General features: G+C 31.9%; 3 protein-coding genes across 3 annotated transcripts; all 3 read right to left on the minus strand.

The window, feature by feature from the left end:
• Positions 1 to 16,227: 16,227 nt before the first annotated feature.
• On the minus strand, positions 16,228 to 17,294 carry LOC144545229 (protein S40-5-like). The gene has a single exon (XM_078293818.1). It carries the CDS (start codon positions 17,242 to 17,244, stop codon positions 16,747 to 16,749), a length of 498 nt encoding a protein of 165 aa, XP_078149944.1. The 5' UTR covers positions 17,245 to 17,294; the 3' UTR covers positions 16,228 to 16,746.
• Positions 17,295 to 31,044: 13,750 nt separating this feature from the next.
• On the minus strand, positions 31,045 to 34,639 carry LOC144545350 (uncharacterized). Its single transcript, XM_078293944.1, has 3 exons — positions 34,394 to 34,639; positions 32,719 to 32,793; positions 31,045 to 32,155 (listed from the first exon to the last, which is right to left on the minus strand). The coding sequence occupies exons 1-3, from the start codon at positions 34,580 to 34,582 to the stop codon at positions 31,160 to 31,162; spliced, it is 1,260 nt and encodes a 419-aa protein (XP_078150070.1). The 5' UTR covers positions 34,583 to 34,639; the 3' UTR covers positions 31,045 to 31,159.
• Positions 34,640 to 46,190: 11,551 nt separating this feature from the next.
• On the minus strand, positions 46,191 to 49,001 carry LOC144545338 (uncharacterized). The gene has a single exon (XM_078293924.1). It carries the CDS (start codon positions 48,965 to 48,967, stop codon positions 46,337 to 46,339), a length of 2,631 nt encoding a protein of 876 aa, XP_078150050.1. The 5' UTR covers positions 48,968 to 49,001; the 3' UTR covers positions 46,191 to 46,336.
• Positions 49,002 to 72,089: the final 23,088 nt, after the last annotated feature.

A 72,089-nucleotide genomic window follows, 5' to 3' on the forward strand; every position in this document is an offset into this window, starting at 1 on the left:
GGTATGAAAATTCTTTTGTTTTGAAAAATTCAAATTAGAAATTGTAAACTAAAATTCAAAAACTTTTGAAACACACAAACTAAAATTCAAAAACTTTTGAAACACAAAAAACTAAAATTCAATCCGGCTGATCGACAATGGAAAAATCTCATTCACCTCGTAGCTTTGGTCACAAATACAAAATTAAGTATACAACAGAAGAAATTAAAGTTAGAAATGTTCGGTCTATCATATAGTTATGAATTCTTCAATTTCATTACTCAAATATTAATTTGATATAGAATTATTCCAAACACATAAATTTCTAATTTTTTTTTTTTTTTTGCCTCGTCTCCATCTGTAAACAAAAACAAAGCGTATATAAATTTGTGCTTTGCGGCGCATGTATGTTGTATGATTAATATTAAGGCAATACATTATCCATGTTTGTTTCTTATGTTTTTTTAATTAATAGTATTTTTTTTTTTAATTGTAGTTGCCACAAAACTTATATTTTTCAATAGTTTTTGTTTCTTAATAAATATATACATGCAAGATGTATTCTTCACACATGAAGTACTTCCTTAGCATCATGTATGTGAGATGTTGTTGTCTGGTAACAAATAATTTATTCGTGGGATATGCTAACAGAGAAGCGGCCTTTAAAATGAATTGATTGATACAGTTAAATAAGATCTCTAAGTTCAAATCAATGATTGGACATTATTAAGAGAAAATTACTTATGTTTTGTTATTTTTTGGTATGTGATGTTTGAGAAAACTAAATGTGTTATTACATATTTAATTGGACAATTTCATTTGTTTTTAATAATGAACTTATGTTTAAGTACCGAACAATAATGAACAAGCGGGAGCAAGAATAGATAAAGTTGTCAAGTTTACACGACTATAGAGAGAACCATTTCCTCTTGTGGAAGTATCCATACATGGTACTCATTTGTCACACCAATCTGGTTTCCATATATAATACAGGTATAAATATGCAATTTTTGGATGAAGATAATATTTGGTAAAACAAGTAATGCTAGATATGGTCAAGAGATGTTATTATTAAACAGCATGTCTTTGCAATCATACATCTGGTGCAATGTTGATAATTGTAAAAAATCAGTAGTAATCAATTGTTAGTTTTTATTTTTGAAAGCTAGCAACCCCTAAAAGAGTATGAACACTTTATTTTCTTAAAAAAGAGGAATAATGAAAATTATAAATTGGTCCCTGAATAACTACTTTTTGTTTATGCATAATTAAACTGAGATATTTTTCTCTTACAATTTTTAGGATCCAGATGGGGGCAAAGTGGTATCGATCGACATCCGAAGTTAAGTTAATGAAAATCCGACATATTCTTGAAAATTAAAAAAAAAACCAGAATTTTGTTATCAGAACCGGACCGGACCGCCGGTTAGGATCTCAAAATTTGCTTAAGCGACATAATTAAAACAAAATTAAAACAAAATCCGACATATTTTTAGGATCCAGAATTTTGTTACTAGACCGGACCGGACCGCCGGTTAAACCGAAAAAAACCAGAACCGGACCTCCATACGGTTCGATTCATTTAAAAGATCACTTAAGCCATCGAAACGGTAAAAATTGATTTAATCGGCTGGGTTTTATAAAATCGCCGAACTAGACCATCGTAAAAAGCCCGGCTCAAAACTGATTTCACGTATCTTGCAGAAATAACGTATTTCTCCTCGGATCTTCCAAATTTCTTGCTGTTTCTCAAATCACTAAGAGGAAGGCATTGAGAATTGGAATCTCCTTCTTCCTTTGACATCTCAATTCTCAATTTGGCTGGGTCCTTCAATATTCTTGACCTATTTGTGTATTTCATGGCATTCTCAAGGATTAGTTTGAAAAGAAAAGAACCTGCAGCAACTATCAAGTATTGTAAGTTTATTTAATCACAAAATTCAAGTTTTAGTAGGAAGTACAACGTGGATCTCATTGCCCCTATTTTGAACCTGGGAGAGTGGTGTTAAGGCACATAAATAAATAGGTCTCAAAATTCCCATGTTTTTTGTTGGTGAAGCAATTCATACTTTGAGCTTTGTTTGCTCATTGCTGGTCCAACCTTTCGAATCCACATCGAACTATGCCTTCAGTTGCTTTAGGAGAGTAATATGTGAAAGGCATTAATTTTTGAGTTAATTTTATGGCATTGATGAATGCCTTTCAAGTGTTTGTTGAAATGCCCCAATGAAAATAGAATTTTATTTTTTTGAGGTCTTACTGCTTTGTGCGAACCACTGTTTAGAAAATTAATTGAGATTTTGATGTGCATATTTTTCAATAATCTTAGTGTGTTAGAGAACATAAAACTCTTGCATAATGAAGTAGTATTTTTCAACTTGATATAAATTAACCTTAAATATCAACTTGGTATAATCCAAGTCTGATACTAGAATTTTCATGATCACAGTTTGTAGCATATCATGATGGTCTGGCACCAGTTAGTTATCAATACTTATACATATCCAATATTTATACTTGATGATTATGGATAGTTATTGCATGTGCATGTTAAAAAAATACTACTCATATCCACTGCAAATTCAAAGATACTGGTATGCTAATACTAGTATTATCCCTCTTCTGTTAGTATTTAGCATACATGCTATAGATATATGTGAAATTACGTACACTTGAAAAATGCTAATTCTTGGTTTTTCTAATTTCTTGTATATTTTGGGAAGAGTGCTCAAGAGAGCACATATCAGGTTTTTCAATTTTCTATTTTATGTATATCTTTTTGTGTTTTAAGGGAAGTTTTTGTATTTTATGTTTTTAACAATTTCTAGGGTATTTTATGTGATGGGATAGTATAATTTTACTTTTTTTACTTCACCTTTTATGTATATATGTACTCTATATATATTACAATTGTTTTAAAAAAATCAGCGGTTGAACCGACTGACTCAGCGGGCCGACCGATGAACCGTTGACCCGGAGCTTTTACGGGTCGATGTCCGGTCCGGTTCTTATAACATTGGGTGAGATGGCTTATTTATGATAAAGGAAACCAGACGCATATTGAAAAGCTGAATGTGCATCCGCTTTTGGCTGAACTTGGCGTGAGCTTTAGACTTAAGTATATCTTAGATTAATTATTAGTAACTAACTTTTCCTCAAAAAAATTTATTAGTAACTAACTAGTCATTCACTGCATACCAACTCATGTGAAGAGTTAAATATTTAATTAATTACAAGTTATCAAAAGGATAAATGTATGTCTCCATCAAATGTCCTTAAAATGGTTTCTATGACATAACCGTATGTGGCCTCCTTCAAATTAGGACAGAATTTTAAATAAGGAATAATGATTTACAGCAGATAGGTATATATTTGGATGCTCAATGGTTCAAATATATGTATAGATCGATTATAAACTCCTCTATATATAGGAGCTTTTCAAAGTAAGGCACACACTCAAACATGTGGGAATAAAGAGCCTTACTTTTGTTGTACGCCATGGTCTATAAGTTTAACCATATAATTGAGTTTAGAATGCAGCCTTACTTTTGTAAAGTAGCTAGGATAGGACTGTCAATATTATTCCAAAATTTGTCTTATATATGAGAGTGACTACCTTACCTTGGTTTTTGTTGTGGCCTGATACATATCTCCACTTGTAATATATGACATCAATTATTCCATAAAAGCTTGAGCTTGTTTGTTTATTTGTGGATTGATTAATCGGGAAGAGGAATTAAACGAGTGTTTGTTCGTTCGTGGATCCAGATCACAGTACATCCTCCGATAGGTAAGTTTAAATACCACTGTAAATTGATCAGTTTCCTCGTCAAATTAAGTGACAAATTATCTTATCTGGATATGGGTTTGCTTAACTTTTAATCAAATTGAGTGACAAATTATATCTTAACTTTTAATTTATTAATCTAGATATGGTTTTGCCATGCTTCATCGATTAGCATATATATCTGTGTTCATTATTAATTTATTCACATTCCACATTATTTCAGAAGAGCTTGAGGTTGTTTGTGATCAGGAAAAGGGTCAGAAATGAGTAATGATGCCCTACAACTAGTAGATAAAATAACCACATCAGAAGCAACGGAAGATTGGATTCTGAACATAGAAGCTAGAATAGACGACCAGTTATCCAGTCCAATTAAACCATTGCCAGCATCGATAGATGGCAACAGTAAAGAAAGGCCATCAATATATATTAGCAGTCAACGTGGGGATGGTATTGATTTCCACCGTTCAAGGTTTCCTTCTTTTTGGCCATATGTTGCATTTTTGATGCGGTGGTTTGGTTTCAACGCACGTTCATACCTTGGAAACATGGAAGAGAAGGAACATCTAGTCTGGAGCTACTATGACCACAGCCATCAACGATATTTTGCTATTAATAGAGTACTTTTCCTAGAACACCTAATGCTCTATAGTTGCTTCTTAGTATTTGTGATTCTTTCATTCCAAAATGTTTCAAATGGAATAGAAATTTTATGTGGAACAAAAGAGAAAAGGAGTGATCCAAAATATCAAATGTCCAAAGAGTTTTATATATTAACCCAATATATAAAAGACTTGATGGGGGTCAAATGTGAAATGTTGATCATGGATTACCAGATACCGTGGTTTGTTGTCGAGGCTGTATATTCAAAACATACCAACTTAAGCAAGCTTGTTCATAATCCAATCGACATACTTGCCATCTCATGCTTTGACGACCTCTACCCGAGTGTGCACAAATCCAAAGTGCATGGTGGTACCGGTACCCTTCCCCCAGGTGGCTTCAAACATCTACTCCACATCTTCCATTGGACTCGAACCCCCGAAGGGAAGTATCTGGTGGAAAACAAACCATTGCAACCCATAAAGAACATGAACAGCTTCTATATACCTTGTGCAACAGACTTGCAATTATCTGCAACTGTTTTTGAAAAGCATGCTGGTGGCTCCATTGACATGTCTTACCATGACAGGAGATTATCTGGAGTGATGAAATTAGCACCCTGACACATATTCGAATACAACATTGATATCTATAAAGATCTTTTAACATTTGAACAGAGGTACGAGATCTGTGGGTTTCCCGTCACGGCCTATGTTGCATGCATGGTGTGCTTGTTGCAAACGGATGCAGATGTGAGACTCTTGTGAACCAGTAATATCATCCCAAGCACGACGAATAACGAAAAGGATGTTTTGCACTGTGTACAAGAGTTTAAACATTTACTTCATGATGATGTCCCTATGTCGGATGACCTTTACAACATGTCGAAGAAGGTGAGGGCACATCATGAAAAAAGTTCCAGTAGATACTACGCAGATCTCAAGAGCCGCTACTGCTCGAATCCATGGATAACCATCTCCATCTTTGCGGGCATCTTATTGTTTGTCCTTACTTTTATGCAAACCATATATGGTACACTTTGCTACTACAAACAATGATTGTGCTAAGCTAAGTATACACTTATATTTATACATAATGTTGTATCGTTTTGTTCTGTCTCATAATATCATGTATGCAATTTGAATTGTGTGTGTATTGGTGGTTTATCTCAATTTTTTGTTTGATGTGCCATATGTTTTGTACTTTTTTCAATGTAATTCATTTGTCAATTTTTATGTGCCTAGGCGTGGGACCATGTGTGATCTTTACCTCTCTATCGTTTTACAGTATTAGTGCACCTGACAAACATGTATACAATCTGGGGATGCCAGGGGTAGCAGCTGGATCAGACCAGTCCTAAATAATCCAAGATTGGCTACAGACTTTCGAAGAGTATTTAGAGGAGTGCTGGTACGGATTTTCTTGGCTTCACAACTGGTACAGTAGTACTGGTACTATACTAGGTGGTACCAGACAAAAAGAAGGCATTTTACCAGATACAACCAACGTTACAGAAGACAGCTCCTATGATTGACCTTTAGAGATTTTGAACAATTTATTAAGGAACTTTGTCAATTTTGCCCCTTCTATTATTCTATTTTTCTTTTCTTTCTTATTTCCTTTTGGCTCAAATGTTTTGAGCAAATTGTAATTTTCACTATTTGTAGTTACAAACCTTCCAACTATAGTCATTAATCTAACACGGGCTCGAACCATACTTTTCCTCAAAAAAAACTTGTCACAAATATAAATTTAATGTTAGAAATTTGAATGTTTGGCACATATTGAATTTTTTTAATTTCAATACTCAAATATTACTAGATTCCAAACACAAAAATTTCTAATTTTTTTTTGTGCCTTATGGATCCATATCTAAACAAAAACAAAGTGTATATATAACTATATGCTTTGCGGCACATCTATGTTGTATGATTAATATTAAGACAATGCATTTTCCATGTCTTGTTTCTTATGGCTTTTTGTGGAATAGTATTTTTTTTTTTAAATTGCACTTGCCACGGAATAAAGCTTTTGTATGATTAATATTAAGACAATTACATTTTTATTACCCTAACAATTTATATTTCTTCTAATTTACATTTTGTTAACATATTTCACAAATTCTAATCTAATAAACTATGAATGGATGATACCTACATTGCCCGCTGCCTCCGGCCAGCCCATCATTGATATATTTAGAAAGTTGTTTGCATTTTGGGCTTGTCTTATTGTAATATGAAACTAAAGCACCAATTTTGTATGTTTCTTGGGCTTGTGATAAGCATTAAAAGGCCTTTGCTTTCCATGGGCTTTAAAGGCCCTTGCTTCCCAATTTTATATGTTGCTTGGGCTTGGGCTTGTGATAAGCATTAAAGGCCTTTGTAGATTGCGCATGTAAACAATAGTTTTGGTAAATATTGAGAATTCATTAAGGCAAAAGATAAAGGTGAGATGGTTTGTTTATGATAAACGGATATATATGTGTCATCTATGTTGCATGGATATCAGATACTAGGATACAACAATACAGTAATTTTCAACACGATATAGATACATATATCAATATGGCAAAACGATACGTATCAGGTACGGTACTATATATGAAGTATCGATATCCATCGAAGTAACTCACCAACGAAACATCATATGACTTCTCTGAAGAAAACCAGACAAATCTAAAATAAATTATTTGATAGTACAATGAAACAATATAATATTCTACATTAACAGCCTGTATTTTAGTATATGCTATGTACATCGTACCAGGTTTTGTTTTGTTATATAACATGACTCCTGTCCTTTTATTAATTTGGGACCATATAGCATATAGGTACCATCCTAGGATCTAGGTTGTAACTAGGCTTTATTGATATTGGCCAAAGCTGATTAGCATCCAGATATGACACCAAAACTAGAAGAAGACACTTTATCTTATATCTAGCTAGTGTGTTTAGAAACTGATGTATTATTTTCAAGTCAGTTATGTCCTGTGACACTAACTTTCACTAAAATATTAGTATTTAATTTGGATGTCAATTCACAGAGAATAAATGTAAGTATCGATTCACACAAGTTCAATTAATTATTAAGATCTAACCTAATAGATAGAAAATAAATATCTAACTAATTAAAGACTAAACTGCACTAAATAAAATATTAGGACTTGAAAATCCTAGGACTAATGGAATTATTGTAGATGTATTCTAATTTCTATCGATTTTTGTGTCTATTAAAGAGGCCTTATCATACAATTAATACATACAATTCACTTTCCTAACAAGGTACAGTGCCTAAGTTACCGGGTCTCCTACGTACTTTCGCTGCTTATCATCCTAACCTAGGTTAAACTCATTAAGTTAAATGATAATTCATAATTTTTTTGTAGGATTTTTTTACTTTTTTGTGACTCAAATATCGAAGTTTGTTCTAGATTTTTTTTAGTATAATGGACTTCATCTTTGAGTCTAGCTTTCATCCAAATACCTAAAGTTTTTAAGTTTTTATGTATATGGCACCCAACATATATACTCGGAAAACAATTAAGCATACAAAGAACAAATCAATGATATATAATTGTTAATAAAATGTAAATCTACATTAATACTACAAATACCAAGTTATAATCATTTGCCCAAGGAGAGGAAATCTAGCTTCTCATAGAAAAAAAAAAGCATCAAAATACAAATTAAATAAATGTATTAAATTAATAAGATTGCAACAAGAAAACAATGTTGTGGTCCAAATGAATAGTGGTGAATAATGGGTGAACAAGGACATATGGAGGGATATGGATGCATGGTACATGGACCGAAGGATAGACGATGGACGATGGACGATGGACGATGGACGATGGACGATGGACGATGGACGATGGACGATGGACGATGGACGATGGACGATGGACGATCGATGGATGATGCATGGATGACGGGATGATGGATCTTCAAAAAATTCTAGGAGGTGGACCACTTCTTGGAGGTTGATATTTCGGTCATAACTTTCTCATTTTAGCTTTTTTGAGGAGCTTTAAAGCTTGTTGAAAACTTTAAACAAACACTACAACTTCTATCTCCATGTTCTAGTTGTGAGCTCAATAATTTCTAGCCATCATTTGTGCAGTTTAGAACCTAGCTAACTAGAACTTCTATCTCCATTTTCTAGTTGGGTCAAATCTTATTTAATCTTGGTATCACATCTCTAGAGTTAAAGCTTGATTTGTTGAAATCATTCATGTATTGTAAATAGCTAGGACAAAATAAAGAAGCAATTCGATCATGAACGAAAACTAAATAAATTGCGAGAAATTAGAACAAATGTGACATTTGGTTTAGATTTCAATCATGAATCAATAAATTAATATATAAATTTAGCACTTATCAAAACCTTCAAAATTTATTCTCGAATTTGATAATTGCGCTAACATTTCGTTTGTTTTGTAAATAAATCAATATTTTAATATATTTATATTATATTTAAATGATGAGACCTAGAATTACATGTCTTTAAAAAAAAAAATCGAATTGCAAAACTTTTAATGTGCTTTTATTTGGTTAATGGTCTAATTAAAGTAAGTAAAAATCATGCATTCACATGATATCTGATATGAAGATGTACATACAAGCTGATCAGGGTAAAAATGGCCGACAACATGAGAGAGCAGGACTTGCATGAGATGAGTCACAAGACAGTTGAATGTGGCCATTAAAGCGTGCACTTGTTGATTATTTAAAGAGACAGAGAGAGATGGTGGTGGGACAGGAAATAAATCTGCTACGATCCTAAGGAGATTGTAGGGTCCTATGATTCTAAATCAAACCTTTCATTTTTTTTGAGATTCGTTTATAAAAACAACTTCTATATAGAGATTCGTACAACTCAAAAAAATGAAAGGTTGGATTTAGAATACCCTACAATCTCTTAGGATCGTAGCAAATTTATTTCCGGTGGGACATGATTTTGAGGACATATATATATATATATAGTCAGATCAGAAAAGACATGTAGATCCCTGATACACTTGTCGGTTTGAATTCTTGTCAAGATACCTCTTGGACCCTTATAACCACAATCCAAGCATATAATATGTTGCCAAGTCTAGAGTGAGAAAAAGGCTAGGCGGAGCCAGTTCCATCACGGAGCAACACGAAACAGCATGGCATGCGTGTCAGTTACGTGTCGTAACTCACGTGTCCTGTGCCGTGATTATCTTTTGAAATTTTTGCACGGCACGGTACGTGGTCACGCAACTCACGTGTAATTAGGACTATTAGATATTGATCAAATGTGGTGAATCTTGAATAAACTAACTTAAATTATGATCAAATGGTCACGCGAGACATGTTTGGCCACAGTACGTTTGGGCACAGTATGACTCACGTGGCGTGATCATTCACGTACCGTGACCACCCCTTGACATTTTGATCACGGCATAGCACGTCACTTGAAAAATTAACTTGATCACGGCACAGCACGGCATGGCATGTTTTTCCACTCTAGCCAAGTCTTTAAGTATTTCCCTTGCTGTGAATATATGTATATATACTGAGTTATTATACATATTTCAATATTTTTCTTCTGAATTGTACTCTTCTCTATCTATCAAAAATGGTGATACAAAGTTAAAAATGGATATAGAAACTTTCTATCTCCATTTTTGTCCTGAATAAAGAACTTCTACATGTTCCAAGTATATATATACTTTCTCATACTATGTTAACTTTTCTGTGACTCAATGGTAATATATATATGCATTTGAATTAACAGTTGCTTCAGCTCTAATTAACACGATATAATAATGGTAGAAAAATACAGTCTGATTTATTCCACAATTTGGGGTCCAGATCCTCCAATGTAACTCAAATTTTGAGTTTGAATATGTAAACAACTTTTTTTATCAATACATATTTGTTGGAGGTACTTCACCGCCAACCTTCAAAAAAAAAAAATGTCCGGTTAGAATCTGGGCCAGTCTTTAATATTTGTGCCAAAGTTGATCAGATGGTGCAAATTCAAATTCAAAATTTAAGTTCCTTTAGGGATCGATCCAAACTCCACTCTTTGCACCTTATACAGAAACAAGCTAGCTAGCTAAAGTAGTATTCAAACCCTCAAATGCAGTTAAGATGGGTACATGCCCAAAATAAAATTCTTATATATTATATACTTGTTGGAGACTAGGAGTTTGAAAAGATCCTTTGGGGGGGGGGGGGGGGGGGGGGGGGGGGGGGGGGAATTACAGATGTCTATTTTTCATGAAGTGTCATTTTGGGCAACTTTAGTGATGATGAAACTAGAGACTGTGTTGGACCACCAAAAAATGGGGAAACACAAAGAAAGGTAAAAGATATGCTCTGTAAAAAAAAAAAAGAATAATGTGTGATTGCATATTATTGCTTGAAAGCTACTTGCACTTTAAAAGATTTGAAGTAATATAATTGATTGGGATTACTTTCCAAGATTTGAAGAAATAGTTCTTCTTTCTATTAATTTTGAAAATTATATATATTGTTTTGTTATGTCAGTGAAATTGAAGTTCTATGATGGAAAATAAACCTAAATTAATGTAAAAAAATTGCTAAATTTGTGATGTGGCAAATGAATATCTGATAAATTAATTGCACAATTTCAATCATAATACATAGCACAGGAACATGAAGCATATGCACCATTACTTTTAAAAGGTAAAAACATGAAATTATTTATATGAAAACATGGCGCCAATGAGTTGCAACAGGTTGGTATCTTGTTTTTTGTTGATGTTGTTTATGATCAAAAGCAGAAAGCTTCAATTAATCTAACCTTTTGCAAGACAGCAAAGTTTGCACAGTCATGGTATAGTAGGGTTAGATTTTGTGTCACTGTGGTATGACAGCTTTGAAAAGGATGGCGCATGAGCAACTTGGTACTTATGTTTTTTTTGTTTCTTATGTGGAAGGTTTACATACACATGTGCTAGTTTGGATCTCATATCATCATCATTTTGCTTCTTGTTGGTTGTTCTTCTAAACAGAGAAACATAATACCTTTTCATTTAAACCCCTTAAAATTATCTAAAATTTAATATGTACACATTAACTTGTTGAAAATTAATTTTCCCCTAAGTTTCTATCATGATATTAGCAAATGCATGCATGCTACACACTTAATTAATATATCATGATATATTGTCCAACAAAGGAATAATTTCAGGTTATTGTGACAAAAACAAAATAGTTTATTTTACACTCTAAGTCATACATGTTGGTTTTTTTAGGCTCTAATGGCAATTTTAGGATTGTTTTTTGTTGGTGTAATGCTAATTATGTTTATTTGTTTAGTGAAGTTTGATGTTGTATGTGGATTAGACAAGAAGAGTAGAATTAGGGTGTGAACTCAAGTCCAAAACTCATCAAATCGTCTTCAAACAACGAATTCGAACCGTTAAAACCTGCCTATCTTACGAGTGATGCGTCTACATGTAAAACAATTTAGTTTTGAAATTAATTTTGCATAGAGTCAAGTGGTCAAAAAATGTTCAAAAAATGAATGCATTAAAATTAATTTATTAACCTTATAATTTTGACCGCTTGACTTTATACTAAATTAATTCGAATGTTTAAAATTTTCACATGTAGACACATCACTCGTAAGATAGGCAGGTTTCAAAGGTTTAAATTCGTCATTTGAAACCGATTCAATGAATTTTAGACTTGAGTTAAGAACACCCTAGTTCTACTCTAGACAAGAGACAGAAATTTGCTCTGAAGTTTTTTTTTTATATATATATATTTTTTCTTTCTTGCTTGGCTTGCTTTGTTGTATTAGCTACAACTCAAGCTAGTTGTAACATCTATCTATACTTGTTCTAGAATATTATAGACAATGACAACTCTGACAAAATATATAAATATGAGTGGAGTTAAAATGTTTTATTGATGATGTGTCTCAATTATACTCTACATTTTTATTTCTATTTTGAAAGTCAAAAATATTGATTCGAACCGACGTAATCTCTATATTAAAAAAAAAATTATAATTTTTATAATTATTTTACTAATTATTTAGGGAGGTAAAAAAACATTGTTTTTATATGGTCTAGGATTTTCTAAAAATAATGATTTTGTATCTATCTAAAAAAAGGTATGAAATTCCAAAAAATATAGATTGGATCTCCAAGCACATTTGAATATGAAGATCATGGTGAGTAGTTCGAATCAACTGTTTAGACTTTAAAATGAAGATAAAGATATAGGGACATAATTTTTAACCCTACTCTTTAAATATTTATGCATTCTATTCTTATTCCCATCCTAGATATTTCTCATGAAGGCAAAAAACCTCGATATGTTTCTAAATACTCTTATTCAATTAAGTTTATTCACTCAACAAATATATCTAATATATATATATATAGGATTTGGCTAATATGCTATGGGTAGCTAAGAGGCCTCCCGTGCTACGGCTCAATATTCGACTTTTCAAAATCCTAACGGTCGATCCGAACCGTTCATCTTGTTCTCCATATGAATATGTGTTTGGAGACCAAATTTTACATTTTTTGGAAATTTTTTACTATTTTTTTAGATTTATTGAATATCGCTGTTTTTTATGGTCCATATTTGTCTGAAAAACAGCGATTTTCAATAAATCTAAAAAAATAGTAAAAAATTTCCAAAAAATGTAAAATTTGGTCTCCAAGCACATATTAATATGGAGAACAAGATAAACGGTTCGGATCGACCGTTAGAATTTTGAAAAGTCGAATATTGAGCTGTACCACGGGAGGCCTCTTAGCTACCCATAGCACCGTAGCCAAGTCCTATATATATATATATATATATATATATATATATATATATATATATATATATATATAGAGTTAGGCTGGGGTGCTATGGATAGCATAGTGGCCTCTATGCTACGGCTCAATATTCGAGTTTTCAAAATCCAAACGGTCGATCCGAACCGTTCATCTTATTCTCCATATTAATATCTGCTTGGAGACCAAATTTTACATTTTTCTGAATTTGTTTACTATTTATTAAGTATTTTACAAAATTGTTGATCCAACGGTGGCTGCACAAAACAGTAAAACCGTTGGATTAGCGATTTTCAAAGTGGCTTAATAAATAGTAAAAAAATTCAGAAAATTATAAAATTTGGTCTCCAAGCAGATATTAATATGGAGAATAAGATGAACGGTTCGGATCGACCGTTTGGATTTTAAAAACTCGAATATTGAGCCGTAGCATAGAGGCCACTATGCTATCCATAGCACCCCAGCCTAACTCATATATATATATATATATATAGAGAGAGAGAGAGAGATGGGCTATGGTGCATTGCAATGCATAGGCCATGGTGTGCATTGGACCATAAATTACCGATTCAAAGTCCAAATGACCGATCCAAACCGTTCATCTTGTTTTCCATATTAATATGTGCTTGGAGACCAAATTTTATATTTTTTGGAATTTTTTTACTATTTATTAAGCCACTTTGAAAATCGCTGATCCAACGGTGACTGTTTGGAACAGTAAAATCAGAAGCCACCGTTGGATCAGCGATTTTCAAAGTGGCTTAATATGGAGAACAAGATGAACGATTTGGATCGGTCATTTGGACTTTGAATCGGTGATTTATGGTCCAATGCACACCATGGCCTATGCATTGCAATGCATCATAGCCCATCTCTCTCTCTCTCTCTCTCTCTCTATATATATATATATATATATATATAGAGTACGGCTAACGCGCTTCCTCTAGCATATGGGCCGAAATGCTTCCGGTGGAAATTTGAAATTTCAAAATCCAAAAAGTCGATCTGAACCGTTCATCTTCTTCTCCATATTAATATATGCTTGGAGACCAAATTTTACATTTTTCTGAAATTTTTTACTATTTATTAAGCCACTTTGAAAATCGCTGATCCAATGGTTTTACTGTTTTGTTAAGCCACCGTTGGATCAGCGATTTTCAAAGTGGCTTAATAAATAGTAAAAAATTTCAGAAAAATGTAAAATTTGGTCTCCAAGCAGATATTAATATGCAGAAGGAGATGAACGGTTCAGATCGACTTTTTGGATTTTCAAATTTCAAATTTCCACCGGAAGCATTTCGGCCCATATGCTAGAGGAAGCGCGTTAGCCGTACTCTATATATATATATATATATTGTTGTTGTAATTATCACATCATTTTTTTTTGTCATTTCTATCATTGTTTGTATTCTATAATACAACAAAATGAATGATATTCTATTCTTATTCTCCTACTAGCCCAATCAAACATGAATAGTATATGATGCCACAACATAATATAATTTTATCTAGGAAGGGATGCTCACATAAATAATAATTCTATATTTCCACCAAATAAGTGTAAATAATTAATTTTTTTCCATGAATGAACATGTGCATGTTTATATATATAATTAACCAACAAATACTTATTTCTCTTAGAAGAAAGAAAACTAAAAGAGCTCAATAAAAATAAATAAAAATCAAAGCATCATAAATGATTCATGGCTTCATGCCAAAACGAAGAGTCCCTTTCTTGAAAAAGGTTGTGACAGCATTGGTCCCTATCTCTGATGCCATGGCTCTGTGCCAATATTAGCATTGCCATCACAAACCCTCCACCCCAAACACTTAGTCGAGATTTCATGTGCCTATCCAATATTGTTATGAAATATTAAAATATTACATCATTTGAGGTAACTTGGATGATTTTGACTCGCCATACTAATCTGAAGGTTTGTTAAGGTCACAGAAGATCCGGAGCTCCCTAAATTCTTCCTCTTGTTGTGTGTCTTTTTGTGATCCCACATCTCTTAGTTCCATGCATACCACCATTTTGTAGGCCCCACTTTTACTGTATATGGGCCTCCCCAATTATTGTACCCGACTTTATTCTTTCCTCAAAAAAAAAAAGATTGGATTCCGGATTTTCTGTGCACGGAAATGTGCTGATTTCATGTGTCACTTAAATCTGAATGGTTATGTTTGATTATATTTTAAATTTTCAAAAAAAAATAATAATAATTCTTACTGTAACTGAAGTTATTCATATTTGATATGAATTTAAAACATGTCACCATCTCAACTATTTTTGTTTGATAGATTATGGTGCTTTTGACATTCATAATTTACACCGCAAGATCTTTTATTCAACTACATAAATTAGTAATGTTGTTGCTAGTATTACATTTCAATTTGTTTTATGTCTATAAATAAAAATTATTCTAATTAAAATTTTCTCTTTATAATTATATAATGATATATTTTTACTTAAATTACTCAAAGCTATATTATTTGTTTTATTAAAAGAGCCTCAATTTACTCCAGCGTCGTTCTGAAAAGAGCTTTCGAGCTCGTGCCACTGCACTAAGTCAACCATTCTATTCAAAGCTATAACATTAATGTGATAAAAACATTAGTTTCATTACATCATAAACAAATATCATCGAAGATTTAACTATGCGATGCATTTTTTTTCATATCTGATAAAGAAATATAACAAGTTTCTTTTACTTCTCTTTTTAATTGCTAAAATCTAGTAATCATTTAAATAAATTGTGCATTGTTTCAATTATAAAAGAGAGCAATCGACCTGTTATAAATCAAACCCTAAACACTACGCCACATAAGATCAATTTATGTTTTTCTTCTTGAGAATCTATATTATTATAATAAGGCTCAAAGAATTGTGTGGCCTTACATCTCCTAAGACTGGGCTCTGTTTTGTTGCAATTTTAATTATCAACAGAATCCTTTTGCAATTATTAAACTAAAAATTAAAAATTGACATCTTGCCAGTAGAATATTCTCTTATGTATCATGCAAATAATATAATAAAATAACATTTGACTACCACTGAAAACTTGATCGCATCTTGGTGGTTTTATCTCTACCTTGGTCAAACTAAAAAGTTAAAAAAAATAAAAATATAATAATGTGCTTTTAAGGATGGCATATCAAAGATAATATCCATTTAATAAAAACCAAAACCATCCAAAGAAATCATGCCATCATTCTCTCTGTATATATATATTTCTTTCTTTTTTTCTTTTTTTGATGCTTTCACTCCTAAGTGAAACCAGGCCAATAAAAGAAGCCAATTTAAGCAAAAGAAAGAAAAATAAAATTACAATAATGTCTTTTTTGTGATGGCATATCAAGGATAATATTAGATTAATAAAACCCAAAACTGTCCACAAAAATCATTCCATCATTCTCTTTCTAAATCTTTCCACTCCTAAGTGAAACCAGACCAATACAAGATGTTCATCTAACAAAAAGAAAACAAAAAAAAGGAAAAAATAAAAAATAAAAAATAAATAAAAAACCAACATCAAATCACCAAGCCGGGCTTGTCCGTTCGTAATGTAGTTTGGTTGGTTCAACCGTAAAACCCGGTCTGGCTCCAAACCGCATCACGAACCCGACTCAAATCTCGCCCTTTCAAAGTCCGGCCAACCCCTTGGAAAACCGATGCAGTGGTGCCACCTCTTGCCTGGGCCCACTCATGTGGTGGGACCCAATCCACATCATCTTCCTTCCATTCTCTCTCTATCTCCTCATAATTACAAATACGTCGAACGGCTTGTGGTCGGTTCCAATCTGGCACGTTAACAGGAAGAGATGATGCCGCCGATCCTTCGACATGGCGTCTTCCCATTGGCTGACGATGTGCCTGGTTTATCGATGGTGTTGAGTGGTCAAAAGTTAGCGAGAGGCCACCCGCACGACGGCTTGTGATCGGTTGGTGGTCCGGTTCGGTAACAGACCATACATCGGCCTCATCTAGGTCGGGTAAGTCGACATGACTACTGAGGTGACCGGTTGATGCTGATGTGGAAAGGAGACGGTCTATGCTGTACTTTCTACCCTTTCCCATTGAGTAAGTAGTGAAGTATATGCTGCTGACTTGGCACAGAGAGAGAGATAGAGATAGAGATAGAGATATATATTGAGAGAGATGCACAGACGCCCGGGAGCTGTGTGAAGATGTATTTATATATAAACCATGAAGAGGCTCTTTGTGAAGCTAGAATTGTTATGAAACCTCAGTTTTTATGCATTTACAGTTTTTAGTGAAATAGATTTATATTTTATTTCAGAGGATTCCTAAGAGGTCAGAATATTTTTCTTAGATCTGTATTGTTGGATCAGAAGCTACACGAATATTAAAGAACCCCATGCATTAAATTGGATTGGTTTGGATTCTGATCAAAAGATTCGGATCTAACATAAATATTATGTTAACTCAGAGGATATATACTCATTCCAAAGGGCCTAGCTAAAAAACATTTAAATATTTTTCATTAACTTTCCCTGGATTTGAGAAGTAAATTTTTAGAGAAACAAAATTTTATCTATAAAAAATTTAAAGCATTTATGTTATTATTTATATACTTAATTAAAAGTTCTTGAAATATTTTTGTTTGGCATTTTAAATCACTTCAAATACTTAAATCAATGATAAATCATCGACCATGTTGAAAATGTAACATGTAAGGATAAATATCAGTGTTCTAAATAGCGCGCTATAGCGTTTTTTGTCTTTGAACGCTACATTATGGAATAAAATGACGCTATTTCAGCTACGATCGCTATTTGCATTACACGCTATGCCCTGTAGTGAACGCTATCCTAGATAGGCTTTTATATATATAAAGGCTCAAACTAAAAATTAATTTTAATGATCATTTTTTTCAAGGTCTACATTGATTTTACTTTTAAATAGAAAAAGATAAATAGTTTATTTCATGAGACATGTTGTTTTAATAAAAAAAATATATATATATAGTTTATGCCATGATGCTTATGTTATTTTGAATGGAAAAATGATAGATAATGCATGCTATTATTAGAGATATTTTGAATAACAATTCGGACTTTGTACTGGTTCAATATAAATATTATAATTCCTTAATTAATTTTGTGTTACTTATTGCTCAGATTTTAGAAAATTTTGATAATTAGTAGAAATATAAAATATAATTTTTTAAACAAAAAACGCTATGTAGGATAGCTTTCTCTATAGCTACGCTATTCGCATTAACCTTTTTTTTAGTCTTTCCGCTATAACGCAATAATCACTATTTAAAACCTTGATAAATATCTTCAAATTAAAATAATCTTTAATCCATTCTCGATTTTATTACAATGAAATAATATGTGAAGTTAACCCAAAATGGTGATTCATAAGCTTTGCAACAGCCACACATTTTTCTTCATGTAGAATTGGATAATTTTACCAGGCTAAAAGCCTAAAAGGGAATAATACAATGCATGTCAGCTTTCTATATATTAAGACTTGGCACTATCAGTACGGCTAACCGGGCATGGGTTTGACTTTGACTTGATGGGGATCCGACCCGATAAGGTGGGAACCAAAACCCGCTATTACGTGTCATTTTGTCGGAACTCGGAACGTTGTGTAGGGCCCACTCCGTCCTTTAGGTTACAGCTACAGCTACAGCCATACTACATTGTCAAGCTTTGAAGATAAAAAAAATGTTATTTTGTACACGTGGCATGTGCTGATAATTATTTTTTTGGGTGACAGGTGCGCTGACATCGGAACTCTTAAACTTTAGTATTGATTGAAGGTGTAAAATATTACACAAAATTTAAAGGTTCAATTATATATATATTTTATAGTGAGACTGAATCGTCTGCTCCAAAGTCACTGTGGATGGGTCCTCATTTAAAAACAGTAATAGTAATTAAATCTTTTAACAGTAACCGGTCTCACCTCACAATAACTCTGAGGCAGAAATTTCCTACACCCCGGGGGCAGGAGATTTGGTTCCTTTCATAGTCCCTGGCTTTGTCACTTCCAAAAGGTTTAGGAAGGGTCCCAAGACAATTTTTTTATAATTGTTAAAACTTTATAGATTCTTATTTATTATGGCAAAAATAATATCTTCTTAAAGCCAAATATTATTTGGATCTTAAAATTTTCACAATTGTAATGCAGTAAATTTAAATATGTTCAGTTTGATTATAAAATAATAATACCCAAAATTCCTCTATCTTATTATTTTTTATGTAAATCTGATTTTAGTTGGTTTTTTTCAAAAATAAATATTTTTGTGAATTTCTGCATTAATTTCTTCACATTAAGATGTACTATTGATTGAAACTTATTAATGTCACTCAATGCATGATGCTTGGGACTTTTTTTAAATGAAAATTGACAGCAAAATCTGAATTTGTACAACTAATTAAATTATTATACTACCACTAGTACAGAAATCGTGATCATACATGGTTGAAAAAAATTTATGTTCTGTAACTGTGTTAGTGGACGTCGTGTATGACTAGTTGGGTACGTTGTACACGGTTCCGAACCATGTTTATATAGTACTATAATACACGTACGGTTAATAGAATTAAAGCGTGTTATATTTCCAAAAAAAAAAATACTGAAAATGTTGATTTCTACACAATCAAAAATAACCATGTACAATAACAAGTGTTTTATACACAATTTCTACGAGACATCTATGTATTTTTCTGAAAACAATTAATACACGGTTTGTTATTTACAACGTGTAGGATTTCTTTTTAGAGATTAAAAAATTGTTATTCTGTACACATGGCATGTGCTGATAGTTAATATTCTGAGTGGCAGGTGCGCTGACGTGGGAACTATCTTAAACTTTAGTATTGATTGAAAGTGTAAAATATTACACCAAATTAGAAAGGTTCAATTAGATAATTAATAGAAGGGTCCCATGAATTCTTTTGAGAATTGTTAAAACTTTAAAGATTCTTATTTATGTATTTAATTTGGCGCTTATTAATATCACTCTTTGTATGTTGTTTGTTGTTGGGATTTTTTTTTACTTTTTTTAAATGAAAAATGACTGCAAAATTTGAATTTTTTTCGGTTAATTAAAATCATTATAATAACAGATCAAAATGTAAAACTTCAAACTCAAATAAAATTGTAGAGAAAGTTTGTGTCATATATATGCTCTAATCTTAATTAATTTACTAATAATCCTGCCATGTGCGCAAGATTCTCATTAAGCTCACTTGAAAAAATATTAAAAAAATAATAATAAATAAATAAAATTTAGAGAGCTACACGGACATTTAGTTAATTATTCGTGTAGAAAAGTATTTAAACATTAAAAAAATATTAATAAATAATTAATAAAAAAAATAAGAGAGCTACACGGACATTTAGCTAAATATCAATGTAGAAAGGTATTTAAACATTAAAAAAAAAAAAAAAAAAAATAAGAGAGCCACACGGACATTTAGCTAATTATCTGTGTAGAAAGGTGTTTAAACATTAAAAAATATTAAAAAAACAATTAATAAATAAAAAAATAAGAGAGCTACACGGACATTTAGCTAAATATCCGTATAAAAAGGTATTTAAAAATTAATAAATAATTAATAAATAAAAAAAATAAGAGAGCTACACGGACATTTAGCTAAATATATGTATAAAAAGGTATTTAAAAATTTAAAAATAATTAATAAATAAAAAATAAGAGAGCTACATGGACATTTAGCTATATATCTGTGTAGAAAGGTATTTAAAAATTAAAAACATATTAAAAAAATTAATAAATAAAAAATAAGAGTGCTACACAGACATTTAGCTAAATATCTGTGTAGAAAGGTATTTAAAATTTAAAAAAAAAATAAAAAATAAAAAAATAAGAGAGCTACATGGACATTTAGCTAAATATCCGTGTAGAAAGGTATTTAAACATTAAAAAAATATTAAAAAAAATATTAAAAAAAATAATAAAAATATAAGAGAGCTACACGAACATTTAGCTAAATATCCGTGTAGAAAGAGTAATCGTAGATTGACATTTAGCTAAATGTCCGTGTAGAATAGTAATAATATACGGTTTTTTATGTAATAATCCGTGTAGCTCAGTTATGGAGAGTGCCACTGTCAAGAAATTGTACCCGACTGTTTATGTAATAATCCGTGTAGCTCTCAATAATCTCACACGGGTAAATATCCGTGTGTAAATATTCAGGAATTTCTACACCCTCGCATTCTATATAGCAGAAAATTCATGTAGCTGCTCTGTTTATGTCCGTGTGCAATCACTTGCTCTATTGTAGTGCCTGCCATGTGCGCAAGATTCTCATTAATCTCACTTAATATTATTTTCTCTCTCGTTGACAAAAGAGATGTTCACATGCATGTATATATGGCCTATTTTTTGTTTAACTAAAAAAGAAGTAAATATATTATGGAATCAAATTTACATTGAAAATTCTGACGATATTCCCATAGAATATTTTATAGTTACTTACAAATAAAAAGTAAGTCATAGACACCTTTAATTGATGAACATGTATATATATTATAATTTAAGACTATATATGTTACAGAAACCACCGTGTTATAAGAAGAAGAAGAGAGAGGGAAGCGAGTATCCTCTCTAATATTTGTAAAAGATTCCCAACATTTTACGGTTTGAGATTTATTCTTAGGCACTTTGAGATTCTGGCTAACGCAAGACCAATATTATTTGGGCTTTGAAGTTCGTGCAAAGTCAAAAGAACGGTCCGGATCGATCCAATAACTCTAAGTGATTCTGTTCCTCTGAGATATCTCATACGTTCTGCATGAATGTCGAAGCTCAAATCAGTGTTTTAAAATGCGGTTTTTTTCATGCATACGGAAGGCCACTGCATACCGCATATGCGGTATGCGGACGCATATGTGGATTTTCATGCGGATTTATATATGCAGATTTTAAAATAAAAATTCACGTATATATATATATATATATATATATATATAGAGTACGGCTAACGCGCTTCCTCTAGCATATGGGCCGAAATGCTTCCGGTGGAAATTTGAAATTTCAAAATCCAAAAAGTCGATCTGAACCGTTCATCTTCTTCTCCATATTAATATCTGCTTGGAGACCAAATTTTACATTTTTCTGAAATTTTTTACTATTTATTAAGCCATTTTGAAAATTGCTGATCCAACGGTGGCTTACCAAACAGTAAAAATCAGAAGCTACCGTTGGATCAGCGATTTTCAAAGTGGCTTAATAAATAGTAAAAAATTTCAGAAAAATGTAAAATTTGGTCTCCAAGCAGATATTAATATGGAGAAGAAGATGAACGGTTCAGATCGACTTTTTGGATTTTGAAATTTCAAATTTCCACCGGAAGCATTTCGGCCCATATGCTAGAGGAAGCGCGTTAGCCGTACTCTATATATATATATATATATATATATATATATATAGAGTTAGGCTGGGGTGCTATGGATAGCATAGTGACATCTATGCTTCAGCTCAATATTCGAGTTTTCAAAATCCAAACGGTCGATCCGAACTGTTCATCTTATTCTCCATATTAATATCTTCTTGGAGACCAAATTTTACATTTTTCTGAATTTTTTTACTATTTATTAAGTATTTTACAAAATTGTTGATCCATCGGTGGCTGCACAAAACAGTAAAACCGTTGGATTAGCGATTTTCAAAGTGGCTTAATAAATAGTAAAAAAATTCAGAAAATTATAAAATTTGGTCTTCAAGCAGATATTAATATGGAGAATAAGATGAACGGTTCGGATCGACCGTTTGGATTTTGAAAACTCGAATATTGAGCCGTAGCATAGAGGCCACTATGCTATCCATAGCACCCCAGCCTAACTCTATATATATATATATATATATATTCATATTCATATATTTGAATTTATTTTCACATAATAACATAACCAACAATAATTTTTTGACTTTTTAAATATAAATTTTAATTAAAATACAATTAAATTATCAAAACCGCGTGGCCGCATATTCAGACCGCATATTTGGACCGCATGGTTGCATTTTTAATCTGCATAACTGCATATTCGGACCGCATATGCGGCCGCATGGAAAAACCGCATGAAAAAACCGCATGGGCATTCTGAGCACGGCTGCTGACCGCATATGCGGCCGCATTTTAAAACACTGGCTCAAATAACACTGGGCCCATGTGGTTTTCCCCGATCGAATAGGCACTGGACACGTCGGTGACGCAAAATATGAGATATCTCAGAGGATACACAGTCGTTAATTTCCCTCCCCCCTCTACACACACTTCGATGATTTGATGATAAAGATTACCAAGTTAATTTATTCATGGAGCTCAGTAGCTCACCACCTGATCTCTCTCTTCTGCTTTTTCTTAAAATTTTCAGTTTTGAAACAAGTAACCCTCTTTATATTAACCAGCTCCGTTCATTCCAAAACACATCTTAATTAAATTAAATCATTTAGTGTAACAAGCTAGACCAGTTAAATTCATAATCTAATTAATGTGTGAAAAAAAATATAACAAAATATTTATTATTAACATCCATTTTATATGGGTGAATGCTAGCTCTATATATATAGAGCGTTCACCCAATTTTGTACTGATCTAATGATTATTAATTTAATTAGAACATAAGACAATTGAAATACAGCATATCAGAATAATTATAGAATATTTACGTGGAGCTGAAATGTAATATTAAGTACTTTTGAAAACTACCAGCATATATATATATATATGTTACTTATATATTTATATATATATGCAGCTTGGCAGAAATTTAAGTTTAACACTTAGCTGAAAAAAGAGAGGTTGATATGATGTCCCTTGTATCTTAAAATTTCCATGTACAGGATTTCATGGTGGATTTTTGTTAAAGATTATCTCAGCTGATAGAAGAGAATATTGGAATTCAGAACCAATTCTGATCATATTCTTTTTTTTTTTTTATAAAAATTCTAAATATTTTTGTTAAGAATCAGAAAGATAAAAAAAATTTCAATGCTATAGAATGAAGTGAATCATTAATTAGATTTCGCAAGGCATTTAATTTATATCCTTAAAATTTGTATGTAGATCTCAATCTTCAGCTACAGAAAATGTCTGACATGCATACCAACAGTAAGAAACAAAATCAATGATTTAATTCTTTCTAGTTCTTCAAAAATAATTTTCCATCTTTCTCCTTCTTGACCAAAAATTTAACATATTTCTAAACTAAAAATCCGGAATTCTGAGACCAAAAACAAAAAAACAAAGCAATAAATTGTGCGTACGACTAATGAATAGTTCTATGGTTCTCATCTTGTGGCATGAGTTGTATCAAGGTACTGTTTATAATATAAAAAATCCATCAGTAGGACCTCTGAATTAAATTGTACTGATTCTCCTTTGTTGAGTTGTCAAGTACTGTTATTATATATATGAAAAGCCTTTGTGATATTTTTGACTTGATTTAAGGTTTCTTTAGCCATGACAATTTCATATATTAAATTTACTGACTATAGGCTGTACAGGTAGAATAAATATTTTCTATCCGTTACATCATCTTTTCTTTCATTTTTAAATTCATTGTTCTTTGATTTGAACCAAAAAAAACTTCTTTCAAATAATTAAGTTGTAACAAACCACAAAAAGTATATTGATTAAAAGCAAGTTATAAATTTAAAATATTTTGCAAGTTCAGCACATGGCACTTTATTATAAACGACCATTTCAATTGTAAGTATCAAATTTCATACTTTCAGGGACGCATGTGCATACATTTCTGGAAAGTATATATATTCCAGCACAACAAGATTCAATCATGATCATATATACCTAATATATTTTTTGTAAGGTTGACCCTTTATAAATTTATACTCATTTTAAGTACACCAGGTAGTGATCAGGGAAGAATTAATAATATAATGAAAATGTAGAAAATACAACAAATAGAAAATAATCCATAACCTTCTGTTGTAGGTTAATTAATTATAAGAAAATTATAAAATATAGCTTGTAAAATTAATTAGTTTTGTTGATCAGAATACAAAGACCTCGACATGTGCATCTCAGAAGATGTAGGAAAATAATATATATAGCTAGCCAAGTTTCACAATTAGATTTCTCCTTCTTCCTAATTAACTTAATTAAGAGATTTACAATTTTAAAATAAAATTCTAGCAACAAAATAAAGAACTTGTTTAGATTGAAATGAAGAAATTGAAAAGTCAACGTGATGTCAATCAAAACAAAATTAATTAATCTTAATGTTTTATGTGTGCATAAATATTTATGTGAATCATATATATCAGTTTTATTTTGATATTCAAGTTTGACATTTAAAACACAAAGCATCAATTGCTTGTGTCACCTCTTTGTGGTCCAAAGTTACATGGTTGGTGCATGTAGTGGTACAAATTATATGTTGGTTTACCTCAGAATATCCGAACTTATACCATTCGATTCGCTTTGAGATCCGTACTAATTACAAGATCGATACAAATCTTGAGGCAAACATGTATAGATATTGAAGCAACTCGCACGAATTTAAAAGCTGAAAATACTCTACCCATCCATATTAAAGATCCAAAAAATACATAGTTCGATTTGTATTAATTTAAAAAACATCACTTTATTTATTCCTTGTCAAATTAAAGGAGGCCACAAATTTCTGTGAATAATTTTGTGAAAATCCCCTAGGGACCATAATTTCACGAGAGAATAAAATTTCATAAATTTATAAGCCCCCTTATAAGACCTCAATTTGCTTTGCTCTCTGTTGAAGCCCCATAAGGGAGAACATCTCTGATATTTCCTTGCAACAGAGAACATCTCTGATATTTACTGTTTATACAAAAAAAAAAACAATGTTGATTTTTGCTTCTACCAATCAGAGCAAAGTATTCACAAAAATTTAAATTTCTTGAAAGAGACAAATTTGGATTAGGTCCACACTATAATATACTATACTATACTAGGTAGCTCCTAGGCATCATATTTTATTAAAAATAATACCCCTAAAAAAATTCATGTCATAGATTTATATTTGTTAAACATGGGTAGTGTACATTTTACAAAGAACTTATGGGTTTGAAAAGAATAAATTATTTAACAACCCTTTAGTTTAAGTCAACCAAGTTAATTCTTAATTAATGCAACTAAAAGGGGTTCCATCAATATGCCACAATGACAATTAAAAAATATAGACATGTTATAGCTTTTAATCACTGTTATTTATCTGATTTGAGGATACAACACTAATTTACCAAGTTTCACATTGATCAAACAAGATTTGGTCATAATCACCTATTTTGATTCTTTTGTTTTATATACAGTAAATAAGATTTTGTCATACTATGCATTATGATATGATGTTAGCATATAAGAGAACATATGTAAAAAGTGGGTCCTATCTAACTCTTTCATCAATTTAGAAATGTAAAACTGTCAAAGGTTCAATGTACCACAATCATATTTTACTTTGGCACAAAATAGTACTTGTTCATCTAGTAATGCCTAGGTCTGATTAGACAACTTTTTTATTTTCATTTTTAGAAATGTATTACATGTTTTGTCAAGAATAAGAATTAAAGATGAAATTCTTGAGAACTAGCTTTTTGATACAGTGACAAAGGCAATGCCAATGTGCGAGAGTTCGCAGGTTCGAAATCCAGATAAAAAATTTATTGTGGATATTAAATGATTGGGTGGCTTGACCTCCACCTTTACTAAATTTAAACAAAAAAAAAAAGATGAAACTCTTTGTTCGATTCCATACAAGAAACTAAATTATTGATTCGATTTCTTAGATTTTGTATTTATACCAGGCATTTTTTGTAGCTAAAGATTGAGACTTGAATAAAAAACAATTAGGATCTAATGAATTAGTTCCAAAGACTTTTTTTTTTCTATGTTTAAATTGATTTCGTTTTTTTCTAGTTCATTGGAAAAATATTTTCAATTTTCTCCTTTACGAAAAATGCTTAATATATTTCTAAAATTAAAAATTTCTCTCCACTTACACAAATAATCAATTGTGAGCTACACTCCTATACATTCAAAAGTTTGATTTGTGACCTTGCATACTTGAAATCCACTTGAACAGTTCTCAATGCATGTGAAAAAATTAGAGATAAATTTTTATTTATAGAAAAATAATAAAAAATATAAAAAAAGAAAGAGTATATTCGCCTATAAATAAAAACTTATCTCTAATTCAAACTTTGGATCAGTAAAAAAAATTCCGATCCAGAAATTTTGTTGTTTTAATCTGATTATCTTGAATCTTTTGTGGATAGAACAAATTTTGGACCTTCAATAACAAAATTACCTTAAAAAATCTTTTGCCTTAATTGTCACAAAAGATCTCATAGTTTTATTAAACAAGAAAAAAATTGGAATGGTAAAAATTCCACCAAAGATACTCTTTCTATTTTGTAATATTATTTTATAAATTTTCTATAATAAGAAATTCTCAAAATTAAATGAGAAAAAAGAGATAGACATGGAAAACAAGGTGGGGCCCACAACACGGTAGCCGTCAAGTGATTGATGTCCTTAAATCTTCTGTCTCCAATCAGATACAGTCTAAGAAGTACGAGACCTCTTTGTCCTCACTTCCAGGGGTGCAAAAAAACCTCGTAGCTCGTACCTGATTCGCTCGCTAACAGTTCGTTCATTATTGGACTAAGCTGTTAATGAGTCAGTTTGCTACTAGCTTAGTTCAGAATTAACGTATTCAAGCTGGGGTCTAGTTTTCTCGCCAACTTGCGAGCTAGCTCGGCTAGGCATAAATTTGTGAATTTATATGAATTTGTTTGCAATTTATACTGTATAACTTGGTCCAGTTCGATTCAAAAAATTTGTAGAATTCATTTTCTTTTTGAAACAAGATCCAGCCAGACTCAGCAAGCCAGCTCATTAGCTTACGAGCTAGCTCAGACTGGTTTGTCGTGATTTCAAGATGAGATTTTAGTTCGAAATACCCTAGATTTAGCTTGCTCGACTGTAGCTCAGACCAGAATTAACAAACTGAGTTAGAACCTAGCTCGGACTGAGCCAGCTAGTTGCCACCGCTACTTACCTCCTACTGTTAAGGAGGCTTGTGAAATTATGTGGCATTCATTATTGCATACTAATGTAGTAATTGTGATATATCCTAATTTTAGGGTAAATAAGCTTGAATCAAATCGAGTTAGTCAATATTTGAATTGGTTTTAGTCAGAGTTTAATTAACTAGCTTGTTAACGGTTCATTTGTACTGTGAGTTGCACATTAATCAAAGATTTCTGTCAATTTAGTATTAGAAGTCGCGCATAGATTAATTATGAATTGGAAGGGAATTTAAACAAGTTAAATCCTTTCATAATAGACACATAAACAGAGTTTAGCGAAAGTAATCGGAAAATAATTTAATTTTCTTTTTATAAGCTATGAAACAAGCTGCTGAGACAGCAGGGGCAGACTCAGTGTAGAACTCGGGGGGCAACCGCTTCTCTAGATTTCGAATTTTAGTGGTGATCTATTAGTATCGATCAACTTTGTCCCTCCTTAGATTTTTTTTTGCCTCCTCTAAATGTTTGACTTGTAATTCGGGTTAAATTTAGTGTTAAAATTAAAATAAATTTCTTGAATTATAATTGGTAATTATTATTATAAGTTAAAGTATGATAAATTATAAGTTAGAGCATTGAAAAATATAAGTCAAAATATTGTTTTTTTTTATCGAGTATCTAATTAGTTAATAGGTTTAAATCCGATTCGATATTTTTGTGTCCCCTGACGAAAATTCTGGATCCACCTCTGTGAGACAGTATGAGCCAAGCTAAGTGCAGCTTAAACTAGCTCTAATTAGAGATGAGCTACAAGTTATTTTGAAAGCCCTAATTAGAGATGTTTATACTTTGAGATATATTTATATAAAAAATGGAATGTATTGACAATTATATTAAATACGATGTAATTTGAAAATTCTTTGGTCGTTAATCAAATAAATTTTTAAATTTTAAATTTTCAACGAGGACCTATCAATTCTAAAATTGTTTCCAGTTTGATACATGACACATGTGAAAATTATAGCATATTTTATAATTTTAATTTTGAGAACTATTTACTCAGTTATTACAAGTATAAAATAAATTTATTCTCGATATATAATATTTTAAAATGCAACAAATTCATGTGATGAGCATTTATTAAATTAATATTAATAGTAACATTTAAGTTAGTTGTCTCACTTGCACAATTATATGAAGTCAAATGCATCTCAATCCAAGTGGATCTACAAATTTCCAATGTTTGGATTCAACATAAAACAAAAAAAATAATAGTTATTTTTCTACATGACTTTCTATTTTGGAAATTTGGTAGTAGCAATTATTTTTTATAATTAAGTAAGATTAAGGTATGCTTATTCATTTTATTTTTTGTTTATTTACTAAAATAATATTTATTTATTAAAGAAAAATCTATCTTACATATATTTCACATTTTTAAGAGTAATTTGACAATATCAATATTTCATCTTCTTTTGCAAAATTGCTAACTGGGTCCCTCTCAGCTACTTGGTACAGTACAACCGAGTTGGGACCTACCAAATTCACTCTAGATTCCTTTGCTAACCGGACCCACCACCATCAAAAGAGATCCACATCCACTTATATGGTGGGACCCATTTGGAAGGTACAAAGTTAAAATCAGTAACTTTTTGTGGTCGTTATCCAAAACATTAAAATAATTTGGATTTTGGAACGATTTTTTTTTTTTTACCTATAGACATATTAAAAAAAAACAAATAGAAAACAAAAGGAGTATAGTTAAATTTTATAGTTAGAAAGACAGGTTGATATTCCATCTATTTAAATTATTTTTTTTTTCTTCAGAAAAATAGAAATGCATTGGGATTATCTATGGTTCTCATATGAGGAGCATATCATATATTACGAAGTCATAAATAATCGAGCCACAGAAAATCCAAACACATGTATTGTCAAGTTTGAATCTGTAAAAATTCTGCCCATTCTTCTATGTATTGAAATTCAACTATACTCTTTTTATTTCTCTCTTATTTTTTAATATTTTCTATACATAGAGTTTTGGAACATCATTTAGTAAATAAAGCTTGTGTATATAAAACAAGAAATAGGTAGATAGAATATAAAATTTTTACAAAATAAGTAAGAAAAAAAAATTATTCTAGGTGTTATATTTGGGAATAACTATTCTTCTAAAAAATACAGTTAAAATTATTCGATTTCTTTTACCTGACATTTTTTTTATGAAACAAACCATTTCATGCAAGGCAATCCAGTCATATTTTTGTATCATATAGTTCTGATTATACTTTGGATTCGTCGTTGAAACATATCCAATAAGGTTTTGAGTTAGCATAGCATGTCACTATGCTATAGATAGCACACTAACCTTATTCAACTTCTTATTACTAGATAAACAAAAATGTGATATAATAACCATTTTTTTTAGATGATTCATATTCTCTTATTGAAAACCAAAAAAAAGGAGGCTCATTATTTACAAATACCATGTTAACAAATTTTCTGTTTTGATGGTCATTAACTCTATGGAATATTCTAGAATACTAATTTGTTGTTTTGTAAAATTATTCCAATATTAACGTGCCATTAATTAAAATATTTAGGTTTTCTATAGTTGATCTTAAAAAACATATAGAGGTTTTTGAGGTCAGATATATACAATTATAACAATTATATATCTTTCCTAATTGTATACTGGGCTTGAAATGAAATTATATATGGGCTATTGCTAGTTTCCAATTTTGGGCCGTATTTCTAATACTGGGCTTTTTTTTTTATAAATGTAACACATTATATTTTGGACCAAAGAATCAATACAAATAATAGTTTGGGCTTCTAAAAGATTTGCTCAAATATTATTATACCAATACTACTAATAACAATAGCAACATTGCCAACATGGCACCATATAAGGAAAAATATGCCAACATATTACATTTTAGGTGAATTATTTACATATCAAAATACAAAATTATTATTTTCTCCATTTAATACCCCTACATTACACACTTCCTTTCTAGTCCCCACAATCTTTCCCTTCAACCCATTACTTCTCCTCTTCTTGTTTTGCACATCAGCCCCTGCTTTCCTACTATTTCCATTTTTGCCCCAAAACTTATTCACAATAGTAGTCCCTTTATTTCTCGAATTTCTCGTAGCACTCGAACAAACCTCAGACAAATCATTGTTCTCTTTAAATACTCCAATAATCGAATGAACACTACCTTGTGAAGAATCACATGAAACGGGTGCATTCAAATTACCCTTAATGGGTCCCACTAGAGGCTTACTACTCTCTCCTCTAACCCAATTTTGTGTACTGTCATTAGTTTTCTTTATTAGGGTTTCGGCTCGTTTAACAGATGCCATGTCAGCATTGTGGGTTTTCAAGAAAGCCTCTATCTCAGCTTCTAAATGATTTAATTGGGAATATTTATTTTCTAGGGTTATTTTTGCATCTACAAGTTTCATTTGAACTCTCTCTTCTCTCCATACCTCAGCCATTTGTAGCATTCTTCTCTCTTCTTCCACCTCTTCTCGCATTTTCAAAGATTCATTTTTGAACAATTCAATGTCGGCTTTTTCGTGTTCTATTTCTCTCACTAAATCTTCACACACCTCTTCAATTTCTTCACGTGCTTTTCTCTCCTTTTCGTAACCCTTGAAGTACTTTTTAGCTGATGATCGGGCCTCTTTTAACTCAGATAAAAGCTTGGAGTTTACCTTTTCAATTTTGACCCGGTTTTCTCTTTCGAGAATTAGGGTTTGCTTCATTGAATCGATTTTGTGGTATATCTCTTTCTTATCTCTTCTTGTTTCAAGAGAGGGAGACTTGATGGGACCTTTGGTCGATTTGTAGAATGTGGAGGGCTTATTTGGAAATTTTGGATAAAAATGGTCCCATTTGGTTACTTTCTCCATGTCTGTATTGGGTAATTTTGCACAAGCTTCCAACTGTTAAGAAAAATAAAAACTTGTAGAATTTATTATGCAGGTATAGAAATATCAGACAAAAGTTGTACCAGATCAATAAAAGGCATTCTTATGATATTAATTTAAGTGGAAATTTCATGTGTACCCCTCCAAAATCTCAAAATTATGTATAAAATTTACCCTTCTAAATTTTACAAACTCACTAATTTACCCAGTTTACTGGCTTTTCTATTAAAACTCACTTTAAACTCAAAAAAGTACCAGTTTACCCTTTATTAAAAAATAAAATTGGTTGAAAATCACTGTTTTCCAGATAGGTACAAAATCAATGTTTTCATAAAATTCTTGACCATAAAAAAACTGTGATTTTCTACCTATCTGAAAAATATAAAACATTTCAAAAAAATGTAAAATTTAGTCTTGAAGTACATTTTCGTATGGAGATCCTGTTGAACAGTTCAGATCGACTATTTGGACTTTGAAATTGAAAAATAAGAGTGCAATTTAAAATAAATGCTTTAATGTTCAAAGCACAATAACCCATTTCTTAATTTAAACAGGAGCTAATCAGATAGAAACAATACCTTGAAAAATATGTCGTTTTCTTGACACCCACTTTGTTCATTTATTGCTGCGTTCTGATTTTGATGAGAATGCAGCTGAAATAGGGAAAAAGGCAACAAAGCACAAGTCAGCAATCTTAAAATTGTACAAATTAATGTAGAAGGACCACTTTGACATGTGATAAGTGAGGTTGGCCATCACATCTTGTTACCACATTTATTTGTAACTATATTAGGTTTATTCATTAATATATGTCATGTGTTCAACAGATTAATGCTCTTTTAGTTGGAAAACAAGTATTAAGTACTTTCTCAAAATTTATAAAAAGTAATTAGATTGATAACTGTCAAAATCAATCAACAGTTGAAAGAGGCACCAAATATTTTATCCAAACTAAAATTTTGGTTTATCCATCAGACAAATTAATTCTTGTTTACTTGATTCTTAGTGAAATGCATTACCATAGCAAAATATGAAGATCAACATATATTTACTTCGAGATAACAGAATTTGCTTAACTAACACTTGTATTTTTTTTGCAACTTAAATTACACGTATAAGAGAAGGAGGTCAAATTCCAACAAGAGACTCTTCTTTCAAAACAACCAAAACTTTTCTTGGTTTTCTTTTTCCCCTTGCTTAGAAACAGTTTCCAAATCATTAACTCAGATAAAAATACAATCTACTTTTGAAAATACAAAGGTCAATTTTGCCAACTAGGCATAATTTAACAATATATCCTTTTTTAGAACATGATAATAGTATGAGGTGTTAAATTAGAAACCCTAGAAAGGAAATCTCTAACAGGGACCCAACTGGAATATATTGACAAAACACAGCTCATACATCATAAACATGCAACTGTGAAGATAGTGAAGGTCTAAAGATTTTCTAGACATGTTGCTATGAAACAACTGCATAGATGAAAATGCTTATTCATGAAATTTACAACCCAACTAGAATTAACTACATTTTTTAAGAAAGTGCATTGAGTTTTATAAGAAATTTTACAAAATTGTAAATCAAACCCTTCAATCTAAACAATATAATATTACATTATCATGTCCTACTTGCCAATTGTTCAGTAAAATTTACAATTTTGCAAATGAAGAGCACATCTAGTTAAAAGTAAATTGAATTAGCAAAAGAACAATTTCTGACAAAATGATGATCAATTTTGTCAAAAGGTGCATTATTTAAAAAAAAATTAAAAACATGATGCAAATTTGCAGAAATTGTGGATCAATGCTTATTAACGAAATGTACATTCCAACTATAATTAAGAAAGGGCATTGAGGTCTATAACAAATTTTATAAAATTTGTGGATCAAACCCTTCAATCTAAACTATATAATACTACAATTACCAAGTTCAACTCGCCAATTGTTCTATAAAATTTACAATTTTGTAAATTCTGACGAATGATCAATTTTGACCAAAACAAGATGCAAATTTGGAGAAATGAAGGAATAACTGGATCCATTTAACACAATTTCTAAAGATATATACAATCAGAGATAATGCACATTCCCTTCATAACAATTACTTGCTAATTTTCCACAACCGACAATTCCCAAATAAAAATTTAGGAACAATACACAGCTCCCTGTTAGTGACCTACTCGATTACACTTCAACAAAGGACAATTATCTATAATAGCTCAAAATAAGGTAGATCTCTAGAAGTGGGACCTACCTGGAAGTGGAAGTCGGAAGCAAGGTGCATTTTCCACAGAGCAGCCGCAAGGCTTCTTGCCGACGTGGTGTCGGACTGGCGGGGAGGCGGAGAAGGAGGAGCTCCCTCTGTGCTGGAGTCTCTAGTGGGAATGCAGCGGCGAGAGCTGCTCCGGCGACGGCGGCGCCGCGAACGAGGAGAGGGGTTCATTGTCAGAGGGTATTATGGGAAGAGATAATGTGGCGCGATTTGTTGAGCATTTGTCGACAAAAAGAGAGAGAGAATTAGTGAAAACTGAAAAGAGAGAGAATTAGTGAAAGAGTGCTTCTGAAAACAGCGCAGATGAGACCAATTTGACCGATTTGACTGACAAGTGGGGTCCGGTATGTGTGACCCATATGTCAGTATTATTGGAGTGGGCAATAGGCATTAAAATATGGGGGTACAGTAACTAAAATTTTATGTTTAAATCCAGACCGTTCGATCTACTACAGCACGAATATTTAGAGAACCCTGTCTATTTCACGACAGATACGATTGGCTGGATTCTATTTGGACGGTTGTGATTTACACACAAAATTTAAGGTATTTTAGAGCAAAAAATTAAAGGAAAGTTTGAGCTGAATGCCTGGGACCACTTGGTGCCGAGAAAATAGTATTTTTCAGATTCTCTCCAATTGAAGGAGTACAGGCTTGGGACGGACGGAATGAAGATGTCTTATTTAGTATGTTAGATTTGGATCGGACGGTAGAGAGAAGATAAATGGATCTTAGGGACAACCGCTCAATGAAATTGGGCTCATTTTTCACTATTAGAGAGAGAATTGATTAACATTGACCTCTCTAAAATAAAGAAATTATAGTAAAGAAAACATAACTTAATTTTTACTTAACAATAAGTACAAAAGCTAAACAGACAAAACCCAAGCCTCAATAATTTTTGTATTTTTTTATCAAGGAGACAGGCAACCTTGCAATTAGTAAACAGAAAGTACTTGTGCAAACACCCGGCACTAACTATGCCAAGAGAGATAGTGAGGTTCAATACCGAAAATTAAAAATTATAAAGAGGAGGGATCAAGTTACAACAAGTATTTTTTACATTTTAAAACCTCAAATCGTCGATCAAAACCGTTAGATGTGATCTCTACAATAAAGTGTGCTTGGAGACCAAATTTTACATTTTTTGAAATTTTTTTACTATTTATTAAGATGGGTACAAAAACTAGTCAAATTCAAACCATTGAATTTTGTACCCATCTTAATAAATAATAAAAAAATTCTAAAAAATGTAAAATTTGGTCTCCAAGCACATTTTATTGTAGAGATCACATCTAACGGTTTGGATCGACGATTTGGAGTTTGAAAATGTAGAAAATGCTTGTTGTAACTTGATCCCTCCTCAATTATAAAAATACCCTCAACACAAAATAAAAAAAAAAAAACACTTTTTTTTTGAAGAATTCAATATTTATTGTTGCGGCCCGCAAAACTTTAAAATTCGCTGAATTTTTGGGTTTTTACATAGTTGCAACGGCCTGTTAAATATGGAATTCTCCAGATTCAATGATCTTTTGATTGATTTATTTTTTTGCAGGGCTATATTTAAAATTTTCAGGGTTGAATACGAGTGTCCCAGATGTCAGTGTTGTTGGTGTGTTCATTATTAAATCTGAATCGGATATGTTTGTATGGATACGAGTACGGGTACCATATCAGATATGATACAAATACAACAATTTTAAAAAATCTAAAATATAGTACGTTTATTATACATATATTATTTTATATTATAGTAAAACTGTGACCATTACTTATAAGTAGACGCGGATCTACTCATTAAGAATGGTGGTCAATTGACTCCATTCATTTAAAAAATATATATATTTTGACACAATCTTGATGTATAATTTAAAGTAAATGATATAAATCCTATAAAATTGCCCCTCATATTTTATGAAAATTTTATAAGATTGATTCTCATACGAAATTTTTGAGAATTAATCTTCATAACTTAAAAGTATGTCTCCGTCTCTGTTTATTTGTCATGTTTATAAAATTCTCATATAAAACTGTAATAATTACTTGCGCAAGGTTAAAAAAAAAATCATAAAAAAAGGAACAACATACTTGCACTATGTGGAATTCATATCCTCTGCATTAATTCAAAAGAGAATCTTTTGAGTTAATGCATCTCGACCATTTGATTGGCTTTCAAATCCGTGCAAACTAGATCCGCACTAATATTAAAGAGCCTCTGTGTTAAAATCAAATGACCGAGATACATTAACTCAAAAGGGAAATACGTGTCCCGCTATGTGGGAATCGAACCCAAATTCAATGAATATCAAAAAGAAAAAAAAAAATTACCATTAGACCGCTTGTACTATATTTATATGGAAATCGAACCCAAACCATATATATGATATAAATATCAACCAAATTTTGTTCCGAATAAGAGAAATGCCCATTTCATGTTATTTGGGAACACATTAATTTATTTTAAATTTTATGCTTCAGATTAGGTCTACAAGGGAAATGCGAAGCCCATTAGAAAATATCCTTGTCAAATTTTCAACCTAGCCCGAAGGCCCAGCAAGGATCAAATTACTGCACTTATACTTTAAACGTACCCCAGATTTCCACGTTGTACTAAAAGAGATGAGAATTCGTAATTCACATACTAGAAAACAAAATAGCACTGGTACGGAGTGATACCAGGCAGTGTAGTAATATTCGGTTGTATTCGGTTCGAATATGCAGTTCAGAGCATATTACAGATTTAGAGTATATTAACAGTGATAAAAAATACCGGTTTATAGTATATTAACAGTGGTTTATACTACATATTATTAATTTAGAGTATATTAACGATTTAGAATATATTAACAGTAATAAAAATGTGAATTTGAAATTTGGACCGGTAGTCTATACACACACACAAGATGTAATTAGGTTATTATGTGCCTATTGCACACCAGTTGAATATGTGAATTACTGTTTTAAAAATGTGAAGTGTAGTTTAGAATAGTAAAATGAAAAAAAAATAAAAAAAATCATTGATGTCTCTTTTTTTTCATTGAGGACTCGAAGCAAATACTTGGTTGGAGTTGGAACACACTTTTCTCGCATTAACTAATTGTTTACATTATCTTGCCAGTTAATTTATTGATTTATTCATTTTTGAGTTGGAGGGATATAAATGCATATTTACTGCACCATGGGCACAGCTGAAAAAATTCAGTCTAACTCTGACCATAAAAGATTCCTTCCTATTTATTATTCTCTTGCTACTTGTTAGGGTTTGTAGAAAAGCCTTACACTTACAGTACTGTCATCTTACTTGTCTGAGTTACTTTTACTATTACAAAAGAATATGCCATCTCAAAATTTAAATTATTAAATTAATTAACTGACTGACAATGCCATGTAATTTATAATTTATAAATTGGTGTGGTTGAAATTTACCATATTGTTATTGGCACTTGTGATAAAATTTACCATTATTGTCTTCTCAAAGGGAAGCAGATCACCTGTCCCCCGAGGTGCAGGAAAATTCTGCCCCCTTAGTCACTGCGGGGTGGGGCCGGGTTTAGGATTTAGGGTTTAGGGTTTAGGGGGTCCACCAACAGTGACTCTGGGGGCAGACGATTCAATCCCTTCTCAAAGAACTCTGCATTAATTATCATTATTTCTATGTTTTTTTTTGGAAATGGCTACCAAACCAAGAACCTAATACATTAATTACAATCAGGATGGTTTATCAACATTTTTTCATTAATTAAGTAATTTTTTTCTCACTCTAATTTGTAGTGTAACTATTTATAGAACAAGGACTGTTAGAAATTGTAATTGATGATTCAAAGAATAATAATTAGTTTAATGCATTGAATTAGGTATATATCTGTATCTTTATAATTTTAATTTTTTGTGGTTCCAGCGACCAAGTCTAGATGAGCGGGTGTTAGTTGACCACCACAAGATTAAATTTCTTTAAACAAATGTAGTATATCTAATCTTATCTAAAAGTAGGGTTTAAAAAATATTATAAATCAATACTTTATGCGACAGTATGAACTAATATATTATGAGAATGTTCCAGCAGCCATGTTTTGTTAATTGCACTCGCACGGTTGTACCAATATATAAAACAAAAGAAAGAGAGGGACTAATTATTATATATATTTGAGAAGTGGTTCAACTTTCATTGTGTTATCTGGCAAGTAGTTAGGCTTTAGAGTTGTTAATTGTTAATAAATCTTAAATTTGGAATTGCTGTTCATTAGAGCTGTTAGATGTGTTATGCTAAGAGATGTATATATATATGTAAAGGATGATTGAGATCTTTTGATATGTTTTGTTATAGTAATTCACTTTATATATTCTAATTAGAGTAAAGCTAGGGTGTGACATGCTCACCAAGAAAGTTTGGTGAGCATAACTCCAAAAATATATCGGATCGACGTCAAATGCTGAATCCAAATCGTTGAAATCCATGTACTTCATGAGTGATGCATATACATGCAAAATTTTGAAGTTTCGAGTTTATTTGCTACACGGTCAAGTGGTGAAAGAAACAAACATTTTATTATAAGTTATTTTACATATTCAATTTTTATTATTTCTTTGACCACTTGACCGTGTAGTAAATAAACTCGAAACTTCAAAATTTTGCATGTATATGCATCACTCATGAAGTACATGGATTTCAACGGTTTGGATTCGATATTTGATGTCGATCAGATATATTTTTGGAGTTATGCTCACCAAACTTTCTTGGTGAGCATGTCACACCCTAGCTTTACTCTTCTAATTAAACTATGAGAATTTTAGAATGTAGGAAAAGTTTCATTAAAAAGTTTTAAGTCATTTGATGAACGATATAATTAAACTGCATATATAATTATTCATTTGAATGATAAAATTATGGTACAAGTCGAATTATAAAAGTTAGGTTTAAAAATTACAAGTTATTTATTTCGACTATAAAAATTGTCAAGTAAATGTATTAATTACGGATTAATTCTAGTCCTCTATAAAATGCATTATATGTATATTTGTAATTTTTTTTTTTGCTGTTCTCACAAGGCCAAAAGTATAAATGAAATATACACGACATATCTTATAACAAAATAGATAAAAACTATGCTCTATTTAATAACAAGATCCATTATATAAGGTTAATGCAAAACCTAACAATCCAACCCTAAAAGAGAGAAATATTTGGCAGCTCCATTATATATCCAAGCTATATATATTTGGTCCCTGGTCACTCTCATATATGATGTGACTCTCTCTTTCTCTCTCCTCCCCCTCTTCTAGTCCTTTTTGTTGTGCTTCCCTTTAGGCAGCAAAATTAGAACTATGTAAAAGGTAGAGAGAGAAGGCAGCAAATTTAGGAGGAATATTCCAACAAGTCGATCTTTTTCAACAAGCTTGATTAGAAGGAAAACAGAGATCTTCTCCAAACCTAAGGTAAAATAGTGTAACTTCATTTATTTTATTTTCTAAAAGAAGATATATATTGATGTCAATCAAAACTTGGGATAAAATTATACTCTAATACATTCTGTTTGTCTCTCTATTGTTTAATCACCGGGGCCAAATTTATCAATTTATCAATTTATCAAGCGTTAGGTACTTTGCACTAGATATTGCATGATTTATGGAATTAGTATTAATTTCTAAGAGATATTTGTCAACGCAACTCCTACATGTTAACTAAATATTTGATGTTTATAGGAGGCATCAAGAACTGCATGTGGAGATAAAAGAAGGAATTAATATGGATTTAAAAGAAGAGATATTGGCGTGCCTCAATTTGAATATATGGCTAGAGAATTGGAATTATAGCCAGGTACTTGGATTGAGCCGCGCCAATATCTCTTGTAATTCCTTGTTCTACCTCATTATCTAATTAATTACATTGGTAATTTTTCTATTCTCAATAATTTTTGCCATGTTTATATCTAATTAATTACATTGGTAAAATAGTGTAACTTCATTCATTTTATTTTCTAAAAGTAGATAAATATTGATGTCAATCAAAATTTGGGATGAAATTATACTCTATTCTCTTTGTCTCTCTATTGTCTAATCACCATGGCCAAATTTATCAACTTATCAAGCGTTAGGTACTTTGCACTAGATATTGCATGATTTGTGGAATTAGTATTCATTTCTAGTAGATATTTGTCAACCCAACTCCTACATTTTTAACTAAATATTTGATGTTTATAGGAGGCATCAAGAACTGCACATGGAGATAAAAGAAGGAATTAATATGGATTTAAAAGAAGAGATATTGGCGTGCCTCAATTTTAATATATGGCTAGAGAATTGGAATTATAGCCAGGTACTTGGATTGAGCCACGTCAATATCTCTTTTAATTCCTTTGTACTACCAAATTATCTAATTAATTACATAGTTAATTTTTCTCTTACTCTCAATAATTTTTTCCATGTTTATGTCTCTCCTAGATTGTTTGATTCTTCTTTTCAACTATTTGATTCATGTTATATGGATAATAAGGTCTAACATTTTTAGTACTTTTGTGATTTCAATTACATATAAGGGAAAATTTCTGGTGTACCCATCAAAACTTTCAAAATAGCCAATTTCCCCATCAAAACATCTTACTATCCAATTTACCCATAGAAATTTAACATCCTTTCTTCTATCCCCTTTTACTCATTAAATGTAGTATTTAATTATTTAATTATTTAAAATTTAAAATTGACAAATATACCCCCTTCTTCTTAAATAGAGATGCTCCTTAAAGTTGAGAGCACCATTAATCTTAATAAAATCAGAAACACTATTATTCTTATTGAATGACCGCGCTGACTTGATTTATGATCTTGGTCCTTAAATGATAAGGATTAGAAGAAGAATTAAATTAGTCTCCGCCTCTCTACATCTATTCCTCCTTGTATTGTACCCTCCCTATACTTCATGAATCAGGTCAGCAGGACAATGTCTCAAAAGAAATGGACTTTAGAACTTACTGAGAGTAGAGCTGTATCTGCACCTGTGATCTTTTGGATTCATTGCCAATTTCAAAAAGACTAAAATCCAAAATATATAAAAATGGGACAGTGATAACAATCCCCCCAGGTTTATCCCCGCATTTATCCCCGCAGATACTGCCAAAAAAAACATGGGGGGACCGCCCAATCATTAATGAGCGTTTAAAAAACTGCGGGTATTTAACTTGAAGCATTAAAGTATTTACCTTGAATTTATCAGGTATTAAATCCTATGCAATGATCTCTATTTATGAAAGAATAAATCAATCCATTAATTGTCCCCGCACAAAATTTCCTTTTTTTTTGAATCGTCCCCGCACAACTGGGGACCATTAAACATGGGGGGACCGCTCAATCATTAATGAACGTTTAAAAAACTGTTAGTATTTAACTTGAAGCATCAAAGTATTTAACTTGAATTTATCAGGTATTAAACCCTATGCAATGATCTCTATTTATGAAAGAATTAAATCAATCCATTAATTGTTCCCGCACAAAATTTTTTTTTTTTTAATCGTCCCCGCACAACTGGAGACCATTAAATAAACAATCCTCTCACCCAATGATAAATACTCTGAGACATAATGATAAATACTTTATGTTACATGGGTAAATACTTGACATTATATGGATAAATACTTTATGTTACATGGATAAATATTTCTCAGGCATACTTGCAACTTTCAGTAAAACATCAATGATAAATACTCTCATGCATAATGATAAATACTTTATGTTACATGGATAAATATTTTGTATTGCATAAATAAATACTTCCCAGACATAATTGCAACTTACAGTAAAACATCAATGATAAATACTTTCAGACATAATGATAAATACTCTATGTTACATGGATAAAAACTTTATGTTACAAGGGTAAATACTTCTCAGAAATAATGATAAATACTTTTTTGAACATCAATTAACAGATAAGCATTTATTAACAGTGATTGTTATTAGATAACAGTATAATTAATGCGTAGATTGTTTTTAAAGCAATAATTAACGCGGGAATTGTTATTAGAGGAATGCATAATTAATGCGGGGATGGGAGTGGGGGGTTCTTATAATTAGTGGGGAGATAAAAGGAAACTTTTAGGGAAATTAGTGGGGGGATAAAAGGAAACTTTTAGGGAAATTAGTAGGGGGGATATATGGCAGTTAAGGAAGAGAGAGAGTGCGGGGAAAATGGGGGGATGAGAGTGGGGGGTTTGTTATAATTATTCATAAAAATGAAGCATATTCTACATGAAAAATTATATAACACTTTGGGAATCAATTTGCATGTGCTTCTCAGTGTTTTAAATAACTTTGTTACTGGAACAACTAGCATTAATTATAGAAGATTGACTAATATCGTGTACCAATCAAAATATCTTTGATACATATAATGAGACGGAAATAAAAGAACAACAAGACCGGGTTAAGGGATCAGAATTGTACCAGTCAAGAGCTTCTTTTATTGCAAAAGAAGCTATTGTCTCTCATCCTACAGAGGTGGAGACAAATTTACATTTTCTTCTAATCCCTTTCGTTTATGGTATGATTCTTAGCGGTCAATCAATAAGAATAATGGTGCTATTTGATTTTATTAAGATTAATGGTGCTCTCAACTTTTAAGTGACATCTCCATTTCAGAGGAAGGGGTTATGTTTGTCTATTTAATATTTAAAATAACTAAATAATAGATTTAATGAGTAAAAGGGGATAGAAGAAAGGATGTTAAATTTTTATGGGTAAATTGGATATTAAGATGTTTTGATGGGGAAATTGGTTATTTTGAAAGTTTTGATGGGTGCACCAGAAATTTTCCCTATATATAATTAATTCAAGCATAAACAATTAATTGTTATTAATTCACGTTACTTTGATTTAGATTGTTGAGGTTCTTATATTCTACATAAGATATATAACATGAACTGTCTATAACAAAAGATGTTACTGCAGCAATAATCAAATGGTGATATCGATGTAGCTGTCATTTAGATTAAAAATGCTACTACATGACCTAATTTTGAGATATATAAAATAAGACAACTTAGATTGAATTTCATTTGTTCTTCCCTGCAGTTAATTTTGTTCTTTTCTCGACTAAAATGAAAAATCTCTCTTCTCCTAGGTTTTCATTACCTGAAGCTTTTAATATGTACGGTAGTCTTGAAGATAGACAAACACACGCTTTAATTTGTATTAATTATTATATATGTTCTCACCAAAATGAGATAGAAACCTACATGACATATAACTCTGCATGCGTATGATCTTGTACTTGATAATTACAACTCCAACCATATGCTATATATTATAGAAATATTGATGCATTCACTAGCTACATATATTTTGATGTGTTTGACTGAACGAGTTCATTAATAAATGTTTGTTTTGAGGTGCCTTTGTTGTTTTCCATTCCATTGAATAATACTTCATAAACAATGATTATGCTTTCTAGAGAAGGATGAATCTATTAATTACTTAGTGTGACTGCATGCATACATATATAGAGATGTTGTTTCCCTTGTTACACTATGACTTATTATTAAATTGCGACTTGACTTTGTGAGATGCATATGTTTTTATTTTATATTTTTCCTGTGCTCACATGAAGTTTCAGGTACATTGAGCATATATTATATGAGTAGGGTTAAAATCCACCATTGGTTTTGTACTCCCACTATACGTACTCCACGTCTCTATCTCCGTTTACAAAGTTCAAATAGTCGATTCAAACTGCTCAACATAATATACATATTAAAATGTGCTTAGAGACCAAATTTTATATTTTTTAGAATTTTTTTACTATTTTTTTAGATAGGTACAAAATCACTGTTTTTGGATTGTACAGATGCAATGATTTTGTACCTATCTAAAAAAATAGTAAAAAAATTTCAAAAAATATAAATTTTGGTTTCTAAACATATTTTAATATGGAGATCATGTTGAGCTGCTCAGATCGACTGTTTGAACTTTGAGAATAGAGATAAAGAGGTGGGGTATGGTTGGAGCACAAAACCAATGGTGCATTTTAACCCTACTCATATTATATATATAATTAAGCTGCAAGGAAAGCTGAGGAAACCAAACAAGGATGTATCTGCAAGAATGATTTGTTGATGTAAATATATTTCTTGTATGTAAAATAAGTTGTGTGATTTCTTAACAACATTGTAACCATAATTAATTGAACTTTTAATATGTATTTAATAGAAATGATTCCAATTCTTTCATAGATTTCTAAATACTTAATTTGTTAACAGTAGACTACAATTGATAATTGGACGTGACATGATTTATTTCAGTAGATGTGGAGAAAACTAATAAAAGTCCATAAAAATAAATTTGTCAAAAAATTCCTTTCTTTGTGGATGGCTTAATTTATGAGATGCTAAGATGGAAATAGTGATTAAATGCCACTAAAATTTATTGAAAGGAGTTTGCTTTGTCAAATAAGAAATTTCTTGTATTGCCTTTTAACTATCCTACAATAATCTTTAGTGCAAAACACACCTATCACAAAGTGCTTCATATTTGTCTTGTTCAAAAAGACTTCGTCACTAACACTAACAATTAAAGAGTGCCCAACAATTAATAATATGAAATGGAGATTAGATTAATTAGTGACCAAACACCTGTATAGAGGGAAAACAAAATATCAAAAGAAAGAGGAAGACTTGGTCAAAATAAACGATCTATAAAATTGGGTTATGTATCTTCATATATGACTCTCTTGATGTGAAATTACTATTAGATGGGTCTCAAAACGAAACATCATATGAACAAATTTTGTGAGCCTAAAATTTGGGTTAGGTATGAGTGGTATTACAACAATACTGGACCGAGAAGTGCAATTGCACCATATATATTTGGGCCTTAGTACTTTTCGAATTGATATTTAGGCCCAACATCCCAATATATGTATTTGGATTTGGATTTGACCCAAGTCTGACTGGTATTCTCAATTGAAAAAGTTCTTTTTAGCCTTATTTAGGGCTTCATATCGCAAATATTGTAGAGGCTATTTGGTTTATCCAGATCAGTGCAAATGTGTACAAAGGATAGAATTAGTTTCTCAAAACTACAAACACATGCATTCACTGACATGTGGGCAATTATTTTCTATAATTGCCTCCTACCCATTGCCCTCTCTACTCCTCTCTTACCCCACCTCTAAATTCTAGACAACTTTCTTCCTCACTTCGTCACCCTTCCTTACCCCAATAATTTTTGTTTTTCATCAAGGAGCTATGCACCGTTGCAATTAGGCGTGTATTTTTTATACTATAATTTCCACAATTTTTTTATTACTGGGTTCAACAAAAAAAAAAAAAATCAAGAACATTGTTACCCAGAAATATAAAATATTAAAATTTATGTAGTAATTAATCAGTGTTGAATTAATCTTCCTTCATTCTCTTTTTAAATATGTCGCCTATATTTTATTCTTTATGTCTTTGTTTTGCATGGAAAGAAAATTAAGGTGTTTTGACCATATTATTATGTTAATTAAATGGTATACAACAAAGGTAAACTCAATTTCAGCAAAGGAATGCTTTAGAATCAATTAGGATGTATTAATTTAAGTACTTTTGCTCTTAGACCCCCATATCTTTCATATTTGCAACTTCACCCTTTATGATTTCATGTTTCAAAATTTGTAGATGTTACAGGTGTTACACCAATCAAACCAAATATTGCTGTAATTTTATTTCAATTTTAGAAATTATAGATCGTAGTACTCTTTTTTATATTCAATATATGGCACCCTTAGACAAAATCAAAATTTAACAGATAATCATATAGAGTTCCTACCATACATTATGTGCCCTTTGTGGACAAAAAAAGTACTTCATTGACAACTGCACACACACTAAAAAAAAAAAATACAATATAGTGATTCATACCCATTTACTAGTACAAATCTCTTAGATATTTCCATCAATGAAAATGTTGAAAGTAAATCCTATCTATAATGAAATTAAACCACTTTATTCCATTCTTCCATAAAATAGTTGCCCAAATTACAAAGGCAAACCCCACCCCTATCCCTAATCCAATAGAAACAGAGATCCCAATTACATCAATTGAAGACTTTGAAGGAAAACCTTTATTAAAGCCATGATTTGAAGCAGTTGTTGGGCAATGCATCGATAAAGGACTACCACACAATCCAGGATTTCCCATGTAAGAAGCATTTGAAAATGTTGAAAGCTGAGGGACTTGTGGTATTTCACCAATCAAATTGTTGTATGAGAGATTTAGTGCCGAAAGAAAAGTGAGAGAGGTGAGTTCTTGAGGGATGTGTCCGGAAAGCTGGTTGGAGGAGAGATCCAGTAATTGAAGTTGCTTTAAATTAGCAATTTTTTTTGAAATTGGACCAATCAGGGTATTATGTGATAGGTTAAGCACATCAAGTGACTCGAGTTTCCCAATCTCTTCGGGTATTCTCCCCCAAAATTCATTATTTGACAGATCAATGTAGCTGAATATGCCAATGAAGTTCATAAGATCAAAACTCATCCCCTTGTATGTGACTGTAGCTACATCATACGGAACTAAAGTTACATTCATGTCGAAATAAGATAGGAAACTTGTATTTGATGCAATCATCATAGCTTTCAGATTTAGAAAAATATTCTTAGGCAATGTACCACTGAACTGATTTGAAGAAAGATCAAGAACTTTTAGCATGGGGAAAAAGGAATCGTTTCCTATTGTTTTGATTTTCATGTCTGAAATTTTTCCATAGAACATATTCGACCTTAAGACAAGAACATTCAAATTTTCAAGATTTCCCAGCCAATATGGAAATTTGTTCACTATCTGATTGTTTCCGATATCTAAGACTTGAAGAGCATTACAATACCTCAGTAACTTAGGCAAACTTCCATTTATTACATTTCCATTCATATTTATTGTATGAAGTTCACATGCTTTAGTAATATTTCGTGGCAATGGCCCAATCAATTTGTTACTTTTTAGGTTAAGCACTTTCAATCCAGCACCTTCTAGAAGGCAAGGTGGAATAATACCAGTTAAATTGTTATATGAAAGAACAAGAACTGTTGGCAATGTCACACTACAAATGGAAAGGGGAATTTCTCCCCTGAGACTATTATTCGAAAGGTCTAAGTAGTAAATATTTGTTTGGTAACTCAGAAAAGCTGGAAACTTTGTTAAATTGGATGATGCCAGAATTAGTGTTTCTAGTTGGGGAAATGAAGCATAGAATGACTCGTTATTGTTTTTGCCTTCTATAATTGATAATTTGTTGTTTGAAAGATCCAGATAATGAAGCTTCTTATTGTGCTTGATGATGTCTAAATTAAATGTACCATTGAAATTATTTGATTCAATACTTAGATCAACGAGCTGGGGAAATTTGAATATGGATGTTGGAAACGGTCCTTCAAGATTGTTGTCACCAAGGCCAAGTGATTTCAAAACTGATGATCCATTTGAGAACTCAGGTACATATCCAGACAATTGGTTATCTGATAGACCAAGGTCTTCCAAAGAAGGGTGAGAAAACAAAGACATTGGTATCGTACCTGTCAATTGGTTCCCTCCTAAGTAAAGAAGTCGGAGTCTTGTAAGGTTTGTTATTGAAGGTGGAATTTCTCCATAAAAGTTACAGCTGAAAAGAGCTAATTCCGATAAGTATTGGAGATTACCAATTGAATCTGGTAATGGACCAGTGAAATTTATATATCCAAGAGACAGAGATTGCAAAAAGCTTTGCTTCGTAAATTCTGGCAGCTGACCCGACAACAATGAGTTGGCTGTTAAATACAATTTTGTTAGATTTGTAAGGTGGAATATTTCATTTGGAAAATTTCCTGTTAATCCACAATCTTGCATGAATAGCTGCTGCAAGGTTGGGCCTACTTGAAAAATTGCATTGCCCCACTCGGACCCGTCGAGTGAAATGTCAACAGCATCCAGGCAAAGAACCTTGAGCTTGGTAAGGTTGCTGAGTAAGGTTGCTAGGCCTGTGTCACGAAGATATAATTGATTGGTTTTGGACGAGGATGATAAGCAAAGTTCGATAAGCTTTGTGAGGGTAGAAATACCAATTGGAACTTGACCGGCAAAGCCCGAGTTGTATAAGTCGAGATGGGTTAAATTACCAAGTCGCTCAAACCCGGTTTGTGGAAGGGTAATATTATAGAAGTAGTTTTCAGAAAGATTGAAGTACTGAAGAGAGCTGAGATTGAACAAAGCCGGGCTAAGTTCACCCGAGATCGACATATTAAAAAGGTTGAGTGCAGTCACCATACTAGTTTGCTCATCGCATGTGATGCCATCCCATATGCAACAGTCGATACTTACATTCCATGAATTGAGTTCAGTGGTTTTGAAGCCTTGCTTGAGTTGAATCAGGGCCTGACGTTGGTCAGGAAGGCATTGGGCTTGTGTTAGAGTGATGTTTTTGGGGGAGAAGGAGAACAGAACAAGTGATAAGGATAGAAGTGCAAGAAGTGCCATTGCAGGAGAGAAAGAGTAAGCAAGACAATTTTGAGCAGTGCTTGATTGTAAAATGTTGAGTATCCATATATATAAGACCATGCATAAGGATATAAAAAATAAAAATAAAAATAAGAACGCGAGGGCAAAGGGTACAGGCACGACTATGACTGAATGAGAAGCAAGTTGTCTCAAGTTACAAAGAGGAAAATTAATGAAACAACGTTAATCAATAAAACTTAAAACTTAAAGAACTTTGACTGTTCTTGCAAAATAATGAATCAGTATTAATTAATTATGCCAAGACAAATTATGCTCTAAGTTCACAGAACTTTGTCAGATTAATAAACAGAGCTCTCTGTCATAATCTCTAATGGTATACATTCTCTTTCTCTTGTACATGTAGTCTCATAATATGTAATTACTATGGTCCGATCTGAAAATAATATTATATCTTTCATCTGCACTCTAACTTCATTGAAAATTTAATGTGGGGTCAAGAATTGGGGCTTGTGCAGTTCCACAAAATAAATATATTTTTTTTCAAATTAATCTTTTTTTCCCCTTGTGATTTTTGTCTTACAACATATTTATTTCTAGTTCGGTACTGACGAGAAAGAAATTGATATTTTTAATATGGGGAGACTGGAGCTTGCCATCCATCTCTAACATTAATAAAAATTGACCAAAATTATCTCCACGCCAAATTTAAACATTTTTTTGTCATCTTGAGTTTGAAAACAGAAGATAATTGGGTGCAGTACTTGTTTATACAAAAAAAGTTATTTGGATTCTTGGAATACTATTTAAGTCTGTGCTGTATTAAATACTTTTACAGTGACTAATATGTAATATGAATTTAAGTGGCCTCGATTGTTCCTCTGTTTCGATTATTATTTTGGTGGTAATAATTCTGTATTTATGTTTTCTATGTTTGTACTTTTTTATTCGGTTTATTAATTGAAAAGGAAAATTAAATAAGCCAAAATATCAGTTCTGTATATATCATCAGTGCCAATTTACACAAAAATATGCTAAAGAGCTTCATTATACCAAGCTAGTTAGATTCAAAAACAAAAAAAAAAAAATTCAAATAGAGATTTCTTTACATCTAACTGAATTCTTTCGATTTGCATGGTTTTGATTTTTGGATTAACTTAGAAAGAAACAGTCAATTAAATACTTCTTCATGAAGCAAAAACTGATATGTTAAAATTACTGCAAAATACTGATGTAGAGTGATTGCAATTGAAAATAATGTATATGTGGACAAAATTGAGGAAAGACTTGACTAATCAGCAGGATTCAATTAAACTAATGTATTTATTTATTGCCTTTCTAGATTTGACTCTTCAGTTCTACTGAAGACTATTACAAATTAATAAATTTAATTATTAGTGAAATATAATATTTATATTGTTGGAACTCTCTAGAATTGTCATGAATGTATTAGTTAATATTAGAATTATCTAGTAGTTTTGTAGTCTTCTTGGTTGTCTTGAAATTTGAAAAACATATCTAGGAAATAGAGAAGATTAATGAGAAGGTTAAATGTCATTTAGTAATAGTAGAGTGTGTAGAAAGGTTAATGAGAAGATTAATGAGAGGGTTAAATATCATTTGGTGACATTAGAGTGTGTAAGGAGTGTTATGAGTGTAAAAGAGTAAGAGAGAAAAATAATATTGTGCATAAAAGATAAATTTATGTCATAGAGTGTTCACTCTTTCATTATTAAATATATTAAGTTCATATCAAATAGTAACAAATTTATCTAGTCAAGTAATGAGTATTTCCTTCTCTTTATTTTTTTTATTTCTTTAATCCCTAACAAAAGTAACAAAACAGAAATTCCTGATTGAAATTTCCTACAAATATGAGAGTATAAAACTCAATAATATCAAAGATCCTTCATTCAGCAAATCAAAAATATATAATGGAAAATAACTTTTCTTTTCCAAGTAACAAAAATAATCGCATCTACAGCACAAATTTGAAGCAATCCTCACAATTCTAGTTTGGTTTACATTACATTAATTGGATTAATTAATAGATAGATTAGAAGAATTACAACAAAACAAAACAGAGCTCCAAATTCAACCTAAAACCCTCAAATAATTACAAGTAGAAAACGGAGTGCACTGATGGATTAGGCTCGGCCTAAGAACATAATTTAGTAAACTAACCTCGTCAAATGTAACCCCAGCATTCTATTCTAACCCCTGCACTCTATTCCTTTTTGTGGACGTACATAATTATGTACTTCTGATTGCTTGGTGCGGTTTCATAAAACACCTTGCTAATTGCTGAAAAGGAAATTAAAAAGAAAAACCAAAATATCTGTTATATCTATATTATACTTGCCAGATTACACAAAAATTACGTAAAAGTGTTTTATAATAATCATATAATCTTTTTAACAAATAAAATAAAACCTATTCAGTTATGTTAGTCAAAAAAATAAACCGGCATATATGTAAATATAGATTTCTTTACCTCAAGCAGGATTTTGTTTTATTAACCATAGAGAAGATTTTTCTTTCAAGTTACCAGTTGAGTGACTCTGGTTTTTAGATTGACTTAGAATAGAGCAATCAAATCAAATACTTATTAATGACCACATAAATTTCTTTACCTTATCTTTTCTTTGTCTCATGCTGAACAAGTAGCAAGAAAGAAGGCCTATGATGTTGATAGCGGGCCCTTGCTTTGAATGAACAACAATGAAATTATTGCTACTTGGTGAGTCGGATGATTTAATAGTTTTTTTTTTTTTAAGATGTTAATATTAGCAATGAAATAACAACGATGTCTATAAAATATTAAATAATAAATTTGGGATGAGAAGTTGGAAACTCTTATTTGAGTAATCTTTTCAAAAGCGAATTGTTCTAGTAAATTGTGGAAAGTAGAAACTCAAATGAAACGTTTGAAGTTACAAGTTTTTTCTTTAAAGAAGACAACTGAGGATTTGGGTGTGTTAATTTCCACTGAAATGCATCTGCCTCTTTGATCAAGTCATAATTTAAATTTATTTGCATGTTTGTTCTTGTACTAGAACAACAAAAAACGAATGAAATATGTTCATAGGAAAAAAAAAAGATATATACCAACAGAAATGTGTGTAGAAGAATAATTCAATATATAGAATAATTAACGGACCCATAATCTATTGTGAAAAAAATGAAATGAAATGTACTAATGACTTTGTTAGAGAAGAAGTAAATAACAAAACAGATGTGGAGTGATTGCAATTGGAAAGAAAATATTTGTGGACAAAATTCAAACTTATCCAGTCAAGCATAGTGTATTGACTGCTCCTATATAAAGAAGCATCAACCAAAGTCTACTGGTGATACCTTTTCCTTTAGATTTAATTTTTTAATTTTTTTAATTTTTTATGTTAGGCTTCCCTTTCTTCTTTGTTTGGCTACGAGTGAGAAATATTTTCTGTTACTGACCTCTAGCAAAATTCTGCTTTAGGTAACAATATTAGAGAAATATTTTATTTGGAGTTACTAGTTGACAGACTTTTGATTTTTAGATTCACTTAGAATGAAACAATCAAATCAAATTCTTCTTAATGACCACATAAATTTCTTAACCTGATCTTTTTGTTTGTCTCTTGCTGAACACGTAGCAAGAAAGAAGGCCTATGATGTTGATAGCGGGCCCTTGCTTTCAATGAGAAACGAAGAACATTTTGCTACTTGGTCAGGGGAATGATTTTATTGATTTGTCAAAGATGTTAATATTATCTATTAAATAAGTATGATTTTGTTGTAAAATAAATTATGAAATGCCAATAAGATATTAAATAATAATGTACGGATGAGAAATTGCTCAATTCTTGTAGATTAACTGATGTGGACTCAACTACTGTCCATGAAAGATTTCAAAATTATTATAATTGCATACACTAGAAATAACACATTATATGGTCATTAATAGATATCCATTATCTCAAAACTAGATCCGAATATACATGAAGGGATTCACAAAAGGTACTCAGAATTACGAAACCAATGGCTACATATATAGAGAAAGGCTGGTAGTTCCAAGATGTTCTTCTTGGTATTATAATAGAACTGCATTTAATAATGATTTTACCCCAAGATGTCTGACCTATATGCTCAATTCTAACAATTTTATTTCCCTTAAGTTGCACCATCAGAAGTAAAACTATGGGCTTAAGCACATGGCAACAAACAAACACAAAAAAATGGGCTACCAAAGGTTAGTGCAAATGTGTACTAGTTTTTCTGAAAGTTTGAAATGAAAGATAAGTTCTCTAATTATAGTTGTTAGTACCAATATTATAGAAGATATTTCGATTTCTCCAGATTAGTGCAAATGTGTACGAATGATAGAATTAGTACCTCAAAAATGCAAACCACATGCATTCATTGATACGGGCAATTATTTCCAACTATCCAAACAGAAGCTTTATTGATATATCAAGCATTCATGTAACCAAATTTAGCGCTACATTGACAGAACATATATTGTAATTATGGCTCAATACATCAATATCACCTCAAAAGTGCAAGTTAATAGATATAACAAATATATAAAGAAATGAGAATTCAAGATTAATAATCTATTCCAATATTCCAATTTTCCAGATAGCTCTCTCGTGAGAAAAATATTTTTCATCTCATCAGTAGTAGCGCACAATTTCCATTACGCAATTGAATCTTATTTAGGCACATGGGTCCTTTCTTACACTAAACCAGCCAAATATTTCAGTAATTTTATTTCAATATTAGGAATTCACTACTACATAATAAGTGATTATACACGGACATAAACAAGCGAGCTACACGGATTTTCCTGCCTCGTGGGATGCCAAGGTGTAGAAATTTCTGTATATATACACACGGATATTTACCCGTGTACAATTACTGATAGCTACACGGATTATTACATAAACAACCGTTTACAAATCCTTGAAAGTGGCGCTCTCCATAACCGAGCTACACGGATTATTACATAAAGAGCCGTGTACGATTACTTTTTTTACACGGATATTTAGCTAAATGTCCGTGTAGCTCTCTTATTTTTTTTATGTATTAATTTTTTTTAATATTTTTTTAATGTTGAGAAAACCTTTCTACACGGATATTTATTAAATATCCGTGTAGCTCTCTTATTTTTTTTAAATTTTTTTAATGTTGAAAAACCTTTCTACACGGACATTTAGCTACATTTCCGTGTAGCTCTCTTATTTTTTTAATATTTTTTAATGTTGAAATACCTTTCTACACGGATATTTAGTAAATGTCCGTGTAGCTCTCTTATTTTTTTTTATGTATTAATTTTTTTTAATATTTTTTTAATGTTGAAAAAACCTTTCTACACGGATATTTACTAAATATCCGTGTAGCTCTCTTATTTTTTTAAAATTTTTTTAATGTTGAAAAACCTTTCTACACGGACATTTAGCTACATTTCCGTGTAGCTCTCTTATTTTTTTAATATTTTTTAATGTTGAAATACCTTTCTACACGGATATTTAGTAAATGTCCGTTTAGTTCTCTTATTATTTTATTTATTAATATCTTTTTTAATTCTGAAAAACCTTTCTACACGGATATTTAGCTAAATATCCGTGTATAATTGAACTATTCTTTTTACCTTTTTTACATTTTTTTTGGGCTAGCCTCTAGTTTGCTAGCCATTTAAAATCAGATTAATTCCAGAACAGAGAATTTCCAAAATAATAATATACCAAAACCCCTAAATTTTGGAAATTCTTGTTTTCCAAATTATATCAAAAAATTATACAAAATTCATGTACACTAAATTATACAAAGATCATACAAATTCATATTCTGGTTTACAAAATTGTTTAATAAAAAACTCTGCCCACATACATCTACACTGATCTAACTGCTCCTTGGAGTAACTCTTTGACACTGATGAATACTACAAAAAAATTCAAAATATGCAAGTTACAAAAATGCAATCTAGCAACTACATTTCTGTTTTGCTTAAATTATTGCAATTATAACAATGCAAATAATAAAACAAGTTTAGAGGAAACCAATATTAATAAAGTCAAGGCAAACACATACCGGATATGTTGGCCATTGGAATTGTATGCGCTCAACGAAGTGAAACATATAAATCATCGTGTAATAACCGCATTCCCAACCGTCAATCTGTTGCGGGCATTGAAATTTACATTTAGCAGCCTATGTCAGAATGACATAAATATTTGAACAAAAAAAAAATGAAATTATAAAATTATAGTGTGCTCACCTCCAACCACTTCTCATTCATTTTATTTCTTTGCTTGCCCGTGCTTTGCACTCCACCCTCTTTAACATATTGCAGAAAATCCCTTACAAAATTGAGTGACTGTAATTAGAAATTCCACAATTTGTTATATAATTGAAAAAAATCAAACCAAGTGATATTTAGATAACTTAATTAAAATAGGCATGATTTTTTTGGACTGGTGAGGAGTGATGGATTTGTCAGGCCGTTTTGAATCCATTATATAAACCATATTTTCGAGTGGCACAATCACAAGCAAACACCAGTGGCCCCTGTGGGAGGAGAAGAATTGTAGTACTTTAGCATAAAATTAATTAGTGACATATATATTTCAGCATGTAATAGTGACACAAGTGTTTGCTATGGTTCAATTAATTCTTTAACTGAAAATATAAACAATTAATAAGGGTTACAAGTAACCTACATTTGGTTGTATGGCAGGAGAATAAATTTCTTTTGATCCTCACGAGCTTGATGCATCTCTTTACACATGTAGTCAACACAATCAGCCGCATACAAACTCAACATCACCTCATTAATTCTACCGGGGTCCAAAAGTGCACACAGGTTCACCTTACCTTTTGTTGCGGTCTCACGACATTTTTGGACTAGGAACCTGAAAAATCATCATTTTACATTAGAATATATATTTGAGGGCTATACACATGGTATAAATAATTGATTGGTCACTAACATGAGGAAAACGGTGATGATTCCCACATCGAGCCATTTATCGGTTGACGAGGCGGCCTGTAGAAAGTCGCTGAATTCTTTGAAAGGCAGCACGACCTCCCTGCCGTCTTGTAGAAACATACCGGGGTGACACTGAAGGTAACATCCGTCATGCCCTCGGGTGCCTTAATCAAGTGGGTGTAGAGAGTCCGCAACTGACTAGGCAAACGGCTAACCTCTTCTTCGGTGAGCCCCGTACGGTCTAGTGGCGCATCCACTGGTGCATCTACTGGCGCATCAGGCGCTTCTGGCACAACAGACACCAAGGCTAATTCCATGTCCCGTACCGGTGACAAAGCTTCATCCTCATTGTTGGTATCACCTCTTCGTGTCTGTATCAAATTTTGTATATATCTTTTTCAAGTATTTGAAAAGAATGATTTGAATAAGATATCCGTATTTTATTTGGAGATTACCTTATCGAAAATAATTTGATTCTTCGTCCATTAGACTACCGCAAGGCGGGCATCATCAAGCACCGTCATATCATCGACAGAGACAGGAAGAGGTATTCTCGCAGCCCAATCCTGCGTGATCTTGTCAATTGTTACAAGGAGATAGTTGGGCCTTAGCTGATCACCGGCTGCCGGAGGATGTACAATGCCCTTAGCAATGGTCAGAGGAGTAGTACCAAAATACATGACGAGGTCGCATGCTGCCTCCTGCAATAATTATCAGCAATTAGTTGTTTTTAGAATGAAATATTGTCTAGCAAATTAACTACGAGAATCAACAATACCTTCAGATTATGAACAAGTAGTTCTTACCTTTAGATTGTCCAAGTCGCCTAGCACTTCGGTCCCGGATGCTTGACTACTTCGCCAAAATCCCGGAGAAATGGGAAGTTGATCCTCGGATGGCTGCCTAATTTGGTTCATTTGGTTCACCATCCTTGATTCCAGCTCAGCCATCTTCTGGGAAAACTCCATTGTAACCTGCTCGCGTACCTCCTGGCATACCTGCGCCAACCTTGATTCCATCTCGTCTTTGTTAACTTTGGCACGAGGTCTTCTTCGGGGTTTTGCTCTATTGAATTCCTCCTTCCAACCCGTGTAGACCCCTCTGCCCCTAACTCGACCCGTGTGTTCTGGATTCGGGAGCGCTGAGGACAAGAAATCTTCTTGTCTTGCAACAGTCCGGGCACCCGAATTGACCTCCTCCTCCACCTCCAACTGTTAATTAAAAGTTGGTTATAACAAAAGACTAAGTAATGTACACAGTTTTAATTTTTTTTGAATGACACAAATTTATAACAAAAGACTCTGACCATTTTATGAGCAACGGGTTCCACGTCTTTTGGGAATACTATCTGCCCGTCAGCGGTTACCTCAGATCTTCCCATGAGCCAATCTTGGCCCCTAGGATTTTGGATCTTAACCACGGGTGAGTCAGAATCTTTGTTTTGCGAAAGAACTTTTGCCCATTCTTTCGACTTACCCTCGTAACCACCCGACCCTAATTTGTGCGGGTACTTGTTCATTTTGGCGATCTTCCTGCCCATCTCGCTTTTTTTCTTCACACATTAAAGTAAATCCATTAGTTTAAGGAAGATGAGTACAGAAAGAACAAAAAACTAATAAGTTACCTAAATTTATTACATACGTTGAATTCTTTTGTTTGATTCAAAACTTGGAACTCCTCCCACACCTCTTGTGTGAGCCAAGGATACACTGGCAACAGATCTTTCCCTTGATCCATGTAATTTGTTCTCAACGTGCTTTTGAATTGCTTCCAAGCTTCATTCATTATCTTCAAAGTCTTTGCCTTTATCTTGTCTTCTGGGTCGTCCACGATATTCCACTGATCCTGATTGACAACAAAATTACTGCATGTAAGTTCATGTACAATAATCAAGATAAAAAAAATAGAATTGTTAGGTACTTTACCTTCACAATGTTCTACCATTGGTCCTTTTTCTTTCTTTTTTTATCAAACTTATCCCACCTCTAAACTAAGATCGATGCATTTTTCTTCACCGTGGAGGCGCAAAAATTTGAGTACTTCATCCTATTTTCACCCTTCGCAAGTCCGTCTTTCCGGAATGCGATTGGAAATATTTCCTTTTGCTCAGTGATCTTCTTGCACAGTGTCGGACCTCTTTTCCTTTTTTCAGGCTGAGCCTGCGAGACCTCTTCTTCCATCACAACCACATTCCCTCCTTCCATCATATCTACATCCTCACCTAACGTCATATCTACATTATCCTCACCTGAATGTGACATCGTTCTTTCTACAATCTACAAAATCAGTCTGGACAATCTACAAAACCAAAATCTTTGTTCTTTAATTTTAGGGAAAATGTAAATGAAAGTCCATAAACCAAAATACATGCTTGCCAGAATAGGTCATTTGAGGCAACTTTTCATTTAACCAGAATACAATCAGAGAGAAGGGTTTTGAAGAATACCAAGATACAATCAGCATTGAAACTTAGAGAGAGAGAGAGAGAGAACAGCGACCCAGCTAGAGGAGCTTAGAGAGGGCGAGATGAGAGGAGAGCAACAGAGAGTGAAGACCTTCGAGCCGTGCAATCAGAGAGCGAAACACCAACAATGGCAGCACCAAGAGAGAGGAACCACAGAAAGAGAGAGGAGGAGACGTGTGGGTTGAGGGTTTAGAGGAGACGAAGGGATTTTGGAAAGGAAGATGACCAGGCGCGCATTATATTTCGCGCAAACTATTTCTACACGGATGTTTAATTAAACATCCGTGAAGGAAACAATTTCTAGACGGTTATTTCATTAAAAATGAAATATTGAAATTTCTCGACGGATATTTAATTAAACGTCCGTGTGCAAATCTTGTTTAATTTAAAATTATTAGAAGACGAAACGGCTCTTCAAAATTCTATATAAAACTAGTTCCATCAAAATATTTTCTATATAAATTTTTATTTGCATGTACAAATGGCCAAAGTCCCTCCCGAAGTCCCTCCGGCCGGCAGTGCTCACCCCTCAAATGTGCCATGGTCATTGCCCTCCGGCTATGTCCTGCCCGAAGAGGTTAATTTCGAACTCCCCTCCAGTTTCGAAGTCCCTCCCGTCTATCTCATGCCTCCTCCCAACTACAGGAGAACATGGCTGTGGCCGCCTTCAAATGTGCCACGCCGAAGTCCAAGGGGGCACCCACCACCAAAGCCGTACATAAGGAGGGGCGATCGCTGGATCAGGCCAAAGAGCCCCTGGGTTAGAAGGAGGCCGGGGTCGCGCCAGGGCCTTTATGAAGGCATGTTTCATTAATTTAGCTAGCTTTTTTTGTTTTATTCTTCCGTATTTTGTTTAATCAGTTTTTTTTGTGTTATATGATGTATTAGCTAGGATCTTTTTGATGTAATATATTTTGTTTAAATCAACATTTTGTTTTCTATAAATTTTTCTTTTTTTGTTAAATAAATGATGCTATCTAAATAATTAATAATTGGTATAGATATAAATTAGCAGTACAAAATGATGTTATATTTAATTTATGGGGTTTACAAAACAAATAAATTTACACTTTACTTAATTTCTGATCGGACATAATAATTATAAAATAATAGAATTTTTGGAAAATTAAAAACCTTTTTACACGGATATATAATTAAAGTGTGGAATACCTTTCTACACAGATTTTTAATTAAACTGTAGAATACCTTTCTACACGGATTTTTAATTAAACGTCCGTGTAGAATACCTTTCTACACGGTTTTTTAATTAAACATCCCTGTAGAATACCTTTCTACACGGATTTTTTTGGTACTTAAATAAATTAAAACTATTTTTAAACCAATATGATAAATAATCAGATTTCTATATTAATAATTAATATTAATAATTAGATATTTAAACTAATCTAACATTTAAATTCATATTTAAACTAATAAAATTTATAAAAGAAATAAATTTTTTTGGTCTGCCTAGCATCACTCGGGTCAGTGCCTCTTTATTAAAAAGTGCCTCTTTATTTTTTTTATTTTCAAATAATCTGATTCTTATATTAATAATCTCATATTTATATTAATATTTAAGTAAAGATTAATAAAATATAAACAGACAAAATAAAAACAATTAAAATATAGACAAATCAAAATATAGACAAAATCGTGGTGATTAATTAACTTTTAAATTTAAATTTATATGCAAATTTTCTTTGAAAAGTAGCATAGAAAACACAAACATTAAATAATATACAAAAAAAATAGATTATTGAAGAATAATTGAATATATTGAATAATTGAAGGGATCACAATTTATTGCCTTTTTAAAGTTGTATTAATTGCCTTTTTAAAGTAGTATTGACTAGTCTTCACAAGGAAGTGAGCATCTCTACATTTATTTATTACTATTTATTATTCCTAGCATAGGTGGTGTATGAAGATTGAGTAGATTGTGATCAATACTAACGGTTAACCAAAAAAAAAAAAAAGTTAGTGTTGATTCACTGATGGTTGTTTACAATTGAATAGTCAGTGTTGCAATTCTTCTTATTTACAATTTTTCCACGCAGTCTTTAGACTGACTATTACATATTAAAACCGTAGGTGGTTGAGGGTCAGTGAAAGGGGTTTTTTGTACTAGTGTTCACAACATGGGTTCATTGATATTTTTGTTGTCTCTTATTAAAGGAATCATAAACTTTACAAAATATTATTATTAGATACATATTTTTTTTGTCAATTTTATAGTAGAATAGAAAAAAAGAGAGTTATTTTCCAATATATATTTTTATAGTTTTTGAAAATATATAATTAATCATAAATTTCACACACAACATTCAACAAATATTTAAATAAAAAATAAAATAATTTTGCGTGATAGATCATATTGAACTCCTCTCTCTTACTAAACATGCAAAATTTTATAATAACATCAATTTCAAATAAAGACAAATTTCAAGTCCACATCTGATAAATCGTCTCGCTAATTAACAACTTCAAATCACGAAGAATATATCCCTACAAATGATTAACCCAAAACCCAGTCCATTATTATAAAACTTTGGTTAATAATTCAATTCTTTTCGTCTCCATTACATATCACTTCGTTTAGAGTTTAAATTATTGAAGAAATTTTTATTTCCGTAACAATGACATTTGAACTTTGATAAAATTTTAGGATCATACGAGTGTGCGGGAATATCAGATAATATATCATATATATAATTTGAGCATATGAATAATCATTCCCCAAATTACTTTTTTAATTAATGTTTTCATTTATTTCTTCATCTTCTAATCAACTCCTTTAATCCTTCAAAATTTTGATTTCAGCCTTAACGAAATGTTCCCATAAATCTGGTCCACTGTTCCAAACTCAAGTCCAAGGCAACAGTTGAAATAATATGGCATAAAAAAATCTATATTAAGAAAAAGACAGTTGAAAATACTATTATTCTTTACAGCGTGTTTTAATTGATTTCATCTAATTTCACATTAGAATATTTATTAAAATGAAAAATATTATTACTCGACAATTGTTTATTTCCTATCAATGTCTATATTAAAAAATACAAAATATATGTATTTGTCTATATCTTTTTAACTATTTTTAGTGAGATTTTGAACTATATATTATTAATTTCATTCACATAATTCAAGCTATAAACACGCTGTACTAAACTTATTTCTCTCTCTATATAGCTCCACATGCAAAAAATATTTTGATGTTAATTTCAAATGATGACTTGTAGAAATTATCATAAGGTTAAATTTTAATAACACAAATGTTAGATAATCTCACTAAAATGAATCCATAATTTGAAATTATTAAAAAAAAATCAATTTATCCTAATTATTGATCATATTGCTTTGTGGTTAGCCCAACAAAGAATACTCTTATATATTTAGTTGTACAATTACGTTGAACAAAATGAATACATTAGAAGAATACTTTAAGTGAAAATAAATAATTAATAAGAAAATCAATACTACTATATATTATTTGGACGATTATAAATAAGGTACAGATGTTCTTTGTCTAGTAAAATTTGTATGCAACATGATAGAGCATTTTTACACAGAATTTCCACCGGTGAATTTTTCTAAATTTAATTTATTATTAAGAATTAAAATTTCAACAAATTAATATATAATGCTAATTTATTATTGAGAATAATTGATAAGACATTGTCCAGATTGTTTATCAATATTCTAAATAATTAAGCAAAAAAAGTCAATTTTGCTTTCCAATATTATATTAAACCAAAAAAGTCAATATTATTTTCCTTAAATGCAATATTTTACCAAGTAGTTATATTTTTATAATATATTTATTTTCTTGTTAACAATATTGATTTTCTCTGATATCATTAAATGATGCATTAAAATGAACAAAATTATTATGAGATACTTGTTATTTTCTGTCAAATGTTATATTAAAAAAGAAAAATATAAAGTATTTGCCAACTTTTCGCAACTCTTTTAACATGTATAATAAATCATAATTGGATTCATTCACAGATATTGATGAGATATATAAGTAAAAAAGTAAATAACATTTGCATGATAGATCACACTAAACTTATCTATTCTCTCTCTAAATTCACATGCAAAATTTCTTAGAACATCATTTTGAAATGAACAGTTGTGTATCTGCCATTAAATTTAAAAAAAAAAAACGAATTGAACAGTTGTAAGAATTGTCTTAAAGTCAAATTTTCACTGTGTGCCAATTGACTCACTAAAAGAACTGATTTCTTGTTGAATTGATACCAAATATTAAGATATTCCACTCAAAAAATTATGTAGCAAACAGTGTAGTGGGTAGAACTAAAGTTGGTATTAATTTGTGTAAGCTGCTTCGCGTTTTATATACAGTTTATGATCTGTTGGGATCAGAGAACTTTTGCCAAGCATTGTTGTGTGTTAAAGTCTTTATTTAGCCTGTTTACATAACAATACACCACAATTTACAAAATTGAGTGATGCTTCTATGGACCTAAGGACTTATTTGTAAAATGAACATATTTTTTATTTTCAAAGCTCAAAAAGTCGATCCGAACCGTTCATCTTGTTCTCCATATTAATATGTGCTTGGAGACCAAATTTTACATTTTTCTGAAATTGTTTACTATTTATTAAGATGGGTACAAAAAATATCAAATTCAGACCATTGAATTTTGTACCCATCTTAATAAATAGTAAAAAAATTCAGAAAAATGTAAAATTTGGTCTCCAAGCACATATTAATATGGAGAACACGATGAACAGTTCGGATCGACTGTTTGAACTTTGAAAATAAAAATATATTCATTTTACAAATAGGTCCTTATGTCCATAGAAGCCTTTGCCTACAAAATTTAGTCTGTGTAGAGAACAACCTATGTGAGAAGGCTGTTGGAAATATGCCGAAATTTTTATTAATAGGATAATAAAACAAAACAAAAAAATCAAAAAAGGAATTCTATAAATATCGAGCTGCACAGCCAATTTGCTACCCTAGTTTATTTAGCGCCCCAGTTCTACTGTTTTGGATAAAAATCTCCCACGCGCTTGATACGAGTGATCAAATGCCACAATTATCAACCATATATTAAATATTTTCTTTTTTACTTTTTTACTTTTTTTACTTGAAAACCGCGTGCTATGAGAACCAAATATATTTGAGCCTCAAAATTTGAGTTTTTTTTTTCTTTTCTTTTTTTGAAAATCTGATAGAAAAACCAACATTCTGCAAAAAATTGAAAGAAAACAAACTGCGTGAAAGAAAAACCAGCACTGGTTTTTTTTACCAAAACACCTCTCCTCACAGTATCGGAGCAATAAGAAGGCCTCATGCTTCGCATGCTCAGCCACACTCCTTGGATCATTACCCCTTCCTTCAAATATGATGCTGTTTCTATTTTTGATATGAGTCCAATTGGATTGCATGATGAGTTTCATGTTGCTTTGGTGTTTAGGTAGTTGGTTCATCTATTTTGCACTTCTTGAGAATTTTATAAATTTAAAACAAGCCATCACTATTCACTGCATTTGCAGCTAACTAATGGACATACATACTCAATTTACTATAAACAATATGCTTTAGGAAAAAAGTTTAGCAATTATATTAAGCTATTGGAGAAAGCCAATGTCTACAATATGATCAATTATGAACAATTATGAACGCCAGATGGTTAGACTATTACAAACTTGTAAATTCAAAGAAGTCCTACATAAATTTAATACAATAGCGTTAAATAATATTGAACAGTACGTACATCTACTTTAATAAATATATGAGAGTACATGTTGTGTAATTACATAAATGATAGACTAGAATGACAGATAGTCTGATTAATGAGTTTGCAAGAGTTTAACTTTGAACTAGCTACACTAGATAATGTGTCCATTCCGATTGAGTGGAGCCGGACAAGAAAACTGCTGCGAATCATTATCTTTGTCCATTAGTTTCTGAATAAAGATAATAAATACCTACAGCAGTCTAGAAATATTTTTAATTTTGTTTGTACTTTCATTATGTATTATGATAATTCATAGATTGTGTTTGTTGCCAATGATGGACAAATCCAGGAGCCCAAATAATTGAGTGAGTAAATACTAACTTAGTGAGTAAATGCTATTGCAGTTGAATCCAAAATTAATCGGTGATAGGGATGACATGATAATTCATGTGGATGTGTCTGACTCTCGATCACCATTTATAATGCCAAGGGAGATATGTAATATGGTAATTGCAAGAATGCAAGCTAGGGCTGCTCAGGACTTCATTAAAGCCAATGCACTACAAGATGCATGCAATTATTAGAGCAGTTGTATGCACCACATTTCAATCGGTGGCTAATTCAGACTATGTATGGGAAAGTTCCCTACCTACTAATCTTTCATCGATCCTTTCTCGTGCAGAGGTTGATGTTCAATAGCTGCCCGTCTCTCGAAGGAGTTTTACCTACATCCAATAGAGAAATGAGATATAATGGAAGTGAGAAGGAAAGTATTGTGCGGACTCAACAAGAAAAAAAAAAATGTTCATTGGGGAGAATAAATAAAAATAGGAAATATATTATAGCATTATGGAGAAAAGGTAAAACAAAAGTAATAACATGTGGAGTGAAGAGAGGGTGACACGTAAGTGGAAATGAGGTTGGGTTAGTGGTGACAAAAATGAAAAATTTGATAATAGAAAAATAGAGGCCGTGCCATGTGTCCCTAAATAAAATTCTTGAACTTAAAAAAAATAATATATATTCTATTATATATTGTTCTCAACTAAATGATTAGTAGGTTTACAATTAGCTCCTTTGCATTTTTAAAAATTACTTGAACTTCATAATTACCAAGATTTTAACTAACACCATATTACAATGAAAATATCTAAGGCTAGAATAAAACTTTTCAAATTATTGAAATACGATTTATAATTATCCTTTATAATTCAGATTTTTATTTTTAAAAAGATTTTATTTGAAGTCAAATAAAATTTTCCAATATACAAAAATTGGTATGTTACAATATTAGAGTAGTGAACAAACTCCAGTATATAAAAATATATATATATATATATATATATATATATATATATATATATATATATATATATATATATATAAAGAAAAGGAGGAAGATTTTGTGAAAATAAACATTATTTTTATTTTGGATTATATATCCTCTTGACTCGCTTGATGTGAAATTACTACTAGATGGATTTCAAAACAAAACATCACATGAAGAAATTACTATTACATGGACCAAAAATTTGGGATAAAGTATGAGTGGTATTATAGCAATATTAGACCCAGAAGTGCAATCAGGTCATAATTGGACCAAGGCCTGGTACTTTCTATATATTGGACAATGGGCTTATAATAAGTGTTGATACGGCATCATCTAATATATCATTGCTGTTGTCATTTTGCGATAAACAACTGAAAGCGAGACGATTACAGCAAAAGCTACAAGATGGATGAAACAACTACCATGACTACTACATATTAACACATTAAAAACGATTAAAATTATCACAGATACGTTAGTGATTAATTTATTGTTAGTGACGTAATATTCTGTAATAGTGATCGAATTGATTAATTAACACATTAACAAATAATTTCATCAGTCTAGCTAAAGTTTCAGGTCGTTATTGCTATTGCTAGACCACGTTTTATTGTATGTTTTATCGTATAGTTTATGATAATGGTTTACATACAACTTTATTCATAAATTTCAAAAATTATATGATACATTATGATTTTCGTATATATAATAATATATTATATTCCAAGTTTCAACATGTATAAACTAAATTACAAAGTCAATATAAAAAAGTTTATACTTTGTTAAGATGAAACTATTAAATAATAAATTTGATAGAAAAAAAAAAGGAAATTTGTAACTACCGATTATGGTTTTGCGTCTGCTTCGCCATCGTAACTCGAAAGCAACATGACTCCCCGCTCGATAGATGTGATCGTCAGGTATTACAAAAGCCAAGCTAGTAAATTATGGTCTAGCACCATAGTTATCAGAACTCACGAAAAGCCAAGCTAGTAATGTTTTCATTGATTTTTTCTGATATTTTAATGATTTATTAAAATGACAAAACTATTGTTATTATATATATTTTTTCATACAAAATTTTATATTATAAAGATAAAAGATAAACGCAAGTATTTGTCAATATTTTTTTATCTATTACCTTTCTAAAAGATGATTAGTTTCGTTAGAAAAAGTGAAGAGATATAAAAAAATCAAGTTACATCTGCATAATATATTATACTAAACTTATTTTTCTCCTAACCAAACGAGCAAAATTTCTTGTACCATCAATTTCAAATGAAGAATTGTGAAGTTTTTAACTACACGTGTGCTAGATCACACTAATAGTAATCAATAACTTGAAATCATTTAAATAATCAATTTGCGAAGAGCTAATTTTTATTTTAAAGTTCGTGGATTCAAATAACTATTGACAATTTCTCTGACAATAAACATATTTACAACGAGTCATGCATCTCTTTTCATGATTGGATCTACTTCGTCCTCTAGCTGCTGCACTCCAACAACCGAATCTACTCACCACCGCGCTCTGATCAAGATGGGATAGATACACTATGTTCCGAGCTCCGACGATACCACGCTCTTAGCTTAAGTCAGTTTTCATCTCTTCGCCTTCCCAACCTCTCCCTATCTCATTCTCCTTTCCGCTCGAGGAGAAAAAGACGAGAGAGGAGAGCATCGATATCGTTGTGTCGTAGTGAGACATAGAAATAGCTATTTTTTTTATAAAAATGTGAGTCTTTGAATCAATTTATTTATATAAATTAAGGAATCTTCATGTATTTAACATTTGTTAATTTGAATGTACGTCACTGAAACAGTTATTTTTCTGCAGAATGTCAAGCCTGTCGGCATAACCAAGAAAGGAACTCTTTATATAAACCACACCAAAAGTTACACAATTTAATCACTAGAGGGAACACCTTTGTGTGGCCCGCCCACGTGGTGCAAATGAAGAAAGAGGTAAGCTCTCCTAATCTCCTTGTCAATTATGCAATGTGAAATTATATTTCTTTTTTCCGGTACAGTCGTTCGATTCTCTGATCGATCAAGATCTACGTACGGTTGATTGATCAAAATTATGCAGTGTTTTATATATGAATCCTCGCACTTCCATCTCCGTACTATTCCCACACTATAACTACTATAATTGTTTCGAGGAACTACAAAATTAAATTTCAGCACTGATTTTTTTTTAAAATATTAATACCTATATACGGAAGAATTTATACCTAGGAATGAAACTATTTATATTTATAAAATGAATAATTTTTACATAAATAATTTTCTCTCCAGCTATATTGGGAGACCACTCAAACTACATGAGGGCATCCTACACGTTTTTAGAGATGAGTTTCTTTTATTCGTTCAATCTCGTCCACATTTCTGACGATCTATGAGGAATTTGGCGAATATAAAATCACAAACGTCTTCTATACAATTTTATCTTTTAAATGAGATCCATGATAATGTACTTTCGGACTCGTCGTCACACACGTATTTGTATCTCGCCTTGCAAGCAATTATACCTATACTTGCATATATTTTTTACATATGACACTGGCTGACATCTGAAAATATTAATATCAAGTATTACATGTATTTATAGTTATGCACTGAAGTATTTATACCTATGTGGTCAACTATTTTTGTTAAAGAAAGGTGGACACATGAACGATTAAGGAAGGTTGATGCGGGGATGCGGGATCCCCACTACTTCATTAGAGGAAGGTTGATGCAGGGGACTTGAAAAGGGGGTGGTCATATCAAGTTCCACATGGAAGTATTAATATCTTAGTTTGGAAGTATTAATTTATTATTTTCTAAGTATTTATACCTATGATGGTTGACACAGAAGAAGGGTGAAGATTGAAAAAGGGAGACCATATAATTAGTAGAGACCATCATACAATTTTTCTCTAATGTTGCTGCGGAGAAAGAGGAGAAACAAGAGTGTGGGAATGAATATAGTTATTATTTATATTATATCGAATCCAAACCAAAATTCTTAATTTATAATTTTTTTTAGAAGTCCCTCCAATTTTATTTATTGAGTATTTGTCCAGCTTGCAGGTATACATTTTGAATATCAAATTTGTTATGTGGTTATTTTAATTGTCTTTTATTTATTCTTCAATTTTTACCTTAAGAATCTAATGAAATAAACATTTGTATGATAACATGTTGAGTGCTGGTATTAACACACACAAAAATTATGGTCAATATACTTCGGACCTGCAATTAGCAGCACCAATTTTTAAAACATATTGGTTTTCAGTTGCAACCATGTTCAATTCTGATAAAAGTTAATAATTAATGATTTTAATTCTCACCAGTATGTTCAATTCTGATAAAAGTTATTTTCCTTTTAGCCTTATATAAGCCTTATATGAAGCTTGATATATCAAATGTCAATTACCCTTAACTTGCACCGTCATAATTACAGAGATTATAAGAAAGACAGAGAGAGAGAGACGGGTAGAAATGAATGGTATTGTAGCATAGCTGGCTAGGAAAAAATTTCTAAGACTAATTGTTACTCAAAGGTCGAATGTTCGATTCCCTCTCATGACTTCTCAACCTCTGCGAAGGTTTTCAAAAGAGAGAGACAGAGAGAGTGAGAGAGAGAGAGAGAGAGACCTAAACTCTGTTCCTCTGCGAAGGTTTTCGACCTATAAGCATAATTAACATTGTTCCTAAGCTGATTTCGAAGGTTCTCTCAAATAGATTGAGGCCTAAACTGCCAACAATAAGTTCACCACAACAGACTGCGTTTGTTAAAAACAGACACATAGCAGAGACTTTCATCTCTACGAGAGAAATGTTGCATGAAATTGTAAACTCCAATGCTGAAGCGGTTTTCATGAAACTGGACTTCACGAAGGCCTTTGATTCTGTTCATTGGTCCTTCCTAGAAAAGGTGATGAGGGCACGTGGATTCCCGGATCGCTGGGTGAAATGGATCTCCATAATTTTACAAACCTCAACCTCACGAGTGGTGGTAAATGGTCACATGTCTGAATACTTTGAACATAGGCGAGGGCTTCGCCAAGGAGATCCTCTCTCGCCTATGCTCTTCATCATTGCAGCTGATGTGTTGCAACAAATGGTTCAAGCGGTAAACACGAGACTAGCAAGCTCAATCTCAGACAGGATTCCGGAATCAATCATAGCGTTGCAATATGCCGATGACACGACGCTAATTGTAAACGCATCGGAGAACCTAGAGTCAATCATAGTTTTGAAGATAGTGCTCAGAATCTTCTCAAAAATCTCGGGCCTGAGCATAAATTATGCAAAGAGCTGTTTCGTGCCTTTCAACCAACACCCAGAAAATTTGCTCAAAGTCAAGGCAGTGCTTGGATGTCCTCAGACAGAGCTTCCGGTAACCTATCTTGGGATGCCACTTTCAGTGAAGAGGCCAACGAGAGACTCCTTCATTCCAATTATAGACAGGATGGCAAAACGATTACAAGGCTGGAAAAGGAAACTTATCTCAAGAGGAGGTAGGTTACAGTTGGTTAAGTCGGTGCTATCCTCAATCCCGATTTATTTCATGTGTTGTTTTCTACTCCCAAAATGGGTTATTGCAAGGATAGATCAAATTCGTCGTAATTTCCTTTGGGGAAAAAATGATGAGCACAAGAAAGGAATCTCCTTGATCAACTGGGAGGTGGTATGCTTACCGAAAAAGTGTGGGGGTATGGGTATAATAAACTTACACCTTCAAAATATATCCTTGCTGATGCGCTGGTGGTGGCGAGCATATTCAGAACCTCAGGCACTATGGACGGAAACTGCCACTAAACTGCGATGGACTGGTAATTATGCAAACGGACCCAATTTTTGGGCAGTGAGCGGATCCTTTTTCTGGAAACAACTACAGAAACTTAAGTGGTGGCTTGATTGGTCAACCAAATGGTCAATAGGCAGTGGGCAGGGCATTTCCTTCTGGCACGACTCATGGGAAGGGACTGCACTAATTCACGAGCAAGAAACAAGACCACAATACCCCTACCTTTCCTTAACTGATGCAGTTCCTATAATACATCTGTTTGCTCCAGAGTTTTCAGAAAAGGTTGAGGCGTGTTCAATTACAGAAGGGAGAGATACTATTATTTGGAGATGGACGGCAAATGGAGTATATACGGCCCGATCCTTGTACCGGGCAATAACAGAAGCGGGTCTAATGAGAGACAGACACGCAGCTCTTTGGATGTTAAAAGGGCCTCCTACTGTTAAAATTTTCGTCTTTCTGCTTCTGAAAGACAGCCTACTGACTCATGACAACATGCTGCGCAGAAACATGAGATGCAACTTGCCATGTGCCTTATGTGAAAATTGCCCAGTGGAGTGCGCCTTTCACGTGTTCTTCCTATGTCCATATTCGGTTCATGTATGGTTCATACTAAGTCGCAAGGTGGGTTTCAACCTAATAGACAGAGGTGGTGACATTCAAACCACATGGGATTTCTCTATACGCAACCTGGGGAGCAGAGGGGGAGATTGGAAGAAAAGAGTGTTGATGGTGTGTGCTTGTTGGATGATGTGAAAGCAGCGTAATGCAAGAATATTTTCAGATGAACGGATGCAGCCACAAATGCTAGCGGATAGAATTTGGCATGAATCTGTCTTATGGATGCAACACTGCTGATGGCCACCTTAAGGGCTGTAGCAACAAAAGTTTCTTTTCTTATCTGATGTTTAGGTGCACTTTGATGTTTTTTCTCTTATTATTATAGCTGTTTAAAAGGATATGAATGAAGTGGATGTAAATGCATCACGTAGTGCGATGCTGTAATATGTAAGATCTTTATATTAATAATATACTCACCTTGGCAGCCGCTGCCAAGTTTTTCAAAAAAAAAGAGAGGTAGAAATGAATGGTATTGTATTGATTGAATCTTGATTAAATTTCTTAGTCTATTAATAGACTTTTGAACAAACAAACTAATTGAATAACTACCTAACAGAATGTAACATAAAATGGTTATAATAATGCTAATTCCTATTACTTGACTTTTAGTCAACTCCTAATCGATTAATTTATTATAGAGTATACAGTAGATAAATGTTTAGCTTAAGCATCACAAACAACCAACACAAAAAATTAGCGACCAGAGGCTCTTTTATTTTTCCAGTTGTGTACACAGATTTTTGAAATATCCAACAACTCCTTGTTTTTATTCACCAAAATCTACCAAAATTAGAAAGAAGAAGGTAACACCAAAAATTTGTTATATATATAGACATTGACACTAAATTTAATATAAACCCAATAAAGTACGACCATTGTTAATTTATTCATAACGAATGACCATCTTCACAAATTTGTTGCATCAAACTTGAATTTTCGTTCTCCTTTAGTTTTTATCTTCGTTTTTGCATCCTTTGTTTCTCTTCCACATTTCAACAAAGCTTTTTTTTATCATTTATCAGTAGTAGAGCAGCAGCTCGCGACCTAGATATATCTCTTTATAGAGCAGCAGCTTGTGACCTGGAAAATTAGCTAAGTTCTAAAAGCCTCTTTGTCGAAAAACATAGGAACCATGTGACAAAGCTGATTTGCATTGTCATCTTAGTTAGCGAAAATTAAATTCGACAAAGATTCATAGACCATTGAAGCCTGAAACGCATAGATTGCATCTAGGGGATTATCAATGTATTGTTTCAAGGCTTCTTGGTAATATTATTAGCAGCTTCATATATGCGTTTGATTGCTTTAGAGTACTCATCTTGTC

This window comes from Carex rostrata, chromosome 27 (assembly GCF_964058835.1).
Source record: "Carex rostrata chromosome 27, lpCarRost1.2, whole genome shotgun sequence".
Lineage (NCBI taxonomy): Eukaryota > Viridiplantae > Streptophyta > Magnoliopsida > Poales > Cyperaceae > Carex > Carex rostrata.

Coding starts and splice junctions, on each gene's coding strand:
- LOC144545338 (XM_078293924.1), bottom strand. CDS start 48,967: ATGGTCTTATATATATGGATACTCAACATTTTACAATCAAGCACTGCT.
- LOC144545229 (XM_078293818.1), bottom strand. CDS start 17,244: ATGGGAAAGGGTAGAAAGTACAGCATAGACCGTCTCCTTTCCACATCA.
- LOC144545350 (XM_078293944.1), bottom strand. CDS start 34,582: ATGAACCCCTCTCCTCGTTCGCGGCGCCGCCGTCGCCGGAGCAGCTCT. Junction 32,794..34,393: donor CTTCCGACTTCCACTTCCAG/GTAGGTCCCACT, acceptor TCCCTATTTCAG/CTGCATTCTCATCAAAATCA. Junction 32,156..32,718: donor AAAACGACATATTTTTCAAG/GTATTGTTTCTA, acceptor TTTTCTTAACAG/TTGGAAGCTTGTGCAAAATT.